General features: G+C 39.2%; 3 protein-coding genes across 4 annotated transcripts; 2 read left to right on the top strand and 1 right to left on the bottom strand.

Moving 5' to 3' along the window:
* Positions 1-9,288: 9,288 nt before the first annotated feature.
* On the bottom strand, positions 9,289-24,687 carry LOC121958678 (G protein-activated inward rectifier potassium channel 1-like). Its single transcript, XM_042507765.1, has 3 exons — positions 24,019-24,687; positions 10,386-10,602; positions 9,289-9,962 (listed from the first exon to the last, which is right to left on the bottom strand). Exons 1-3 carry the CDS (start codon positions 24,685-24,687, stop codon positions 9,289-9,291), a joined length of 1,560 nt encoding a protein of 519 aa, XP_042363699.1.
* A 5,791-nt stretch (positions 24,688-30,478) lies between these two features.
* znf281b (zinc finger protein 281b) lies at positions 30,479-39,433 on the top strand. 2 transcript variants are annotated; one of them, XM_042508449.1, is made up of 7 exons: positions 30,479-30,638; positions 33,036-33,560; positions 34,119-34,232; positions 34,405-34,528; positions 35,989-36,081; positions 36,205-36,323; positions 36,653-39,433. In XM_042508449.1, the coding sequence occupies exons 2-7, from the start codon at positions 33,108-33,110 to the stop codon at positions 38,261-38,263; spliced, it is 2,514 nt and encodes an 837-aa protein (XP_042364383.1). In that variant the 5' UTR covers positions 30,479-30,638; positions 33,036-33,107; the 3' UTR covers positions 38,264-39,433. The 2 variants fall into 2 exon arrangements, with proteins under 2 accessions (XP_042364383.1, XP_042364384.1); XM_042508450.1 differs by having other exon boundaries at positions 35,998-36,081.
* Positions 39,434-49,081: 9,648 nt separating this feature from the next.
* On the top strand, positions 49,082-60,272 carry LOC121959056 (mucin-13-like). The gene is made up of 13 exons (XM_042508237.1): positions 49,082-49,133; positions 51,352-51,880; positions 51,922-52,241; positions 52,376-52,495; positions 53,584-53,693; positions 54,988-55,043; positions 55,184-55,338; positions 57,025-57,153; positions 57,244-57,289; positions 57,404-57,441; positions 58,332-58,419; positions 58,715-58,994; positions 59,918-60,272. The coding sequence occupies exons 1-13, from the start codon at positions 49,082-49,084 to the stop codon at positions 60,104-60,106; spliced, it is 2,112 nt and encodes a 703-aa protein (XP_042364171.1). The 3' UTR covers positions 60,107-60,272.
* The last annotated feature ends 676 nt before the right edge of the window (positions 60,273-60,948 follow it).

Below are 60,948 nucleotides of genomic sequence, written 5' to 3' on the forward strand. Positions count from 1 at the left end.
TGCCTCCAAAGGAAGATGCAGCACCCTCCCCTGCTGGTTAGATTACTGTAACAGAACCCATTGTACCTTTTGTACCTTTTTAAGATATAATTCAACATGCAATTTTTAGTCCAAGATAGATATGTTTCAGTTATCAATTAGTAATCATCTAATCTAATGCTTCTGTGATTGCTCCATAAATCAATTAGTTAGTAAGCCCAAAATAAATTAAAAAATAAATACACACATAAATGATTAATTTTCTGTTTTGGCAGCCCTTTAATGATTAAAGGTTTTGAGCATGAAACTTTTCAGCAAACAGCACCCTATTTACACATCCAACATATACAGAGCAACATTAGCTTTCATTTGGAGTTGCATTGCTGGGAATCTGCTGCCAATATTTACTCTTCTTTTGGCTGTGTTTTTGGTCTCCACCATCTCATGAGGTGAATATCTGTTTCTTTAGCTGTTAAATTCTCCATTATGTTCACAAACAAATACAGTTTCTTTAGTGTTACCATAAAAATGGAAACAATCTGATCTAGATTTAGGCATAAAGGTACGAACACATTCAAACTCCCACTTCGTCAAATACAGCAGCTTGGTGAGTGCCCTATCAAACCATCACATTCAGTAGGGCTTTTCCATTGGCACTTTTGGCTGTGCTGAGTCAAACCATACCATGCTGATATGTGTTTCCTTTGTCAGTTTTAACATGCTGCACCCATAGACTGTATTAAGAGGAACAACATGACAGTTCCTCCAAAGTGTCGCTTTTCCGCCCTCTGGAGGCTGGTTGCAGTATAGGTCATAAACTCTGCCCCTCTAAAACTAAAAACTCAAAGTACACGCCAAGTAATTTTTTCCCAAAGATGGTCTCTGTCACTGAAGGTAGTTCTCGTCGCCCTGATGTTTGTTCAAATGATCGTCAAGATTGACAGCTGTGGCAGCCAATCCATGTGCTCCCATTCAATGGGGTTGCTCGCCATTGGTCAGATGGGTGTTTTGGTGGGAACTCCTCCACCACGGTTATCGCTGCTGCGCAGATTCCTGCTCGGGATGACTTCACCTGTGCAAGCTGGCAGCGCCCGTATGCCAGATGTTTTAACCTCACTGAAGGATAGCGTGGGAGGGGCGTCTTCCATATTAAGATACAGTCTATGGACGCTACTGAGATGAAAAAAAGAGTGCCTGATCACCTCCAACCAGGTAGTGGTGAAATCTCACACACTGTAGCCAACCGCTGATGACCCCTTCTCCCTCTGGATCAAGCCTGTGCTGTGAGCCTCAACTCACGTCTGACTGTGCAGGAGACCAAAAAGAAAGACGTTTTTAAAAATTCTGCGCATTGAGCTCTCAGTAGTTATGTAGCTTTTAACTGAATCACTCTGAGTTCAGTTTCTCTCCAGTGCCCCTGTTTGTTCATAAGTTATATGCTTTATTTTACTCTGGCATGTTCACTTGCTGTATAGCGGTTTTGTGAAGTTACTGCTGATGAAAACATTTTCATTCATTTGCTGCTTCCCAATAAAACCTTTTACATAAGTCCCAGAGCACTTTTATTGTGAAGAATCTATGAGAAATGAAATGTGTTTATCAGTGAAACTTCATTTGTGGCTTTTCTTCAATAAAAAACAGCGTTCTGTTTCTGTAGGGCGGAAGAACACAAGCAACAACAGCCCCAGAGAGAACTTAGATGAAGAGCTGCAGACAACTCACAGCTGCATCTCTGTAAACAGCTAGCCTCCAAAAGGTAAACTTCTTTTAGCTGTTTGATGGAAAAACACACACAGCAAAATAACGAGGGACTTTAGCTGTGGATCAGCCCGCTGCGTTTTGATTGACTCAAGACAAGCCGTCATCGGTTAAAGAAGTATTTCACCGTGTCCTCAAGTAAAACTAGGCCGTCTATGCAAGGAAAGATGCAAATACTTAGCAATAGCTTTTGCTCAAAAGGTAGAAATCCTATGACTACCAGAATGCATCTGGTGGGTGACGAAATACAACCTAGTCCGTTTGACACAAAGGCAGACGGGCAAATCTTGTGGTACAGTTAAACTGTAAGCTTTAATATGTTTATGAACACATTCGAGGTGAGAAATAAGCATTACACTAACAGAATCTTGGTTTATATTTAATCAGCACTGCTTAGTTTTACCCTTCGACCTCTGTTTTCACTGTGCAGGAAGCAGTGGCAACCACTTCCTGTTCACAAATTCTCGCCATTAAAATATGTTTCTGAAAACATTTAAGGTGAGAAACAGGCAGTGCAGTAACACCATCTTGATTTTTATTCATCAGCACTGCGTAGTTTTATCTTTTGACTGGATTTAGAGTGAGAAAGAAGGGCAGGGGTGTCTCTTGATAAGATCTTTACTCTGTGTGTGTTCTGGCGGTGGCATGGTTGGTGGGCAATACGAAAATACGGAAGTCGGCCTGTGGTTTGAGCAACAGCCCCAAGAGCCAGCAAAACACCACCAAATGTGATTTATTTCAGCAGGGTTAAGAGGGATATCTAAGCACTGGTTAGATTGAGGGAAGTTTACCTCAGTTCATCTATAAATACTGCCCTCATTATTTGGATACAGAGCTGGTTGAAAATCATTAAAGTATCCCTTTAAAAACACACATTTAAGCAGGTAGCCCTGTTGTTATGGAGACGCATCCTTACGACATTGTGCTGACGTTCAGCATGTCTACTTCCACCTGGTAATTGCATAGTGTCAAATCAAACGTTCAGGCAACAAAACTACTTTGTTGGGTTTAGAAGAAGTATCATGTATATCACGTCATGTATGTGTTACATGATAAAAAGTGTTGACTACATAAAATAGTTTTTAAAAATGCCTTACTTGAACTTTCTCAGTCTTTATACAACATCATTGCCACAGATGGGTTTACGTTGGAGTGACCTAGCTGCCGTATTTGACGCACTCGGAATGAGGAATTAGCCGCATTGTTTTATTGTTCAAGTGTCTCCCATACATCGTTTTATTTTATATTTTATTTTGTAAATAACCTTAGGTCATCATACTTCTGACACTGTAAGTATTGAGAAAAGGGCCTCTGAGATTGCATTTTATTGTATGCAGTAAAGGTGAAAAATGCCGAGAATAATGGATCTCAAAATAACTGCTTTCAAGTGAAGAATTCTTTTTTAAAAAAAATAGAAACCTATTCTTACACTCCTCAGTCTGGACTTTTAGCTGAAGGGACACCACAGAAATAAAGAGCACTTGAATTGATGTATGGTGACTCACAGAGAAACCAAATAAAGAAAGCAATTGAGATTCTGCAGGGGAGAGCTGAGCACTATTTACCTAGGCTGCCCAGAGCGATGCTGCGGGCACAGCACAGCTGACACTGCAAGTAAATTATGCCCGCTCCGATCTGTCATGGTGATCAAAAGGAAACTTTAAAAATCTGGCAGGCTCTCTCATGACCATTTTCTGTTGAATAAAATATTACATGGACATTTTAAATGATCTAAATAAGAGGCTTGTCTTTAAGTTTTATACCCTGTGATATTGTTTTGTTATTCAGATTTTTCTGATATGTGTGAACAAAAGAAGTGATGTCCATAACAGTAAGAGGAAATCCCACTTCACTTTTTCCAGTAGTTTAATTGTTGCTTTATCAGTGAGAGCAAACTTTACATTTTTAAAGTAATATTAGCGAATATATACAGATATATTCACAGCTGCTGATACCTGTGAATGACTGTATCCATGTCCAGAGGTCAAAATAGCACAGAGCTGGATCCTCACTTTCCAGATGATCTCTCAATTCACATGATCGCCCCGACTTACTAAGCTAATAGTGCCGTGCTTTAGGGAAGCGACAGTTTCTGTGCTCATTGACTATGGATGAGCATCTGGTCCATGTGGATGTGTGATCTGATCACTGTGCTCCCTCTGAGAGCGCCTCACTGTTTTTCCCAGTGCACACAGATAAACATGCAGACGCACAGAGCCCACAGCATCATGCTCTGCAGCCACATCTGCCTCTGTGGTGGCATACAAATGCAACCTTAGACTATACCTGACAGTGACTCCAACTCTTGTCAACATGAACAAGCCCACCAACTGTTATTGTAAACAGAGATAACACTGATTATTAATGGTTTTGTACTGTTAACATTTGTTACTAAGTCTTTTTTGAGGGTAGAAAAAATTACCAATAATTTAACAATATGGACATCAGACCACTTTTGATGGTGGTGTATCTGATGGACTTCAAACAGTGCAGTTACTGCTGTGATAATGCACCCAGGTGACTTAAAAAGAGAAAGCTGCTTGTTGAAAAATCTAGCCCTAGATATATTGTATTGTGCACAAACAATAATGCCGTGCTAGAAAGCAATCACTATAACTACATTCACTAAAATACTGTACCTAAGTAAAATTTTTAAGGGACTTGCTCTCAAGAGAAAATATTCCAATTTTTGACTACAGCTACAGCTACTAGTAAATTTCAAATTATGATTTGAAATACAAAACATATAAAATATAATGTACTGTTAAATATTTAGTTACCCAACAATAAATAAACTCCACCTTAAACATGTATGATTGAAATACTACTTACATGTTATTTGAGTCATTCGCGATAATCCATAATTCATACAATATAAGAATATGACAGTGGACACTCTACTCCATAATGAGTACTTTTATTTTTTATTCTTTAAGTGCATTTTGCAGACAGCCAGTGGTGAAGCAAGTATTCAGATCACTTACTTAAGTAAAAGTAGCCTGCATTTGAAGTTTTATTTAAGCTAAAGTACAGAAGTATTGTCATCAAAATTGACTGAAAGTATCAAAAATAAAACTTATTGTTAGGCAGAATGAGATCTGTCCATCTTAATTTATATTATTTGACCAATATAAGTGACGCATTAAGCTTTCTAGTGTTATTTCAACCTTTGTTCCTTATCAGCTCATATGTTTCTTTTTCACAGATACAACTTACTTACGTGACCCAAGAAATGCATTTAGAAAAGATACGCTGATATTTAACTTCACAAAATAGAAATCTTCACATTTTAGTTATTTTAGGGAGGTTTTGGTTTAGCTGGATCTCATCCATTTTAGGAAGATATAATGGCCTGATTCAGACAAGAAATTAGTTCAGACTTACAAATGTGGTTTTATTCTTTTCTATAAATGTAATGACCTTCATTCCACCAAGGAAGTGTAATTGAAGTGAAAATTGGACTAATCCATTTTCCCAAGCACAATTTAATGACAGACGAATGAGCAAAACAGATTTTCCTTTACAGATGAATCTGTCATAATACAGAATTATGTCTGTGTGGAGAATGGTCTGTAAATGCATTCTTCCCCATCATTTATCTGATTTAATTTTATCCTAAGCCGGACAGAGGTCATTTTTGCACTGTCAACAAATTACATAATCAAATTTCTGCTTTACGCTATTCTTTGCAGTATGACTAATTAGCTGTGGCCGTCCTCAGATGTGTAATGTCTGGAAAATTGCCCTCCTCTGGAGCACTTCTAGCTTGATAGCCACAAAAGTGCCATTGACCAGGCTGGTGAACAGCATGACTGTCAGCTACAGGAAAACTAAAATAATTAGTTGAAGCTGCAGCCAGAGGAAGATTAAGGGCTTTGATTTCAAGAGAGCAGAGGAAGGAGTAAAGTACGTTAACCTACCAGCCAGGGTTTAAATGCCACTCGAGGATTTTGTCTGGAGTTCTGACTCTGAACTGAACTCTTGCACTCTTAAAACTTGCTTTAAAATAGAAACAACTTGCATTCCCATTTAAGGCTTTAATATTTGATGAATGTTGGTTTAACCGTCGCAGCAGGTGACACATGAGCTGCTGGTGCATTTTGTAAGCTGAAATACCACAGGGTGTTGAAATGCTTAACTCAGTCCCACAGTAAAAGGAAACCATTTCTATACAGAAAAGAAAACAACTCATAGACACACTTGTGATTTCAAATAATTTATTATTTAGCAGTTGCAATATGAAGTTTTATCTTACCTTAATATTAGCAATAATACACACATCCCCTGATGTCAGCAACCCTGCATTCCCAAATATTTGTTTTACACTTTAATAAATCAGTTCATGATGACAGAGTCCAAAATTGAACTGCGAATACATTTTGTCACCCATGCGTACAACGGGCCAATGCAAACACTGCACCCAGAGGTAAAAAATAGTTAAAACTGTATAGTAGTAAACATACAAATCAAATGAGCATTCAAACAAACAAATATTTAGTACAAGTGATAAATAAATGTAGTGTATAAACCTGACTTGTGTTCCAGGGTTTTAATTAATGTTTAGGCATTTCACGTTGATTGACCGTTAGCTAAGCCCCGTCCTGTCAAGCTTTCACTCTCACGCGGCACATACGCAGTTTACAGTGATGGCGGCAGATTCACTACACAGAATACTTAGTTATAGTCAAAACAAGAGGGGGCTTCATTTCACACAGAGGTAGAGCAAAGCAGGTTTCCCATTTCTAACTGGCAACCAGCTCTAAGTTAGCTAATTAAGCTAACATTAGCTCCATGAGTTGGGTAAAAATTCAGTCTCCGGCTTTTTAAAAAATCTATTTTTTAAATTGTTATTACCTGCCTCTCTTTAAAATGAAAAACAAATGGGTCTTAAATATGCACTTGATGGCTACATGCATGATTTTGTGCTAAAACATTTAAGCTAAAGCTAATAGGTCTGTGTAGGATCGGCTTCTACACAGTGTGGAAATATTACACAAGGAACTGTAAAAGGGGATTTTTTAAAAATAATAATGATCTGTAACCACTAGACTGTGAAAAAAAAATCGAAGTAGCTATCGTGACTACACCCACTGGTTTGTGAACTGCCGTTTTGATGCCTCAAGTTCAGAATTTCGACCGTTGCCAGTTTATTATTTCGAGCCAGAGGTCATCATTTTTAAAGGAGAGCCGAGTAATGTTGCCAACTCTTTTCCAATGAAAGTAGCTAGCATTAGCTCCAAAAGTCACTGGAAGTTGCTAGATGGTGTCATATGCTGATTTGCATATTGGTGACCTCATTGCGCATTAATGGCAGTATGAGGACTTTGCCAAATTAAATTGAATATAAAAATTGTCAACAAAAGATTTAAATGGCACGAAAGCCATGGCGCTTACAGTTCAACACTTTACTGCACTTCTAATGCAGAGAGCAAGAGCTTCACTTTAACCATAGAAACTCAATATAATTAACTCTCACCGTGAGTGGCGTCTGCTCTCCTTCTGCCTGTCACGCACCTACTGCACGACACAAGAGGAGAGAAGGAGAGGGACTCTGCACTGATGGCGAAACAGCCGTGGGTTGCGATTTCTCTGAGCAGCATGCATGATAATGAATCACAATATATTCCTCTCTTTTCTCCTGATGGTCTGAATAAGTCACTATGTTTGTCGCTAGTGGCTTTTTAGAAATAAAGTAGCCAAGAGGGCCTGAAGAGGCGCCTGAAATATAGCGACAAAGTCGCCAAGTTGGCAACACTGGGGTAAAGCTGTGACTCGTAGCAATAGCCTGTCACTCAAGCAGCACTGCCCTTAAATATGCGTATCTTTAAGCCTCAACAAAATTTAAATGGTTAAGTTATATGAAAATAAAGACAGCTGTCATCATGGGGGATATTAGCCATACAAATCCAAACTTTTTTTTTTGTTTTTGTTTTTTTTGCGCTTTCCAATCTCATGTGGCCGTTCAAGGAAGTGCAGTTTTTGGCACCTTTGTGTTGGTTTCCTTTTTCAGCTCTGGAGTTTGCGGATCGCTGTAGTCACATAAACTGTAGGTACTGAGCTTGTTAACCAGACATGCTTACGTTTGCAGCATAATTTAGAGCTTATAAACGCACATTTTCATTCATTTCTCACAGGTTTTTTCTTTTGTTTTTGGTTTCAGAAAGGTTGAAAGAAAGACACCACTATCCAAACCAACATTGCAGATAGGAAATGTTAAAGCTTTGGGACATTGCCAGAGATTTAAAATTGTTGTTTTTAAGGGAAATCATTGTGTGTGAATCATAACCACAAGAACAAATAGGTGTTGATGTTTAATTTTAAACATGTATTTAAACTACTTTTTATGCCCATTAATCTCTCTTGGGTTTTTTTTAAGCAAGCTGTTGTAGCTATGATATCTCGAATGGGGCTCAAGTCCATGAGTCCATCAGTATGACCATTTTTGTTATAGCCTACTATAAAAAAACAAATTGTAATACAGGAGGCCTGGAAGCCTGTTCATGTCCTGCATGACAACAATTAAGGTCATAAGATAAGCTAATTAAACAAATAACTTGGCTTACTGTTACATTTAAAGCATCTTGACTTGAACAGAGCATACCTTAGTGGGAAATCTCAAGCTTCAGAACGACAGCTGTGCTCCAGATACAAGTGCTATCCTGATCATGTCAGAAAATGAATTCTAATGAGACGGAGCTGACAAAAACTAACTACTGATTTTAAGTGCCACAAAATGGTCAAATTGACATACATCATGACACTTTTTGGCGTTACTGAACATACATAATACAGAGGGGAACATGTATTTTACAAAACAATAACAACCTCAAATGCAGAGGTAGCATTCTCATGAAGAAGACACACTGGAAGCAAACAGAGCAAATTTCTTTCTCATTTGCATAAAGTTAAAAGTTTTGCAATACTGCTCAGTTCTGCATCGCCAGGAAACCCACAATACCTTGCAAAACCATTTTCATGTCCCATAGAAAATAAATCTGTGTGTCTCACTGTTTTCAGAGGGTTTTTTTGTCCTACTAAGTCCCACTGACACTGTTTGAGGCATGTGGAGAAATCCAAAGCTTGGCAGATCTGCCGTGACGAGTTACAGTTGCAAAGCTATCACTGGACAATCGCTGTTTGGAGGAGGGCTTTAGCGAATGATCAATTCAGGTCAGTCTTATTTGTGACTGCCACTTTGGTGCTTGATTAATTGAAAAAAGTGTAGTTGTTTGAGACAGTAAAGTCTTTGATGCAACTCTATGAACCTAAGTGAAAGGAACAAGCACAAGGGCAGAAGTGTTAGAAGTCAGTGGGGGGCACAGATGGTGATCTATCAAAAATGACTCACAGTATGAGCGGATGGATGGCTTATTGGCGTTGTCCTTCTATTTGTGGCATTAGACAACTAAGTAGAGAGCCCATAAGTAAATGTAAAATACTGGCCAAAATCTGCGGAAAAAAATAAGTTATATCACAGTAGTCTTTATTTATATGCAATGCCCATCAAGCCTGATTCGATTTTTCGAAAGTCTTAAAAGTACTCTGCAGAAGTCAGCGGTCAGCGTTCATTCTGCGCAGTTTGGCGGGCAGATTGTCCTCTGGCCGACTCCCTACCAAAGGGATCTGGACTGGGGTCGGGGTTGGAGCAGTGATGGTGCTAATGGCTGCTGGCAGTCTGTGTTTCTCCATCTCACCCTCCTCGGCATCTCCATCCAAGGACAGCAGCTGGACCTGCTCCTCCAGCTGTCCTTGCCTCACAACTGGGATGGAGCTGGACCTCAGCCGCTGAATACTAAGAGGGAGGTCTCCTGTGCTGGAGGCCTTCCCCCCAGGCAAGGCTGGCCCCGTCTTCAGTCCCCTCCAGAGGTGCTCCTCCTTGGTTGAGCTCATGCGCTGGAGTTTGCTGGGCAGCCTGGAGGCTTGGTCCTCTACGTGGTCTGCATAGTCGGCTGACAGGAGCCTTTCTCTCCGGCCTCCGCGGCCTCCGTTACCCAGCTGTGGGGAGGACGGGGTGGGCGCAACGGGGAGAGAGTTTGGCGACGTCAATGAGGACTTCTCCTCGTGCTCTTTGACGCTGTAGGGAGGCGTATTGACCTCAAAGGTGTTGTGGAACTGGGAATAGTCGACTCTGAAGAAGCCCTCCTCCAGTGACATGACAGGGAGGAAACGATGGCCCCACAAGACTTCGTCTTCGGTGTAAGATGTCCTCGCCTGGCATGTCATACCTAGGAAAGAGAGAAAAGACATAAGTGTAGAGAAGTGTTTCAAATACAAGAAAAAGGCAAAAAGGAGGTGACTAAAAGCACTGTAACATTACGAAGAAAATTGTCAAAAAGTGGGCTATTAAATAAAAATGGACACACAGCCGATGGCATGCAGCAGAGTTAAAAACTGGAAAATTGCTTCAGGGAAAACACAGACAGAGACATATATATATAAAAAAAAAGACAGAGAGGAGCTTGTGCTATTGAATAATTAAAGACCATGAAATTAAACATTCCTTTAAATATTTTATTTTATATTACTGAGAAATGCTCTCTGCTACAGGCCAAATGGTGATGAAATGAATGATTAGGGCATGAGAAGTTCATTCAATGTAATTAGAAAAAATATATATATATATTTCAAATTATAATTTGCTCTTATACCAGTGGTCTCTACGATGCCTTCTAGGATGACAACAATCTCAAATTGCTCGTTCATGAGTGAGCGCTGCGACAGATCAAAGAACGGGCTCTTGGTGTTGATCTCGTGGCAGATGGTAAGAGGCGACACCAAGAAGAGCTGGTCTGCCCCCGTCCCGAAACCCACATCCAGCTCACACTGGTCCAGAGGCAGGAACTCGCCCTCTGGAGTCTGCCGAGACTGGAAACACAAACAATTAGGACATGTGACATTTACATTTTTATTTGTTCTTCAACTTTCTCCTCTACATTGGAGTCAGAGCTCGGGGCTTTACAGGCAAATAATAGTAATCATTTTATTAGCAACTGAATACCGACCACTGAGTGTGTAATGTTGAATTAAACAACCATGAATTATTGAACTTCATAAATAAAAACCATCCAAATAAATGTTTGTGGTTTAAACCTTTGTAACCTAAGAAAATTGACTTTTGTCAATAACATGGGAAGAAGGCAATGAAATTAACAAAAGAATTGTAAAAAAAAAACAACAAAAAAAGTACAAGAAAATTACCTGAAAATGATTTAAATAAACAAACTATAAAATAAAATAAAAAAATGACTAAATGACCAGGAAGAAGTGTTAGAAAATTATAATAATTCTGTTTCATAACAGCAAAAAATAAATAAATTATGGGCTGAGATAAATGTGCCTACTTCTTAGCTGTTGTTTCAGAACCATGGATAGCGCTGTTTGTTGTGTGTAGGTGCGGCACTGTCCGCAGTGCTGAAGCAGAGCGGAGGAGGTCGACAGACAGACAGAACACATAACTTAGTTTGGTGTCTTAAGTTGCTTGATTTTCGTGGCTGCACACTGCATGTGTGAGTAATGCATGATGGCAACCCCACCGGACTGCTGTGCCTAACACACATGTGGTGTCCACACTAACGGCAGCTTTGCTGTGGTGCTGCTGCAGAGTTGCCTGCTGTTATAGCTACTGTATTTCCACAATTAAAAGCACATACTCCTCTCATTTATAAAGCCATGCAAGCTGCTGAATTAACAATACAGCCCTGCAGATATTTCACAGTAAAATGCCTTGTGTCGACAACTGAGGGGATTCTGGGATTCTGTCGACCGAAAAATTGTCAGAGGGTTTTTTTCGAAACAGAAACAGGAAAAGGTTGACTGAAACAGAAATTTATGTATTTCCTCACGTCTGTGACAGATGAAGACATTGAAACTGTAGTGAGAGGTGGTGCAATGTCAACGTAATGGTCTATTTTTGCTGAAAGCCGTGCGCTTCACATGGAAAAAATCTGCAAGTTTCCTTTTCTCTGGATGTGCCACAGCTGGGTGCCAGAAAAAAAAGGCAGTTTCGGCAGATTGTAAATTCAGTTAATCCCTCCATTGAAACAAATCCACAAACAAGCCTAAAACAGCTGTTTCTAAGTGCCTCATAGAGGAAGGGAATTGTTCATAAATTCAAAATATGTTTAGCACTCTGCTTGTGCTGCGTTCTTATGTGACAAAATGTATTCCTTTATTTTGAAACAGTAGCCCTTTGCTGTTGTTATGTAGCCTTTCTGCGACTATTGATTGTTTAAATCGATGACGTTTATTTTATGAAAAAATATTGTCCCCTCACAAGTTTCAGCTCAGTCACTTCATCCAAGTCACTGGCCTGATTACTGCTATCAGTCTTCTTATCCAGCTGTTGGCTATAAAGCTATTGAGGGTATTTCCAAAAATGTTGATGTTTTCTTTAAAATGCACAGTCATTACTGTGATTTTTATAATACAGTCTGTTAGGCAAACTATACACCACAGGATGAGCAAGAGAGCAAATGGACTGCATTCAAAATTCAAGGCATGTCTTTGTTTACAAAAAAAAAAAAAAAATTAAAAGGTTTCATCGATGCAGCTTCAGGGGTTTTATGACCCTGCCTGAGGGTGACTGCTGTGCAGTCTACGAGGCCAATTCACCAGCCAGGACAGTTTTGTTGGATAATATGTGTGTATGTAACCCTGATGGGAATGTAACTGAACCTGTGTTAAGGTTTCCATGAAATAGCTTTGAGAAGGCAATTTTCCTCTGTGCTCAAACATGGAATCGGACGATGGGGTGGGACTTACAGCGAGCAGAGTGTTAATTTTAGAGCACAAAAGCTGCAGGACAAAGCCTCCAAACTAGAGGTGATAGTAGTTAGTCAGGATTGCTTCCATTAGCACAATAATGGGGGAGGGAGGAAGAGGGGCACATTTTTGTCCTGAGCCTCAGGCTTTATATTGATGTTGCTGCAAAATGATGGCACCTAAATCAGGTTGTTCTTATTCAGTGTTTCTCCTTTGTAGTACCAACCATGTAAATAACCCATGTAACTGCGAGCCAGGGGGCTGTGATCACATGACCTACGCGCTGCAGGCTGTGCAGCCTAATATGAGCAAAGGAAGCAGTCAGGTGGCGCTGTTTAAAGAGGGGCCGAGTAACAGAAATGGCCAAAAATTAAGCTGATAACAATAACTATAATCATAATTGTGAAATGATTATTCCTTAAAGTTTAACCTGGTGATGGTATTAACTTGGTGATGGTAAGCCTTGGTGGATGCTCTGGTCTTCTTCCTCGGTTTTAATGGCAGATGGCATCAGCCTTAAGTGCATTAGCGCCCACCTTTCAAATTTTTGCTTGGTTTAATTATATTTATTTTTATAACATTTATCAACCATTTGTTGTACTTTTTATTGAGGAAAGTTTTATTATGAAAATAATCGTTAGTTTAAGGAGGTCCCATGTAAAATTAAAAGTTAACATTGAGTTATGTTAAATTACATGCCTGCATAACTTGACAATACCCAACTTATGTTGCAACGGGATTAAAGTGATTTCAGTATGATAACCATTTCAGTATATATTATTATATAACACAATTGGCACAAAGGAATGAAATCAGAATGGGTTTTTTTGTTGAAAAAATGCTTTATTACTTTTACTTAAATAACTGAAACTTTTTTTAATGGAAGTATGTATAAAAAGTTTCCCTTTGAAAAAAAAAAAAGGTAAAATATAGGAGATCATTACGATATATGAGCAAATGTACTCTGTACGGTAATCATCAATTTTCATATTATGGCACATCTTAAAATCAGTATACCACTGTAACGTTAGCCCAGCCAGTATTCTTTTCCTAAAGCTAACCTAACCGGCAGGGGCACTAGTTTTTAAGATATCATACATAACATGTCCATAACTTTTTGTAACGTATCACACGTTGTATGTGGACAACCTCTGAGTAGTTTGCTCAACAGACCTGCGTTTTTTGTAAAATGGAAGAGGCTGGCTGAATCTGTGTTTATTTGCCTCTGAGAGTTGGATGAGTCAACAAAAAACTCTTGACACTTTTGGCAGTGATGGGTGGATTTTGATGTCAAAATACAAAGAAATTAACATTTTAACATATTTGGCGAAATGATAGATGGCAGAACAATACACCCAGAAGAGGCAACAAGACTAAAAAGGTCTTCCTAGGACCTTCATGTTTTTCTCTACACACTTACTGGCAGACATGCTGGGTAAAAACATGAATAAAGGTGTAACAAATAACTAATCACTAGTCTTTTACTCTCATTGCCAGCACATTAGAGTTCTTTAAAACTCTCTGTGGTAGCCTGGCCTCTTAGACAAGTATCATTAGATTATGGAGAAGACACTAGTGCTGGCTCTCAGGAAACTGAGCCTAATCAAATAAAGTACTCTTTTAGCTGTTAAATGAAAACATGGGATTAGGGAGATTGCAATTGCAAACCTCTTAACATCAAGAGTGAATGATTTACAAAGGTAAATGTGTTTGTTTCACCCAGAAGGACAAAAATAATAAACCCTGCTTCAACCCATTCAAATTCTGCTATTAGTATGAGCGAATCAAAGCAAAAGAATAATAAGAGTTTGCATTTTTAACAGAAACTATGTAATATTCTGGTGCGGCTCAATTCAAATAGCTGTCTGTGCTGTCTCATGTAAACTTGTATGCAGAGTGTAGCCTCCCTGGCCCTTTGAGTGAAGAGCCACTTGGTCCACAGATGGCAAACAAACTGTCATTTGTATTCACAGTGATGTTGAGGACAGAAGGGTGCGACATTTCACAGGAAGACGTCTGTGCCCACAGATCCCTGGCTTGCTGGGGGAAAGTGTCACCCATCATGATGTATCAGTGATGGGCGCTCCCGAAATATGCAGACAGGGAGCCTATGTCGCATGTCTACTGAAGTTATATCAGAATGACACTGCCAAAGAAAGACAGGCGGATGTTTTTGCAAAACAGGACAGTGTTGATAAGTGTCCTCGCCTGGGTATAGATTTTCAATAAAAAGAAGAAAAACTATAAAAAAAAAAATCCACGCCACCGGCATTTCCTTTAATCTACCTGAGTCTGTATTGTATAATCATGTGATGAATAAAATATTATGAATTCAATTTGCCTTTTTCGTCAGTAACAAAAGTGTAAAAGAATGCCAACACAGGGTTTTGGTCTGAATCCATACTTAGAGTAAAATAAATTGTTAAGAGAAATATACTTATTTCTTGCCTTCTTGGTGAGAGACAAATGAGAAAATCAGTACCACTCTTATGTTTTTAGGGTGATTATAAACCTGCAACCAGCAGGTGGTTAGCTTAGCTTAGCTTAGCATAAAGACTGGAAACAGCCTGGCTCTATACAAAGATAACAAAATCCACCCACCAGCTTTTTTAAGGTTCAATAAGTATCATGTTGTAAGGTGTTTAATACATATAAAAAATGATTTAGCTATATTCAGACAGAGCAAGGCTAGCTGTTTCCTGCATTATGCAAAAGATTCAGGGGGATATATTTGCATTAACTGAATATGATGTTTTTATTAGTTTATAATCGCCTGAAAAAAATGTTGTTTTGTTGCCTTAGAATGAGCTTTTTGGGTAAAATGCTTTAAATGTACATTGAAATCGATTTTTTCGGCAGAGCATTGTTAATGGTCATTGTTATATATGGTGTTTATATGTTAAAAATCTGTATTACGAATAGGTTTGCTGTTTGATGATCCTTCAGGTATTTATATTTAGATGTGATATTTTAATTAACTTGAACTTTTTGTCTAGTTAATTAACCAGCTTCATGCTCCATCCCCCTGCAGCACCTTTTAGATCGAAGGCAAAAAAACAGGCACACATAACATTTAAATGCGAGTGTAATGCTTCTACAATAGATTTTTTCCATTTTGCCGCTGATCTTCTGGAAAAGCTTCCTCTGTCTTGTGGGAGGAGCAATTAAAATAATTTACAAAAGCCTGTCGTGATTATGTATGAATTTATTTATCTCACACAATCATTTCAAAATGTAAATTGTCATTGCCACACTGCAGGCAGGTGTCCCATTTGTCAGCAGCGCTCATACAAGCCAATGAGATTGGAAACCAATTTCCTGGGAAGTCGTATTTAAGCCAATTCTAGAAAGCGACGCCGCTATTTTTCAGATACTTTTCACAGCTTCATTGCAACAAAATTATACCTCTGCCAAGTAGGAAGAAAGCTGCCCGACGCTGGATGCTTTTAACAAGGTGAAAGCTTTGTGTGTTCTCTTACTGCTGCTAAACAGTCTGTGCCACGAGGGGGGAATTAATGGCCTTTGGAAGAGGACCTGATATAGAGGGAGTGCTTAATTTACTGAGCCACCTGAGATTCAGGTTGAGTGAAAGCAGCTCCTCGAATCCTGGTGACTCACTTCCTCCTCTGTGTTAGTGTATGTGAAAGCGATGCAAAGACACACAAACAATGAAGTGTAGAAAGACGTGTGTGTACATTATGTATCTTTAATGCGTATTTGTGTGTCCAGCTGGAACCTTTGAGGCGAACATCAAACGTAATGTTCACACGGACGTCACACTCGAGCTGCCGTTTCCAATCTGTTGACAGGGCCATTAAGGCTAATTCAACCGTCTTTCTTTTTATCTCTGTTTCTGCTCGTCCTTCAGACTTAGACGATGGCAGATGTGGGGAGGGGGGGTCATGCTGACATGTCTGCAAGCCTGTCTAGCTTAACGCCTGCATACATGTCTGTCTCTCTGCTACAACTAGATCTCTTATCTCCTGCTGTGGACCAACTTACTGAGACGAGCCTCTGTTGACGCTGATGAGCACCACCCAGCTGTCGCTCTGTCTCTGTGTTTTTGTTTTTTGGTTTGAGCATTTTTTTGCCTACTAAGACGAGTGTGTTTCCTCCATGCTTCGCTGGCAAAGCACATGCATGTGTCTTTACATTAAAATCATAATCTGCAAGTGCTGCAGGGGTCAGTGTGCTGCATTGTGTTTATTTATTAATGGAATCTGCATTAATATTAATTGAAATTCAAGGACAGTTATCTTTTTAAGTCGATATGCATTATGAATGTAGAGAAATGCGCCGTCTTGCCAAGGAATAATGTTTCTGCTGATAAATTTGTTATCTACAGTACATTCACACTGCAAGCCTTAGTGCTCAATGTGGATTTATTAAGAGATCAGATTTTTTTTTTTCTTTGGCTTCACATTATTTTTTAAATGTGGCCAATCTCAGATTGCACAGTGAAGCAGTCACGGTACTGAACTGACCCACACATGCAACACAAAAAATAACAAAGCGTGACACGCAGCACGCTACACTGTACAGGAGTAAATCAGTGTTCAGGGCTTCATTTATAAGTTAATGTGCAGTGGAAGCCAGTAAATTTGTGATGATGAGGACAAAGAGAGACAAATGGCTAAATATGTTTTTTTGTGGAGTAATAGCTGCTACTTCTTATGGAGCAATGACTGTATATAAAGATGGATAACACATCTCTACCTCCTCGCACTGTACAAAAATGAAGCCAAAATACCCTCCATGCAGCCACTGCCATCTTTTGCTGGTGATGTCATTTGGAGTCAGAGTCTAAGCAGTGCCAGTCTTCGTGGCATAAGGTACCCGCCATGCGATCTATCGTGAGCACACTGATTGACACACAGCTGTCAATCTTGTCACCAAAACCCCCTTTTTTAGCATCCAATAACTAATTCAAACTAAACATAAAAAAACAAACACTTCAACATTCATTCAAGAACTGACTAAAATGACAGAATCAATCTTTGGGAAATATTCATTGATGTGTACTTTGAGTTTGTAGTTTAGCCTGTGTCCCATTTGCTAACATGGAGGCAGCGGTGTTTATGATTAATACTGTAGCCAGCCACCAGGGGGCGATCAAGATGTTTTGGCTTCACTTTTGGTGAGTAGTCATGTCTTATTCCCTGAGTGACTCCAGCAAACACAGAATTGTGACTAATGTCTGTTTGGAGTGACAAAGAAGTCGAAAGAATTCAAATATGACTGTTCAGACTGGGGTCGCATTGCAAAAAAAATCTGATTTGTATTTGATTTAGGCCACATCAGAAAGTGGCCCAAATCAGAATAGAAAAGATCTGATTCCATGTGATTTGTATTCTTCACTAACCTAATGTGCCAGATTGTCCATTAAACTGAACCATCTCAGAAGCCATCAACGGAAACTCCTTGGAAAGCTTTCAAAAAATACTTAGAAGGTGATTGGAAGGACCAAATGTCGATCACCGTCTATCGCGGGCCAATCGGAAGAAAAGCAAAAACATCTTTTCTTGTTTTTAAAGATTTCTTGGGGGGCTTTTTGCCTTTATTCAGATAGAACTTTAATTGATAAAATGAATGGAGGTAAACAGCTGACCGCCAATCAGAGGACACTAGCAGCAGCAGCAGCAGCAGCTGTACCTACAGTTTATGGATGCTGGAAGGTGATAAATTGAGTGCTCAAAAGTCTGCAAGCTTTTTTGGTTCTTACAAAATATTTCATAAAAACTTGGCAATATCACGGCTGACACTTATGTAGACAAACTGTGAGTCTTGAGATAAAAGTCTTCTATCACTGCTTCCTGAATCATTATAAAAAGTGTGTGAACAAAATAAAGTTGAAAACAGTTCAATTACTGCTCCAAAATATGCTTCACCATAATGTGCTCATGTGAGTTATTGATACAAACACACCATCTTTTTTAAGCAAATGACAGGTTTGTTGTTCTATGAAAGATTAAAAAGTTACAGATGCCCTCCTGCATAATAACTACATTGCATCGTAAATAACATGAGTGCAGAAAGTTTACCCAGGTATCCAGGTCCCATAAGAATTTACAACCTGTGCTTCACCCTGAAAATTGATTTCAGTTGCCATGCCACCGTACATTTACACAGCTCCATCATTAGGATTTACTGCATGTCTCATTTCTCCCGTCAGCTTTGTGGGCATCCCATTTGACAGTGACCTTGAGCTGTGCATTACCTGAACACATGCCGCTGCATTGTTTCCACGGTGACGTATAGTACTATGGGGTGATGTAGAGTCATTTTACTCTACCACACCTCACTGTACAGTCTGATGCCTCAATGGCGTAGCTTTACGGGCTGTAAAACAATACTGTGTCTGTTAATGTATACTTTCAAAGACACATTACAATACTGCATCTGCTCAGCAGCGAGGCAACAGTGGTGCCCTTAAAGACTCATTTAATCTATAATCTAAAGAACACAAAGGTTTGACTTTAAAAAAGAAAGCACATTCTGATAATTAACTGTTTGTCCTCGAGGCAGGATTAATCGAACATGAATGTGATGCTTTTAAAGCAGATAATTAGCGAAGTCCTGAATGTCTGACCTTCCACCAATATGCAAATAGTTGTGGTTTAAAAGATAGTTTAATGAAAGATAATCATTTACTGGCAGAAATCCCAGATCAGGATCATCACATAAATCTAATCAACTAATCGTTGAAAGAAAGCCAAGGTCTGCTGAACTGAAAAAAAAACGGGAAAACAGATGGGTGAGAACACTTCAAACAACAAGCGTTCCCTGTTGCAGTAATTATATTAAGCACATCAGGTTTGTTTCCTTTAAAAAAGAAAAAAAAAAACACCTTAAGAGGTAAAGATTGAGTAAGGTGCAGTGTAGCCAAAGTACTGGTGATGTATGTACTCTGCAACAGCACTGCAGCAGTTTGCTCTGCTTCTCATGTTGTGAATCAGACCTGCTCACACTACAAATTTTCCACTGAGCCTTTATGTGTCAAATAAAGGCTATGATCAAAATTAAGTATGGAAGATATGGAGGAAAGCAAAAAATCCTGTTTCTCATGAAATGCCTCAACGTTGCGGTGATGTCGTGGGTTTCACAAAATATTCCCTCGTTGAGATTTTTGATAACTAATCTTCAGTCATGCGGATATAATGACTGATTAGGTAAATCGCTTTACTGTAATGCAGCCTTTAAAACGAAGAAACGACATAAAATACGGTATTACTATATCTTAAACCTTAGACAGCCTGGCCTCATTCCCAGAGTGTCAAAATGCGCTGCTTGGGCAGTGTCCACAGTGTCACTATAAAGACGCCGGGGGCACTGTTGAGTTTTAGCGTGAGACACGGGGCTTTTTTATATCAGCTGTATTAATAATGGAATGGATGTAGCGAAAGTAACGCCACCTGTTGGTTTGTGTTATGCCGCTTTGAAGCCTCGAGGTCAGCAATTCAGTCGTTAAGTCGGCGGGAGGGCTGGATCTGACTCACAGACTGTAGCAACGCCTAACAGACAGCCTGTCACTCAAGTGGCCCCGCCCTTATATAATGTATTACTTTTGGCCTTAATAAAATGTAAATCGGTGAGTTAAAAAAAAATCACTTCCTGTAAAGTTGTCATGAGTGTTGAATAGGCTACAGAGACCTTTTTTTTTTTAACCAGGCTCTGAACATGTTTATTTCTGCTGTAACGTTTGGTATTTTAACATGGAGGTCTATGGAGATTTTGCAGCATTGGTGTCACAATGCTGGGTGTGTTTTTTAGCAACATCCCTGATCTTTTCCCTAACCGTCAAACTCCTTCTTACCACCACATTTGTGCCATTAAAAGCTAGGTGTTTTTATATCGACATCCATAATGTTCTCCCAACCGTAACCAAGACGCTTTGTTGCCTTACATGAGTTGCCTCACACGACAAACGTCATGCTGCTGCCTTTGTAACCATTTTTGTGGCACTCCAATTTTTTTTTTTTTTTTTTTTTTGGGTGACATCTACTATCTTCTAACAATAACCCGGCACTTTTGTTGCCTAACCCTAACTGTTAACCCCTTACACCAGTTGCTTCACATGACTAACGTCAACCAGCATCATTTTCTAACAGAAACCAGTAGATTTGTTGCCTAGCTGCCGACCCCTTCTTATTACCGGCCCCGTCTATGTTATGCAACACAAAAGGCTGTCCCCAGCATTATTTCAGCAATGCCTGGGGTTTCTGCCCAAGCAGCAAATTATGACAAGTAAGGATGAGATCCTAATTTAAATGATCCTAACAATTATTCTCTAAGAAGAAATCTGCAGTGCCTCCATTAGCCATTTAAAGAGTTAACTCTACTAAAGTGATATCTGTGATGTTGGCACACAGACAATTTTGACCAAGGTCAAACATGACAGCATGGCCCACGGGTGAATATACTGCTGTTTTCATTCTGTTTGAAATAAGCCATTTAAAGCATCATAGACGATTGTTACAGAATATTAAACATGCTCGATGTGACTACTGGCCTCTGTAGAGGAAGAAAAGTTGATGATATAGCATTTGTGCCTCTATGATGCTGTGTTGATTAATTGCAATTAACAAACAATATTTGTCTTTCCCTTTCTAGGCTGTTAATTAAAAGGCAAATGATAACAAAATGAAATAAAACTCATTCCAGAGAAAGCTGGATCATTAGCGATAATAAGTTATTGAGTCGTGGCTTTTAATGTGTGAAATGGCTGACTTTTATTTCTCTAATGGATACTTTTACTCTAATCAAATGAAAAATGGTTAAACAAAAAACATGTTTTTTATGATATCATATGCCTGGATAAAATCTGAGCGCAGTACAAAGCATTAAAACCATATTAACATGCTGGGAGCTTTCTGGTGACTCTCCCTCGAGGTTCAGAAAGTAAGCTGTCACTTGAGATCATCGCGCTACTCCGCAGAGACGACTAAAGCACGACTAACTCTCCCTGTCACAACAAAGCACCGCTGTCCTTTAGATATCCGCTGATGTTTAGAATGGAGCAAGTAGATTTCATGTAAAAGACATTCAGTGCTATAGTGAGAAAATGTGGGGCTTCCTCAAAGGTGTGCGTTTTGTTTTGACGTTGAGGGACACAGTTTGAAACGGAGTTTGAGAGTCCTCTAAACACACTTTTTTGTGTACCATTTTGTGCCTTTTCTGCAGCATTTAATGGAATAAATTGCTTTAATTTTGTCAAAATAAAAGTCCTCTGCTAATTTGGCATTCTTCACTTTTGGAAAATTACAGAAGGCCAGGGGCCAGTTGCAGCAGCCCCATACATGTTTTAGGATTTCAAGACATTACTAGGATATAAGTACATTTCTATGTTTCTAGGATTTTAGGACGTTTCTCAGATTTTAGGACGTTTCTCAGATTTTATGACATTTTTAGGATTTTAGCACGTCTTTGGGGTTTTAGGAGGTTTCTAGGATTCCAGGATATTTCAAGGATTTTAGGACAGTAAGGGCATAGTTAGGACCTCTGTCAGGGTTGCGCTTCACATTTTAACTTATGCAAAGTGTCTCTGTGTGCTGTGAAAAGTGCTCTAGAAATAAAATGTATTTATTATTATTACACCTATGATGGTACATAAAACACAAAAAAAAATCTGCCTATGATCAAATTTGATGTGATGGATTGTGGTGCATGGACAAGAATTTAGACATATTAGAAAATAAGGGCTGTCCAGCTTTCAGTCATTCATTCTGCAGAGAACAAAAAATGTTGTTGAGACTTCAGGAACACATTTGGTGATTTAAACAAAACAACATCCAGGTGTGATTAAGGAAATACTGATTGACACTGCAGTTTCAAGTCTCCCTCAGATGTGAAGGTAACACTCAAATGTCTCTTTTTTTATCATAGCCAGCAGCTGCCTCGGCTCCTTTCATCCTCAGGATTCCTTCAGCACTGAAATACCCCTCATACAAAGGTATGGATAGCTTTCTGTGCTTCACATTAATGGCGTTTTCGTCTTCAGGCAAGACTGACCTTCAGAGAAAGTCTTTACCAAACTGTGGCCCACTCAGTAAAGGAATTGGTTCAATTGATCTTTTAGTCAATACGCCTTGTTTTCCACCTACTGTCCCCTGGGGGCCCATTCATCTCCTCTGTGGACAGTTGAAGCAGAGGTTGAACTTACTACAGCCACTCTGCAGGCTGTATACCAGGCAACACACTCAGCAGAAACACTATAATGTGTCCGGGACAAATCTGACGTAGTTGCTGCAGGGGATAAACGGTAACTCATTATAGTACGTCTTATGTTGGAGCCTCACGTTAAAACCGTATAGCTTCTGCAAATCATAGAGACCCTCAGGGAATACAATCAATTCTGGAGATGAATGGAATTCAACGCATGACTTGGAAAGCACTTACAAAACACAATGAGCAATTTCCAAACAAATTAAGCGACTGTCAATTAGTGTGAAGTCAGGTAATGTGGGACATCAGGTTAAGTGGGACAAATGAGGTTTTACATCTTGGGCTTTCTAAATAATAGCAGGCAGCCACCAGACATGATTTTGAGGTGTTTTTATAAATTGTGCTTTACATGACAATTATTTTTTATTGGTTTAAGATAACTAATATGGGCAGGGCAAAGAGTTAAAAAAAACAACAGACTGTTCACAGAACTTTCCAGGAAAGCCATGAGGTGTTGATTTCTTATGTTGTAATACGAGAACTGCATCTAAAATAATAAGGGTATAACAACAAAAATGTTATGGGGAGTTGCTTTTATTGATGCTTTGACTTATAACCAAAATATTTTTTCAACACTTTTTATGGGAAATGGTTTTGAGTGAGTACAGGTAAAATAGGACATTTTTGCAGTGAAACCAGCAGGTTTTTAAGCTACTAGGTGCCATAAAATTGTGATGTATGCTGTTATGCGCTACTCTGTCATATTACAAATATTTATTGTCACTTAACAAAAATTAAAGATGATGCTGAGAGTCCATGTTGGCCCCAAAACTCCAGAATTAGATGTTAAGTGCACATGGAATTGGACAATCTTTTTTTGGTAAAATGCCAGTAGTGTCAAGCATGACTAATTTTACATACAAATAAACTGATAAAACAGTTGAAAAAGTTTTTTTTTCCCACATTGGCTTATTTATTTCAGTTTTTGGCACTTTAATTTTACTGGCACTTTATATCTGTTATTTACTCTTGGAGTAATAATGTCTTTAATAACATATGAAAGTGTTATTTTACGTGTGTGGTGTCACTCTGTTGTGTCAGTTTATCTTTTAAACTTAACTATAAACAGGGATGTAAGGCACTGCAATGCTAGTAATTAAAGTAGGTATGGGTAGTGGAGACAAAAATGAAAAGTAAATTAAAGCTATGCACACACATTTGTCTGCAGCAGCCTTCGTACTTCATGCCACCCCTGCATAAGTCAGTGCCCCACTTGGGCCACCCAAAAAAAAAAAAAAAAAATATCTGGACATGCCACTGGTGCCTATCTGTGTAGTGACTGTGTAACTTGTAGCCTACCTTGATGAGTTTGCACCTGATCTGCGCGGACACCATATGGCTGTTGCGCAGGTTCCCCACTCGGAACATGAGGCACAACTTCCCGTCCCGCTGCGAAATCACCGCGTCCTGGCTGAACATGAGCGTCTCCGCGCGCTTCTTGGGCTGCGACATCTTGATGAACATGCAGCCGATGAGAAAGGCGTCCACGATGGAGCCCAGCAGCGACTGGAAGAGGAAGAGGATTATCCCCTCCGGACACTTCTCCGTGATGTAGCGGTAGCCGTAGCCGATGGTCGCCTCCGTCTCGATGAAAAACAGGAACGCGGAGGGAAAGTTGTACACGTTGGCGACGCATGGAGTGTAGGACGAGTCGTGGCCGCCGTGGCTCAGGTCGCCTCGGATATATGCGATCACCCACCACATTGAAGCCATGACCAGCCATGCAACTGTGTAAGTGAGGATGAAGATGAGCAGGTTCCAGCGCCACTTGAGATCCACCAGCGTGGTGAAGAGATCCGAGATGTACCGGCTGGTCTCCCCGCCAAGGTTACCGTGCTGGACATTGCAGCGGCCGTTCTTCTCCACAAACCGCTGCCTCTTCCTCTTCACCGGTGCGGAAAAAGTCATGCTCTGGTTGGTGTTTACCACCTGGTAGTCCTCGCCAAATTTCCTCCGCAAGGCTGACATTGTATCAATCACTTAATTGTGACAAGCGATCAATACTTGTGCAGAATCAGGCTCTTTAAGCAAGTTTGGTACCCCGTGCCCAAAAACCATGCAGTAACAGTCAGCGCGCGACTCGCATCCCGTGAGGTAGAGATGCGCCTCTCCCGTGTAAATTAAGTGAGCAGAGATTCTGCGCAATGCATGATTCACACGCGGTCCTTTTACGCAAAGCTGCAAGTGCCAACTTTTTGTTCAGGTCTCATCCATGGAGGGGAAAAAAACACCTTCAACAAAACGCGTAAAACAAAAGCTGCATTCAGACAGCTCGATTGAAAGGCTGTTTGTCCTTGGTGCTGAGATCCACTGAGGTGCTGCTTCAATAGACCTGTGAATGTGAATAAGCAGGCTACAGTGCGCACTTGTGCTTGAGGGAACGCGCTCTGGTAGGAGTGACTTCAAATTAAAGATTGTAGACGAATTGCAGCACGGGTGGATAATTCCTCTTTCACGGAGGGAGGGAGCTGATGTGAGGGTACAGAGGGGGAACAGTTTTTGTGTTGCTGTTCTGGCCTGTAATCAGGTAGAAGCATCAAAAGCAAACAATGTAACAGTGAAATCAACCTCGGGCAGCCTTTCGGTCTGTCGTTTTATTTTTTCCCCCCACATTACTTTTAAATATGTTTCCTTGTGTCTAATTATCTCTATCTTGAGAACACTGTACCATAAAATTGGTTACTCTAAAGGCACTGTGGTGATCGGCGGCTCTTTGGTTCCCTCTAGTGTTACTGCAGTGGAAGTATACCTGAGGCAATGCCAATATTTGTACATAATGCAACCAAATTATATATAAATCCAACTACAGAATACTCCATCTGAAGTCACTGTGACAGACACATGGTGAGGAGATGTCTCAACAAAACAACTATAAGCTGGCTTCATGCCAAGTCACTATGGAAATATTATCAAATCAATCAGAATCAGCTTTATTGGCCAACCAAGTGTGTAAACATAGGAATCTGAATACAGTTTGTGTTACTCAGCGTTGCCCATTTGCATAGAAATTGGCAACAAAGCTAAAGACAGACAGACAAACAGACAGATAGGCCTAATTCTTTTTTTAAAAAAACATGGATATAATGATATTTTCATTCATACTTGTACTATAAATTTACTTAATGACATTCAGTCATTGTTAACATAAATATGCTTATCTCACTATTCAACTATCACTATCCAGCTCTGGTTAATACATCAGTTTAATGATAACATAAATAGGCCTATTCTGTACTTGGTACTAATTACTACCAACTACTAATACTTTTCTAATTACAATTCAGAGTTATTATTTTAATGTGTTTTCAGAGTGAAATTCCTTTGGACACCCCTTCTGAGGCCCAGCTAAGCCCGAAATATCCTCAAATTATAGAAATTCCCCTGTATCTCTCCTTGTCTATCTATCTATAGGTACATGTCTATGTAATTGAACGCTGTGTTAATCATATATTAAGACAGGATGCAGCTTTGCAAATGCTTTTCAATATATAGTGGGAGACATAAGTATTAGTACGTCCACATTTTTTCATTTAACATTTTTCCAAAGCCTAGTGCATTCAGCCCCTTAGGCAAGCTTCCCCTGGCACACCTTTAAAGAAAAAAGTGATGTAACACAGTGGTAAACATGCCCCCGTCTCAACTTTTTTGGAACGTGTTGCAGGAATCAAATTCAGAATGAGTATAGTATATTTACAAAAAGCTATAAATGTAATAGTTTGAACATTATATATCTTGCCTTTGAACTGTAGGCTAATTAATTGAATTTGTTCTGTATGTTTTACACACATTTTAACTTTATTTGTACTCAGGGGTTTGTTTAGATACGTACTCACACACAGCAGGACAATGCGCCATGCCACACCTCACAGACAGCTCAGGAATGGACAAAGAGCTCAGGGAATCGACCTGCTCCTCAGATTTCAGACTGATTGAGCATCCGTGGGACGTGCTGGTACCCCGCCTTGCAACCCACAGGATTCAAACTATCGGCTGCCAGACACCACAGGACGCCCGCAGAGGTCCTGTGATCATGCCTCAACAGGTCAGATGCCCCACCATGAATCAGATTTGGCTCTGACCTGTCAAGTTATGGACACAGGACCTTTGGGGTACCTGACCGTCCCACGGATGCTCGATTAAAGTGAAATCGAGGGACTTTGGAGGCCAAGTCAATGCCCTGAGAACACTGCGCTGTAATGAGATGATCGATGTTATTAACTTCATCTGTCAGCAGTTTCAATGTTGTGGCTAGTCATGGTGTATCAGGTGTGTCCAAACTTTTTTAGGGGCCAGTTTAGATCATGCGGAAAGTATCTGGGGACAAGCTGGTTCTTGCATCAGATTTAAAAAGTGCAATACAAATGAGACAGACACAACAGTTTCATCGTTCAGTGAAAAGGTATTCAGCTGTTCACCACTCCTGAAAGCAGCGGTCCTCACAGTCGCATTTGCCTCTTTGCTGCAGCTGTGTCGGCCACCTTACAGGGAATGTCTGCTGTTAGGTGGCTGTTAAAAAAAACGTTAGTTATGCCTGTGCAGTTCCCAACTGGTACATATTTGCAAACTGTATAACAGTCCTGCTCTTGTGAGGCGAACAAAAAAATGCAAAGTGATATTGCTTGATTATCCAATATTGTGTGGTTGGCTACATATTACATATTTTGAAAGTCAGGCTTGAGGGCCATTTAGCCCACCAAAGCCTGAATTGGCTCTATTTTTATTTATTTATTTTTTTCAAAAATATGAGCAATAAAAGAATAAATGACCCAAAAAGTAACAATGCAAGTATAAGAAAATGATTGGCAAAATAGTTAGGAAAGAAAAAAGTTAAGAACAAAAATACAGAAATGACCTGGAAAAATATAATACATTTCTAACATAATTATAAATATGTAATTTTGATAATTATAGATTAAAGTCACTTTAGATTAAAGATGTCACTCAAGGCTTCAAAGGGTTAAAATTGATTTGAGGGCCATAATTGGCCCCCAGGTCAGACTTGGGACATGCCTGGAAGTCTGTAGACAAAATGAGGATTAAATGAATATGATTATTTTTTGTAAAAGCTATTTACACAATTGGAATCATTGGTGTTCCCTTTGGGGCTGAGTCGCTCTAATGTGGGCAGCGATTTTATCAACACCATCTCTGTTTTGTGTGTGTTTGCAATAGTACGATTGTACCAGAGCTCCTTGAAAGCAGATAATGGCAACATTATGATTTCCCCTGTATTTGCTTCATCATTGTCATTGTAATCTCACACTCTTGCAACAGCCCACTTACCTTTCTGTTTTAATTAGCTGGATATAAAGAAATATGAGGCTGTTTGGGAGAACCAACAGAGGAACACATCCAGTTGGATTTAGTCCCAGGCCAGCAGGAAATGAGTTGTTCGGTATCAGGAGTGTGTACAGAATAAATGGCAATTAAAAAAAATGGAAAACCACTTTTACTGCCTGATGTTTTTGAAAATAATGAAAGTGATGATTTTTGTTTGAACAGTGGCCTCAAATGAAAGAAATAGCTACTCAGATATCTACTGTTTTAAATTTGTGGGGGGTTGTTGTTTTTTTGTTTGTTTGTTTAACAGATATAGGCTTTGATTTACCATAATATATACCACACATTACAGGTCTGTGTACTTCTGTATACAGTATCTTTAACATAGTTCGAGCAGTGGAGGGATCAGATGATTCAGCTCAAAAGTAATACACTGCCGTCATATTAAACTGTTATTTTATAATTTGTTTTTATTGCTTTAAGCTCCTCTGATGCACATACCATGAACTGACTGTAAGTCATCAATCTGATAAATGGGAAATGCATAATGAAAACCATGTGATTATTCAGCTAATAATTAAAGATAAAATGTTCTGCTTCAAGACTGTTTTTGCTCGACTCTTGGCAGAAAAACACGTGGCGGGAGCCACATGAACTGCAAAAAAACAGTGTCCTCAATTTTCTCTTATTTTCTGATATTAAATATCAAATGAAAATGCATGAGTGGAGAAAGGAAAGCTCTTAAGGATTATTATGTAAGCAATAAAAACAACCAGTTCTATCAAGAAACAAAAGTAGTGCCTCAACATTTAAAAGGAAAGGAAACTCTCTTTATTGTGAGTCTATCACACACAAACAGAAATGTTTCTATTCAATTTAAGGAATGAAGATGTAAGAGGGTAGAGACTGGGCCCTGATTGATACTATCAGCTTTTATTTAGGAATGTGCACAATGTGAGGACACAGGGACTCTCAATATATTACAGAGGTGCAAATTCCACAATGAAATTTGTAATTATTCTAATTACCTGAAATCAGTTCACACTGAGGCCTGATTTTGGGGCCCAAGAGGAAGCTGCGGGGTGGTTGTCTGCTTTGCCTGGTTAGTTATCCACTGATGTATTTTTGTGTAAGGATGAACTGATACTTTAAGTTAATCAGGCAACTTCCAAATGTGACCCATTCAAGTTACATACATTTTCTTAATCTACATCATTATATAATTAGTTTTTCCACAAAACAGTCACACCCCGGCCATCTCCTTCTCTTATATAAAAAAAAATTATACATTTTATTTATCAGCGCCTTTCAAAGTACTCAAGGACACCTTGCATCCATAGATCATAAATCAAAAATCATTAATAAACGGTAAAAAGTTAATATTGTAATGACTTGACAAAATCATTGACATAAGAAAAAACTAAGTGTAAAACACAGCCAAGCACATCAAAGTGTGTGTGTCACCATAAAAATCAGACCAAATATGCCAGCTCGAAAAGTACAGCCCATGATGATTTCATTTGCAAATAATTCCTTTGGACAGGGGTGCATGCATGCGCGGTTGCCTGTCTTGGAATAGCATTTTTTTTTGGTAAACTTTTTCTTTATTCAACACATAGAACACACAAAAGAGGAGATGTTCACAATATAGATTACATACTTATACTTTTTGTCCTCTCATGTCCATATTCAACACTACTAAGTACATCTTCAATGATAATATTACTTACCACAATGTAACTATTATTTCGGCATATGCCTCAAACTTTACCGTGTATGGTCTACTGAAAAGAGCATAAGAAAGATTATGATTTAATATACTAACTTTATTTATATGGCATAAAAGCAATACAACCATAAATAAAAGGAAATAAAATAGATAAAACATAAATTAAAAAGATAAAAGAAAAGAAATGAAGGAAATAAAAAGACAACATCACATAAATGCAAGTCAATAAAAATGGGTTTTGAGAAGTAATATACTGATACTGATATACAAGTTTGACAAAAACAGTAATAATTATAAAATATAAACTAAAGCTAAAAACAAAGGAGAAAAAAAGAAACTACAAACAAACAAAGAAAAGCAAAAACAAGGGAGGGGGGGACACAAAAAAGAGGCAACTATAAATGAGGACCACTGTTCATTAAAAAGCAATTTCTTATCAATATTTTCATCAGTATATAGACTGTTGTAATAACTGCCGTGACACATAGGCCTGACTCTAATTAAACAATTTGAAATTTTTAATAACAGGGAGAAATGTTAATGTATCCTCTCATGTGTCCTGAATAACATACAGAGACAAAGAGTTGCACGTCGCCATGTTTGTCTTCATTACAGTGTGTGTTCATGTTAACGTGTGCACGCTGTTTACATTGCACTGCATGACTTCAGAGCTCGGCGGTGTGTGCGTGTGTGTGTATGTGTGTGTATGTGTGTGTGCTGTCCGGTGATCCTCTCTCAAACCTTCGCCTCTCCTCTCACGACCCGTCCGCTACACCCATAATTCCCCGCGCCAGGACAAGATGGACGAAAGCAGCAACCGCCGGAGAACAATGTTTTGGCAATAAAACCCCAAAGCGGCGAATACGGAGAGAATACAGGCACGTTTGAAACCAACTGCGGTCATGTGTAGGTGAGTGGGAAACTAAATTGACTTTTATCGGTGGCGAATATGTCGGCTTTGTCGAGATTTACGGAATTGTGTGGCTCGGCGCAGACGGGGAGATGCAGTGAGAGCCAGCATCATTGTTTCTGTTGCATGGGCCGTAATGCGGGTTTTCAGCTAGCGGCTAACTAGCTAGCTCATGGCAGCTTGATTGTTATAAACACAGCTGCGTGAAAGCGCACAGTTTTTATTTAGCTCGGTCACTGGATCTGAAGTGCACCGTAGTCGCCGAGGGAGATGTTTTGCTAGCTGAATGTGCTGGTAAGCGTTATCCGGTTGTAATTCCTGCTAAAGTTAGCTAACAATAAATAGAGCGCCAGCGTCGCTCGCAGCCAGACAGATTTGATTTCACGAGCGTCATCAAAGCTTGGGAATTGGAGAATGAGCAATTTATGCCACTGACCTTACTCCTACGCAAACTTGCCTTTTTAAATTCACATTACCCGCTGTTTTTATATATTTATTATCAGATTGATTCGTGCTGTCTGATTTTAGGATGCTTCTCTTGATAACATCGTCCCGAAAATAGCTAATATGTGCGTTAATTACATCTAACCATGGCGTTAGCTAGCTTGATAGCAACACAATGTAACAGGCTAAACGTTGCGGTCATAACGGAACAAATTATACATTTCTCGAGTACATATGCGGCTTATTTGGGACTATATAACTGTTGGTGTTGGTGTGGCTTTATTTGAATTATCGATTTTGGCTTTTAGAGCGTCTTCGGCTTTTGTTTTGATTGAGGACGCAAAGGTGCGTTGATTGTGTCTCATTGTGGCTAACCGGCTAGCTCGCCATGCTAACTTGCAGGCTAACTGTTATGCATCACAAAAGCTCATCCGCTTTCTGTTTTATTCAGTGAAGCCAAATGGTCGGCTGGTCCAGACTAAACAATCATTTCTCACTCCAGTCTTCCGTGCTGCTTTCGATACAATTTAGTCACCCGCCTGCGCCTGCCCAATTTGACCGAAACGTCTAGCTGTATTTGACCTAAATATCATTTGTTTTAGGCAAGTGTAGTGAACCGATTAATTCGCCAATATTGCCACCGATGCCCCCAGCTTTTTCATTCATGTTTGCTTATTAGCCAAAGATGGCAAGCGGCGTGGTCCAGCATGCATCAAAGTGTGACAACAATAGGGAGGTCTGTCTAAAAGCTATCAAGCCACTGCACAGATTTTATTTTGGCCACGATCCAAGACCCATGTGGTGCTAAATGCCGCAAGCAGAACAATACGGGATGTGGATTGAATATTTCAGGAGCAACCTCTGATTCCCCCCCACCTTATATTGAGCAAACTTTGTGTTTTGATGGGGTGCAGAGTTTAACAATTTTTACTCTGAAGTAATTTCATCAAGCCCTCACACAGCATAGATCACTGATATTATTCATCCTCAATGTGTGTCTCTCTGGAGCTCCTATAGACAAATCTAGGTTCTTCCATGGCTGACCTATTTATTTTCCCATTTGGGGTTTGATATGGAATTTGGTTTATTGTATTGGTTAGGTCTCTTTTAAGTATTTATAACATAATGATTGTAATAGCATTTATATTTAGGCATGTTATGTAAGATGTGCCAAAAGTCTGGAGCTGAGATTGAGATTTCTTTTGAGGGAATATCTATACATTTCATTTAGTTAGTTAGTATTGTGTACAGTACATTGAGTGATACTGTAATATCTCTACAGTTGCAGCAGTATACTGTTTTTTAGGTCAACCATGATACCAGTTGACAAATATCATACATTTATCTTTCTACAATATTGGAGAAAAATGATGTGGGAGGATTGGATCGAAAATCTCACCTTTATTTTATTTTGAAATGGGAAACTTTTTACAAATACTTCCAACCCTTCAGTTTTAATTCCTTTAATGATAATTCTGACTGATAATATTTCTGATCACACTTCTGACGCATACATGATTCACTTTATGCTATTGATTTATTTCACAGGTATGTTTAAATATGCGCTGCTGTATTTCACAAAGTTGCTCAAAATGAGGTGTTTATTTTTATTCAGACTTTTATCTCATTTTGAAATAAAACGTATCTTTAAAAGTATGGCTTCAGGTTTTCCAGTAACTGTACGCACGGCTTCCATTACGTGATGTCTAATAAATCCAATTAAGTAATTAATGGGTGAGAGCAGCAGAGGAAATTTAGAGAACATTGTTGTGCACAGAGTTCACACTGTGAAGGCTCTGTGGGCGTGGCTTAATTTGTAATCAGCAAGGCTTGTTAGAGATGAGGGGTTATAATAAAGACTTAAAACAAAATGTGGCAATTATTTTAAATTGTATTCTCATGTCTGAAATCATAAATATCTAATGTTTTTTTTTTTTCATCTATTTCTTTCAGGATATTCTCCTTCTGCATTCCTCTTTAGATTTATTGCCCTCCTTCTTCCCTGCACAAAGCAAAACCACCACCATGAGTATTATCCAGGACAAATTAGGCAATGAGTTTTTGCGCAACGGTGGCATGGATCCCAATTTTGCACCAGGTATGCTTATGTTCAGCCACCTGCCGCCTGTCACCAGCTTTACGCGGCTGGCCTCCCAGTCCGTAATGGGCGAGCTTCCTCAGGAGATGATCCTTAAGAAAGAACGCGACTCGCCCCCAGAACACCAGGGCGCCGCTGCTGTGAACACAGGGGGCTTCCTCCACAGCATGGGCATTAAGCAGGAGCGGCTAAGCGAGTTGGATTACCGTATGCCCCTCTATGGCGGGGGCGGAGGAGTAGGGGTGAACTGTGCTGGAGGGGGCGCGGGGAAGAGTGGTACTGACATGCCGGACATGTCTTTCGGCAACCACCACCAAAATCACCAGAACATGCTCCTGCATGACCTCAGCCTCAGCAACGTTCGTTCCCTTGGTGAACCGGTGAGAAGGATTCAAATTTCTCCTTTGTAATTAGTTCAAGGTCCTAACATAAGATAAATACCTCACATTCAATTTTATTTCACAAAATGTGAACATTTACAACACTGTGATAAAACATATTGCCAGAATGAAGTGCTAAAATTTATTAAATACATGAATATATAGGACTGCAAACAAAAAAACACATATTATGGTTTCAAGACAGCTGACATAAAGACAATGCAAAGGCGCAGCATGTTAACACGCAGAGAAAAACCAAAAACAGCAAACACCAAAAACACAGATTGGCGTTTTAAGTGAGGCTCTTGACACAGCGTGTAGCTCAGTACTTCAAAATATGGTGTGTACTTTACAAACTTGACACTTTTGCGAGTCACTTGCAGTCCACTCAGTATGGACCTCACCCCACTATTTGGAACACGACCCACCAGTTGGGTACCCCTGTTCTAAATATTGTGTAAAGTAACATTGCTGATGTGTAGTTGAACTTTTATCTTGCTGTAGTGATTTCTGTCACTGTTTGCTATTTATAGAACTTACCGTGTTGTTTGTCCTCAGATGCCTGGAAGACCGGGTAAAGAGCCAAAAGAGTCCTCGGGTAGAAGAGGGCGGAGGAGCAATGGGGATGGGCAGGGAGGCAAAGCACGAAGGAAACGCAACGATGCTGCAAAGGTTAATCACTTATCTGTTTTCCTCATCTTGCTCACTATACCAGAAAAAAATATACATTTGGCTAAAAAATACCTGCAAATGAAAAGAGTGTCTTAAAGTAGTATGGGCTGTGCTAACATGATGTGGAAAAGTCTATAGTATCTTAGTTGTCCTCATGGTTTTGTCTTTGTAGGCCATGATGTTGGATGCAGATGGAGCCTGCCTGTCCCCAAACTCAAAACCACATATCTGTGAGCACTGTAATGCTGCCTTCCGCAGCTCCTACCACTTGCGCAGACACGTGCTCATACACACAGGTGAGAGATTTTCGCTGCTTGTCAGTTCTTTACTTTTTGCCCCAGATTGTCAGTACTCTTCCGAAAATATATGTCTAAGTTAAAATATGTTATAACCAGTTAAATCCACACACACGATGCACACAGGACATGTTAAGTCAAAAGCAGATACAACTATAGAAGGTGGTGTTTATTTTCTCTGCTAAATAAGAGAAGTTTCTTTCAGACTGTAATGTAGCTTCAAATTGTAATGAGAGGATGATTGTCCCTGTTGTAGCTTTGATTAAATACAACCCGGATCCATTTGCAGTCAGGTGTAATGCAATGTGTTTAAGGTTACACAAAACACAATTTACTATTAATGAACACAGCACTCTCAGAGCAAAATCAATGTCCGACTTTAAATTACACTCTTCGCTCTGCTCCACTCTTATGAATCTCCCCTTCACTGTGAGTGCTTGGGGCCTCACTTAAAACCAGGGGTGACTCAATGGTTAGTCATGTATTTCTGGATGTCTTAGTCATTCCCTTTGCTGGGAATTCCTCACTTGGCTCTTTGAAACTTGAACTCATAAATGATTTAATGGAAAATGCATTTTTCCAACCTCAGTTTTTTAATTATTTGCCTTTTTTGCCCCTATTTCTTTAAAGTGTAACTTTATCGGGCAAATGGCCCTTGCAGTAAAGATCAGGTATACTTAACTTGCTTTGCTCGGGGGCCAATTTTGCAAAATGAAAGGAGAGGAGGGGCCAGTTGCAGCAGACCCATACATGTTTTAGGACATTACTAGGATTTTAGGACATGTCACAGATTTTAGGAGGTTTTTAGGATATCAGGACATTTCTATGATAATAGGATGTTTCTAGGATTTTTTTTGACATATCTACGATTTTTAGACATTTCTAGGTTTTTAGGACATTTGTCAGATTTAAGGACATTTCTTAGATTTTTGGACATTAGGGGCTAAGCTAGTACCTGTGTCAGGGTGTGTGGGGGATCTTCCACTGGCAGTTTTTTTGGTGGGGTAAAAAAAAGATCTCTATTGTGATGCTGCACACTGGCACCTTGTGTATACTAAAGGAACAAAAAAGATTCCTGTTATCAATTACTTTATTTTTATTGTGAATTAGAAAATAGTTGGGGGACCACCCTGCACCCTATCAGGGGCCAGATTTGGCCTGTGGGCCTAATTTGAGTATCACTGGTATAGAAATAATTTGAACATGGGAAATGAGGTGTTACTGTATATATGATTTTGATATGATTTTCTTTAAAGGGCCTTTTTACTATTCTAAATATATAGTGCACAGTTTCTTCAGCATATGTCAAAATATTGTTATTGTTATTGTTATTGTTATCTATCTCATTTTGATGGTGTATCCAAGCACCGAATTTGATAAAATGCCAAAGCTTATAGTAAACCCAGCTATGCGAGAGGCTGGGAGTTAATTAATGTGGTGAGCGGATGGTTGTACTCTTGATCGCACAGGTGAGAGGCCTTTCCGGTGCAGTCAGTGTAACATGAGCTTCATCCAGAAGTATCTACTCCAGCGGCACGAGAAGATCCACAGCGGTGAGTTTCTGCACTTGGAGATAAAGTGTTTTGGAATGACTGCCTTCACTTTTCAGCACTATCGGTTTCAATTCATGTTTGTGGTTTGACACAGGGCCTAATTTTTTCATCTGTGTTTTGCAGGAGAGAAGCCTTTTAGCTGTGACCAGTGTAACATGCGCTTTATCCAGAAGTACCATATGGAGCGACACAAGAGAACACACAGTGGCGAGAAGCCATATCGCTGCGATACCTGCCAACAAGTAGGTTATATGTAGTCTGTTTGCTAAGTAGCTTGCCACTGTTTTGTCTTTTTTTATTATGTGTTAAGTGTTGCATTTTTATCATTAGTGTGTGGGCAATTTTGTGTTTTTGTACTATCCACACTTAAATCCCTGTCTTAATAGGATTACATGTGTCAGAGGAGGTCAAGGAACGTAATGCTGTCATGAAATTCAGTGGTGCCTCTGCAGTATCTTCTCCGTTATTGACAAAATAAAGATAAAAATGGATAGGTTTGTTGAGCTGCTTTAGATCATCTGGTGGAAATTAAGCTTATATTTCCCTCTCTTTCTCTTCTCTCCACTTTTAGTTTTTCTCAAGAACAGACCGGTTACTGAAGCACAAACGGACTTGTGGAGAAGCCATAAAGAAAGGCCTGGATCCAAGCATGCTGGAGCTCAGCGAAGCGGAGCTAGGCCAGGGCAGCTATTCACTCACTCAGGGAAACTCTACCACCTCCGGACGCAAGAGGGCCAAGTCCAAAAACGGTGAGGGCGGCGAGCGCAAGAGGAAGAAGAACGCCTCGGCATCAGCAGCCTCGTCCTCAGGGGGAATGGCCCGGGAACTGGGCTTGCAGGACTTCAGCATGGAGCACCCCTCAGGCTCTGGCCCCGCCATGCAGGGACGTACTCCCAAATTGGTCTTTAAAAAGTCTGCCCGCAAGGGCCTGGACAAGGGCCTCCTCTCTCTCGAAGACAGTGCTGAGAAACGGTTGGGCCAGAAGCCCGGCCACATGGATCATGTGGAGGGCTCCGGCCTCGATAACATGGGTCTGCTCCAGGGAGCCAACAAGCAGGGGCCTACCACCAGCAGCAACTACGACGATGCAATGCAGTTTGTGAAAAAGCGGCGCTACCTCCATGCAGTTAACAATGACTATGGAGCCGGCTCACTGCACATGGCGCCCCAGGGCAGTAGTGTCATCCAGGGCTCCCTGGGGCCCGAGCCCACGCTGGCCATGCTGGACTCCTCGCCTTTGGACCTCAAGCACGACAAGTCGGGCATTCCAGATGAGGTTCTGCAAAGCCTGCTGGACCATTATAGCCATAAGCCAGAAGGGACACACCACCATGACGTGACTTTTGACCTGTCAGACCACCCGCACCACGTAGACCTCCAGCCGGCGGCCCCTGTTACCCCAGAGCTGGAGGATGATTCTACCAACGGTGGTGACAAGACAGCAGTGATGAGCGAGTACTCCAAGTTCCTCCTGCAGGCACTGGAGCGCACAAGCCATAGTGGACCGTTCCCCAGCCTTGGTCCAACGGGGCCGTTCCCTCTCCTGTCCAGCAGCTCCAGCCCCACGGGGCCCTTGTTTTCAGACAAACACGTGTACACCACATCCCCGCTGGATTGTGGCTACCCGCCTGCTGTCTCCTCCCCACTGCCCATCGTCGCCCCCTCATCAAACTCCTCGTCGTCGTCCTCCAAGTCCCACTATGGCATGCTCGTCGGCTCCCCCTCCCAGGCGGGTTACCACCTCAGTTTGGAACCTACCAGCCACCAGCAGCTGACTCCATCTCAGGAGCTGACGGAGCAGTTGGAGAAGCAGCACTCCCCCGGCGCCTTCAACCTACCTCCCCAGGACCTGACTGCCTCGACAGAGGGCTCCAAGGGGCAGCAGCCCAAGGCTGGAGGGAGCGCCGCACCCACCAACGGCTCCAGCTACCCAGACCTGTCCCCACTGAACCCCCCTAAAGAAACCACGTACCAGATCGAGAACTTCGCCCAGGCCTTTGGCTCCCAGTTCAAGTCAGGGCGGCGGACCCCTCTGAGCTATGGCAGCGATCCTGGCGCAGAGGTCGACCACCGAATACGGACTCCAGTGTCAGAATTCTCAGGGTATACCAGTTTGTTAGCTGACGTCAGTGAGCCAGTAAGTACAGGATCAAAAACCCAGACAAGCCAAAGTTTCAGATAAGGGTCAAACGAGGTGAATCCAGGAGGGGGCTGTTCTGTTACTGTCCATACGGTCCCTGTACCCATCCTAATTTTGTTCTTGTAGCAAAGTTTTGTTTTTTAAACACTGCCATTAAATGTTAATACAAAAATGACCAGGGAGGGTCTTTCATGGCCTCAAATGCAATTTTTTAAATATTCTCATTTTTATTATGTATTTAGTCGCTTTTTGTTTATGAGTAGTGATTTTGATATGAACGTACCGTAGATTTAAATGTAATTTAAAACATTTAGAGGGTAGCTATGAACTTGCTTGATTTTTTTTTTTCTGAACCCATGTGTTTTACCAATCATCACACCATTGTAAAGTAATAATGAAAAAGTGTTGATAATTTCAATAATAACAGTTGTGGCAGGGAAAGGCCCAGAATTCAAATGGCAAAAAAGTATATATTGTCTGTTACAAGAAACGTATTAACTCAGGAAAATAGGCAAAATTGTGTAATAAGACTTTGTATTATGAGATGCAATTAGCACAGTTTTTACAGGTGTACTTTGAGACTACAAAGCTTTGATTTTGTTTTTGTGTTGTTTCTTTTTAACTCGTCAGAACAACAAAATTACAATACATGATCATGTTTGGTTTCTACTGCGTGTAGCTTTGTTGAGATTATGGTACTGTTGTGTCAATGTGAAGACATCCACATTTCTTTCGAGAGCCACATGTGTACACGAGGTAGTATAAATTGTAGTGGAGTTCAGCACACAGCATGTTCTGAAGTGAAGATGATGTCGGAACTTAAACCGCCGGCGTTAAGCGTCAGTCGATGAAGTCTGTCTAAACATGCACTCCTCTGGTTGTGCCCACCAGTGGCCAGTAGAAAAGACACAAGATTAGACAGAATTCAGTCCATAGCTGTTCCGGTTGTCTCTGATGAACATCAATCCTTGATGTTTTCGTCATGCCGATGCTGAAGTGATTTCTTTTTTTTTTTTTTTTTTTTAAAGGGAAAAAAAGTCACCACTTTTCTACTCCATTCCTTGCTGTTCCTTTTTGTGTCAATGGAATCAAACAAGCACTTTTTTTAAACAAATCATCATTGGAAGCAACAACAACCCATTCAATTTTCATATGTGATACGTGATTATTATGCTAATGATTATTAATATTATTTTAAGAGGAGAAAACTGTGAACAGGGGTTGGGAGGGAGGGTGGGAGGGCAGGAGGGATTGTGGGTGGAAGGGTGGGAAGAGTGGGAGAGGTGAAAGGGAGGGCTGGATTATTGTTTCATGGGGTTTGATAGGGGTTGACTAGGCATGACCATGGGCATCTAAATGTATTTTGTTGCTTTTTCTCAAGGGTAGAAGAGAGAGGGAGGGGGTATTTTTTTCTTACGGTTTGTCGGGTGATGTTGTAAAATATGATTTGCCATAATTTTGTTATACGATATTTTGAGAGTACCTCTTTGTATTTAAGTGTTTTGAGAGACGGGCTGACATGCTGGAACCCTTTTATCTTTGAACCCATGGGTGTGTTGGTTGCATACCCAAACCCTTTTATTTATTCTCCAATAGCCACACCAGAACTCAGTAACAGATATTTTTGGCAAGTAATCACCGGACCTGCACCCCAACACCCATCCCCCTACTTTTTAATGGTTTTTTTAACCCCACTGTTGTAGTAATTGCAAGAAACTGCTTCAATAATACAGTTAAGAAACACAAAAGTTATGTTTTACCCACCTCCCCTACCCAAAATGCAGCCCTGCACTCACAAGAATAAACAATGGCCTTCTTTGTCTTCCGTGGCTAAAGCCATTCTATCCCGGCAGCCAGGGTTGATATTTAATTTAGTTGATTTCCTGTGAGCCGACCCCCCCTCTTTCCTTTTCCTATGTCTGTGAGCTCCACAGCCAAGAGACTTTGAAGCTGCTCAGATCACAGGGAACAAAGACTGACTGACCAGCCACCGCACTCCAAACACACACTATGCTTTTAAAGGAGAGAAAAAGAGTGGGTGAGAGATGGAGAAAAAAAAAAGAGACAATAAGATTGACCTAAATATACCTCATATCACTAAAGCGTAAGAAAGCAGGGACACGCGTTTCATGTATGTAGTGGAAATATTTGTAGTATAGGTTCGACATGTTGTATAATCATTTAACACTGCCTGTGTTTACAATTATAGAGCAAATGACTCGTCAAAATGCAAAATGTATTTCTTTTTTTTTCTGTAAAAACATCCACGCCAAGCAGTGTTGCATTCTAGATGCCTCATAGAACATTCATTTTTCTCATGTTATATCCCTTATTTTTGTTACTTGCCATAATGTGTTTTGATATGATCTCTAGAAGGATATTGTTTACAAAAATGTACAAAAACACTAAAAATGTGTGTTCTCAATTTTTTTTTTGAGTTTTTCTCTCCAGTATGCATGATAAAGACATTTTTGTATGGCTTTTTTTCTGACTGTCACCTCAATACCAAATTTTGTAGCAGAAGCCTCCCCATTCCTTTGTCTTATTTGTTCTAGACCCCTTGTGATATGATTTCCCAGGCTGTACCTGTTATTGAGATGATAAACGGATTAGAGAAGCCAATAAAAACTTTTTGTTACAAAAAAAGTACACGCTGTGGGATTTTTGTCTCTCATAAGACTTGTTGTCCAATACTCATTATGATACCACCAGATATTGTGTATAAATACTTGTTACTTAATCATATTCAGTGGTGGAAAGTAACTAAATTGTTAAGTTATTTACAAGAATACAGTTTTGTACTCTAGTGTTTCCATTTTCTGCTACTTAATACTAATTACCACATTTCAGAGGTAGATATTGCCCTCTTTACTCCACTACATTTATTTGATATAAGTTTCTTTACAAATGCAGATAATTAACAAAAAATATAAATTAACAGATAAATCATGATGTCATGTTGTCAATGTCAATTTAATCTATCCAGCAGTCTATAAAGTTATTCAAAGCTTCAACTTTACCAGCTACAACATTAGTGATGGACACAATGCATCAATAATACAATTTAATAGCTACTCCAACACTTTTGTAGTTTTACTTGTAACATATTTTGGCACTATTGTATTAGTACTTTTACTTTAGTGATATGTCTGAGTACTCCACTTCTGATCATTTTAGATCTGAAGTTACCCCCAAAAAAGTTTACATTTTTGGGCACACTTCATTGAATATAATTTCAATGAATTACTCACAACTTGACAGAAAATAATTATTTTTACGCAAATTATAAATAATACAAAACAACACAGAATAACTTAGAAACATTTTCTCTGCAGGAGATGACACAGGGCCTAACGTGCGAGGTCACGTGCAGTCCTAAAGGAAAAGTTAAACTGCAAGAAACACAACCAGAGGCCGGTGTCCAAGGTAACACAGCTATCCCTTTTTTGCATTTTAAAGAGTTTTTTTGTGTTATACAACCGTATCAAAACATTTAACCAAAAAATATCTTCGTTGTTTCCTTACTTCTGCGCGTCCTTTCGCACGCGCGTACGTAGTTTTTAGGCTAAACTAGTAGCCTACTAGCTACTCAAATTCAGCTAACGTTAGCTTAAACTCTCTGAGCGCCATTACTTTACTAAAATGCAGACGGCAACACGAAACACTGTCGTAGTGGCAGAAGAGGTTTTGTGTTTTCAAGTGATGTGTTCAAACTGGTGGTCTCCTGTCGCCTGTGGTTCCCAGAAAACATCAGAAAATGTCGCTAACGGAAGTGAGACCAAACCTGCCGGCGCTGAGTTTCAGGTGACATGTCAGAGCTCCACGGAGGGTTTCTGTTGTGCATGAAGCAGTCAGGAAGGACAGGTCGCCCATCAACATTTTAACAAAACCCAGAGGTCACTGGTGACTCTTTGTGTTCAGGTAAGTCATCATTAACACATTGAAACCTGGGCAAGTGGGCAAGGAAGTGAGAAATTTAATAAGAAATGTGCCAAAATTAGAAGGAATAACTAAAAAGTTACAAGATAATTATGTTAAAAAAAAAGAGCAAAAAGAAAAGTTAAACAAAATTAAACTGCTGAAATACGTTTTTTGTTAATATGTAAAGATTAGTAATTAAGTTTTAGTGTTTAGGGTTTTTTTTTTTCGATACTGGAATTTCCAACTTCAGTACCTTACCTTGAAAGATATTGATATTTAATATCATTTTTGATACCACAGAAAAACTTTGACATAAAGGGCATACAAGGTAAATAAAGTAAATAAACAAGACTTTTTTTTAAGGTTAGTAGCAGAGAATGCATCATAACCATAGTAAACATCAGTAATAAACAAGAGCAAGAAAGCTGTTACCTGTGTATCTATGCTGCTGAAAATGAGTATTGAAACTGTTTCAGAGATGATATGTATCCATAAATTGATGTTATTGACAACATGAATCAACTCTAACTACTTGTTAAAATCCCTGAAATCAGGGGCAATCCCTGCTTTACTTGCATCTTCTGACCTTGTCTTGTCAGGATACGTAAATACAGTTACAAAATGAGTTGTTTTTTTCTCTCTTTATGCAGTATGCAGTTGTTTTTCAATAGACACAAAAGCCAATGGATCTTACAGTGGAAGCACCTTGCTCCAGCTTTCAGTGAATCCAGTTTACATACTGTAATCATGATGTCTGAATAATGATGTAGGCATGGACATGAGGCTGCCAGAAGATGGAGCTCTAGACAGACATAAAGTCAAACTCAAAAATCCACAGTTACATTGCTTTTATGACACAAGGCTGCTTGATATGTTTGCCAGGTTATACAAGTGGCCTCCTTAATAGGGGCTGAATGTTAACTAAACAAGATTCTTATGTTTTCACACTGACTTCGCACTGTTGACCTTGATGTCAGAGGAAACCTGTTTCCAGGTGATTAGATACTGAAGAAAGTGTTGCACTGTTGGCCATTTGGCTCTTTTTCTTTTGTATGGAATAGATGAGCAGTTTCAAACCATTTTTATGGTTTGACTCACTTTTCAGCAGCCTTAAATTAGAAGGAGCAAACAGTGCTCTCTTGAAGCAAGTTAGCCATGTTGTTTGTAGAAACAGCCCTTAATCATAATATTATGATGATGATTATTATTATTATTAATAATCATTATCTTTCCTTAAATGTAACCAAGTGCTAATGTTTCTGAAATTAATGCTTAATTATAGTTCATTGATGTTCTTGTCTGGTGGTAGTTGGTTATAAAGCACCAGTCAGCACTATTACCGCTTCTGCAAATCAGTGGCTTCCTGCCTTGGAGTCAATAGCTTTGAGAATTGTTATTAATTAGTCATTTTTTTTAACTTTCTATTTATTCAACATAAGACATTACATAGAACATACAACATAGAGGAGATTTTCACCATAAGGTTCACATACTTACACTTTTTATACTCTTTCATGTCAATATTTAGCCCTACTATCTTGCTATTTTGCTATCCCTTTGCTGCTGCAATGTTGGAAATTTCCCCACTGTGGGACTAATAAAGGATTATCTTATCTTATCTTATCTTATCTTACTAAGTACATCTTTAATGGTGATATTACTTCCCAAAATGAATCTGTACACCACCTATATACCCCAAACTTTACCGTTGACTGTCCAATCAAGGTATATACAAATATGTATGACAAAACAGAAATAATAACAATAAAATATAAAGTTAAAAACAAAAACAAAACCGAGTTTCTATGAGTTACTGAGAGTGAATTAGAGTCTATATTGATTTGAATAAGTAGGTTAAGAGTCTTCAGGGGAATGGCAGAGTCACTTTTTGCTAAGCTGGTGGCAGTGTCCCTCACTCACCCTCATGAACATCATGTTCTGTTTCTAACCACGTCATTACCAGGAACAGCAGGCTGGGTGGGGTTAAGGATGGCCATAACTGTAAGTGACTTTGGACTTACAGCTAGAAAGAGGCCTCAGAGGCAGATATTGCTCTGTGATCCCACCTCTGTTGACATGTTCATAAAAACTCACAGGTGAAAATGTAGCTGGGAAATGATACTGTAGATGTCTTACTTTGTAGGAATGAGGCATTTATCTGCTCTGAATCAAATTATTGAGGTGATCACATCCTGTAAAACGTGATTTAAAAAGGGGAATCTCAAAATTTGTATATATGCTTTTCGATAAATTAACTTATATATTTCTTAAAGGGTTGTTGAGAAGAGTGAAATCCTTTTTTTTCAGCAAATCAATGGGATTTGTGATATATGTGGGCTTAACGTTCAAGTGTGAAGCATTTAGGGGCATCTATTGGCAGAAACTTTTTATACCAGGTTCCAACGGTCAAAATTTCACGATTACATTTTCGAGGACTGGAAAAGTAATGGAATTGTTACAAAAAAACTTTGAAAGTTTTGGAAAGGTATTAAAATTTTGTTGTAGTGTGATGAAATTGTTACAGTAATAAAAATTGCAGTTAATATAATGGAAAATATATTTTCTGTAGCTGTTAACATCAACCTCTTATATGCATCTGCGTGACATTTTGTTTATCATCACGTTTGTTTGATTATTTTCTCCTCGTGTTCGCGCTCTCTTTTCATGTCTGCCAGCTAGCTGAAATCATAATTAAATCGTCTGACATTGATGTGCAAAATCATGGAATTGAAAACGTGATTAAAAAGTGCAATTAATCAAGATTACCTATAAAGATTCTGTCACAATTTTAAAAAAAAAACATTGTTTTACAGCCCTAGAGTTGTTACATTAAATTACATACATAGTGTATTTGTAATGTATTACAAGAGTTTGACTCAGAGATTAAATTGATTAGACTGGTAATAGATAAATAGTTTCTCAATTTATCACAAATTATTTTTTTTGTGATTTTAAACAACTCCAAAAATCTATTTAACTTAAATGTAGTTTAATGTTTAATGTTTTAAGAGACTTTGGTAAAGAATGTTTTTCAAGCTAAGTAATGCCAGTAAATTGCTTATGGAAACTTGAACAGAGAGATAATGTTAGTGTTATTACTATTATTAGTATTGATATTTTTAATTTATGTAAAAAAATGTATTAATTAAACAGACTTTTTTTCTACTCATCTATAAACCCATATGTTGTTTTGGGCTTAATTATCAAAAAACCATGGAAACCAGTTACTGACTCCGCCTTTTGTTAAAACACACCTGCCTTTATCTTCAGGCCATTTTAGCCATTTTTTCCACTGACGCCTGTGATGACGTGAAGTGGTGTCAGAGTTTGGTCATGTGTTAATTCAAATGTGCAACTGGGATCAAAGTCAACATGGAGATAATATGTTTTTATTGGTGCTAATGGGATGATAGCTCAAGTCTCATTGAACTTTGAAACATTTTAAGACATTGCTTGAGACTTACGTTGCTAAGTTGATGGTGGTTTAAAATGCACTGTGATTTTCTCTATGTTCCAACTTTCTTGTGAAGGTATCGTCAACCTTATTCAACTGCTTAACTCCAAGATCATGTTATCTCACATCTTATGACGTCTTTGAATCAAAGGTCACATTGTCCTTAGTTCCACCTCGTTTTATTTCCCACTCAGTTTCCGATAAGAGTCGTTAGTGGGTTGAATCATTTTCTGAAGCAATATTTTCATACCTGGTTAGTGATTGCATTTGACTTGGATGTAGCTTTTTCTTTGGTGTTGTGTGAACAGTGTCATGTTTAAATTCGATATGGGAAGAAATCATGTTTGTAGAAGTTGTTGAAGGTTTGAATGTTGACTTGTGGAGCTGCCATAAATTCATAAAATGACTGGCAAAGAATGTAATCTTTGCCTCTCCTTGTCATTACAGCCCGTATAAGTAACTTATAAAATCTGAAGCTGATATGTGCAAACAATTGCTATTTACTGTAAAGGAGCTGACTGTTGTCATTAATGACAACCAGCAGTGCTGCATGAATATTAACGGTCCAGCATGTGGGATTTAGAGGCATATACTTGCAGAAATTGAATATAATATAATAAGTGTGTTTTCCTAAGTATGTAAGGGTGAGTCCTCATCTTTGGAAATTGCCATATTGCATGTTTAAACCATAGTCCAGAACAGACAAACCAAACACAGGCTCTAGATAGGGCCACCTTCATTTTCACATCTGCCACTGTGGTTCGCAGCCCCTCCACAACGAGAGTGTTGGAAAAACACTTTGTTTTTTAAATGAAAATTGCTTTATTCAGTGTTTTTACCAGTTTAAGTAACACGGTGCGTTTGTTTTTGAGGTGAAGAGACTTCTGTGGTTAATTAGGCTCCCAATAAATTTCTCCCCGAACAGCTGGAGAGAGAGAGAAAAGATGAGCACATATTGTCACGTGCTAGTCTAGCAGCCTGTCTCTGACATGCCAAACAGCATTGAAGAAAAAATGATTTGTAACAGGAAACAGCTTTATTTGGTGTTTTACCATTTTTTTTTTATCACCAGGTCTCTCTGTTTTGGAGAGGAAGAGAACTCTGTAGACAATTCAGCTTACAGTAAAAACCTCCTGAACCTCTGGATCAGACATAACTTAAGCATCCATTAAGTTACCAGAGAAAGCACACATCAGCAGGTGCTCCAACGTGAAACTGCTTTATTCAGTTTTTCACCGGTTTCCATCACCCATCCCATATGTTTTGGGGTGGAAGAGGTGAACAATAAACACTGAAGGAATTCACACCCGGCAGTTTTAATCTGCAGTCCTTTGCTAGATGCCACTGAATCCCCCTAAATCATACATAGTGTTCCTTTAAAGGAAGTAAACATATTTTTTTGTCATTATACTGTCAGTTTTTGTCTTACAAGCCCTCTAGTTCTATTTTATGTCTTTTGAACTATGGAGATGAGCTCAGCCAGGAAACATCTATGTGGCACACTCAATATTGCACAATGATCATAATCTCTTTCAGTAAACTCTCTTCTGCTGTAAAACTTCCCCCTTATTTAAGGAACTGGTATATTTCCAGGTCTATGTCAGCTGTACTTGAGTTGATGTTTGCCGGTGATGTGGGTTGACCCAGAGTACCAGACACATTGCAAATTCATTTAACATGAGTTACCTATTCATTTATTCCTATCTCTGGGTCCTTACTGGCAGAGGTTGTCACTTCCTTTTCTGTTTCTCTTCAGCTGTGGTTTCAGACCTACTGTCGAAAACCCACCCATTAACTGACAATTAATGTAATAAAAACTATGAAATGTAAACTGTCCTAAAGGCCCAGACACAAGAAACCGACATCAAGAGCTTGTGGGGGCGATCTCTAGCGTAGAGTGTGCACCCCATATGCTGAGGCCTTTACAGAGGCCCAGGTTCAATTCCAGCCTGCGGACCTCTGTCTTGTCTATCTATAGCTATCCTGTCACTCAAGAAAATATCCTAAAAAAAATCGTCTTTTAAAAAAAGAAATTAAAGAGCTTGTGGTGACAAAGGATCGCAAAGACTACAACCAGTGGCCAACTAGCATGTACATTTTGCACCTGTGTTGGAGGAAGCAACGCTCCATAATAGCAGGGGGTGGTAGTCTGTATTGGTCATTAAAAAAAAGAGAAACCAGGAGACCGTCAGGAAGAATTCAAGAGGTTAGCCAGTAAGCGCAAACAATTACAAACGTGTCTGCTAAAGAACTCAGGCTAAAAAATAACTAATATAAAAAGTTTTGATCTCACGCCCTCTTGACTTTAGCCCTCTTGACTTTAGCCTTTTGTTTGCTTTCCTCACTTCTATTTCTCTTCTCGTGCACTGAGCTGAATAGAGTGATTTCTGTCACAGACAGGCTCCCCGGATCCAAAGTCGATTCAACATACTGAATTAGCCGAACAAGGTCCGACTAGTGCAGGACACTGCCAAAACTAGGGTGACAGACACTCACTGACGGCTGACTGTCAGCTTGGTATGTCAGGGACTTAAGAGATCTAATGTGTGTGCCCAGTTCAGACCTAGAATCCAGACATTTTGTTTGCATTTATATGCTTAAGAGCAACAAAGAAAAATAGAAGTGTACAGTAATCTGTGTGGTGAACAAATGTATTTATTACCGTATTATATGTCAGTTGCAGGTTTTTGTTTGTAATAATAATAATATCTATCTATGGTACGGGAAGCTTTGCGTGTTGGTGATGTTGCATGAATGTGACCTGACCTCTGATTGTGTTCATTTTTTTTTTTACAAATAGCTAAGTATTACCTTTAATGAAATGTAATTATTTACATTCATGGTAACAGTATTGATTTTATTATGTCTTGTACAGAAGCATCAACCATTAACCTCCATTCATTTGCCGCTCCAGGCAATGAACCATATATGGTGTGACTTTAAGGTTGGCCTACAAAAAAAAACAATTAGTGAAGCACTTTGTTAAAGGAATAAGGACTTTATTTTAGCATCTTCTCTAGTGCAATTTTTGAGAAGGTTTCTTATAATTCAGTGAGTGGTTGCTAAGATAATTTAACACAGATCATTTGTCAAACAAACGACATGGCCAGCTCTTTTATCTTTGGATTTCTCTAGATTAAATTTGTGAGGTTGTGTTTGTGATGCTTATAGTCACCCCTGTCTTAGCCTTTAGATAGCTCCTAGACTTGACACACTTTCTGAACATGAAAACAAAGGAACTGACACAGATGGATCAATGTCATGGAAGACCGATAAACAGATAAACAGTCTTCATGAAAAGTGGACCCTCCGAGTCTTCTCTTTGGGGCGAGAAATGTACTTTAGCACACAGCGCCGCCCTTGGAGGAGTGGCTAATCATTAAAACTGCCAGCTGAGGGCACCTGAGCCCCTAAAGCCTCGTCAACTCACAGCCCTCACTGGCTTTCTTTCCTGTGGTGAAGAGTTGTCCGTAATTTATTTTCCAATGGCTCAAGACATCAAACTCCTCTGTGTCCTCCTAGCTGCTGCCTTACTTGGTAAGTCACCAGATGTTTTAAAAATGTAAATCCTTGAACTTTTTTTATTTTTTTAATTTTATTTTTTATCCTTGCTAGTCGTTAGTCTCAGATAAATGGAATAGCCCAGGTGATCACGGGTTAAATTATCAGGTAAACTTAAGAATTAAAGACAATTTTCCTATCTTTCAGTCAATTTATAGTGATTGGACTTTAAAATGGCACTGGGTTTAAGGTTTAAATAAGTCACTCATTCAGTACTCAGAGCAGAGATATTGTCATCACACACACCTGATGTTTGCTAAGACTTTTATTAAACAGCAGTTGATATAAAGATGCTTTGATGTATTACATTGCATGGCTTATTAAATCTTGATCCAGCTATACCTTTGTAAGTGTTAAATGTAAAGCTGCAATTAATGATGATTGGCCTTGTTCCTTTTTTTCTTTTACCAGTATGTCCATTTGCTTAGTAGCCTGTTCAATTTTAATGTGTTCTGAATCAAGACATCCAGCTCAGAGAGTACCTGTTATCAGGGCACAATTTACATAGTTTCTTCCAGTTTAGACTAACAACCCTTTTTTTAACTACAGGATTGGTTTGGTGAGCACACAATCAAATGTAAATATTTAACTATTGTGTCTCTGCAGACAATCTGCCATTACCTTATGACCCCGTTTTTACCTGCCTTTGGGAGTCTGTTCCAATCAAGGAAGTCTCTTTGTTCCCCTTAGACCCTGTACTCTGGTTAATGCTTTACATGTTTAAAGCCTATATTAGCTTTTAGGGAGCTTTATGGTGCAGATGAGGATATGCTATTTTTAATTTTTTTTTGACGGAATGGACATAATTGGTGTGAAATATTTCATTTGGCCCTTGTTTTATATTTAATTTGCATACTTAAATGAAATACATGTGACAGTGTGAACTGTATTTCAATTTTAGGTACTACATCCTCACTAAATGTGGTCTATTACTAAAAAAAATCAGTTATCCTTAGTTTGGATGTGATAGCTTCTAAATTTATTTCTGAGCCAAATCTTTCCTATCTGAGAGCTTTAATGTGATCGAAATCCCTTTTGATAAAACAGTGCAAATGTGTCTAGAACATTGTTTTTAGACCAATGCCCCTAATTCACTGTCTCAGCTTCAATGCTTGCAATATCAGATGGTGTTAACAGTATCTATTGATGAGTTAAGTTTTACTTTACTTTTGAAATGTAGTAGGTTACAGATTATTTGTTACTTTGTCAAAAAAGTAATGTATCAAGCACTGGTAGGCGTTCTCATCAAATGACATGACCACCCTTCCTTGGCATCATAGGGTGGTCAAGGGCATGGCAGACTTTAGTTGGTTAGAGCAATGTGATGCAACGCAACGCATCAAATCCAATCAAACAAGAGACCCAGTGCCAAGTTACCCTGTGTGGTGTTGCGCTCATATTTGTCCCAACAGCTTTGCTGAGCCACACTATCCTACATGACAAAAAGATGCAAAGTAACTAAATAAATGTTATATTCTCAATATATGCTTTTCACCAAAAAAAGAATGCACTTGGATGTAACCCCTTTTAAATCACCAGTGTCTTGATTAGTAACTGTAATTTAATGACATACATTTTGTCAGTAACCTTTATTTTATAAATTATCTATGTGAACTTCATAATGTCTACCTGAATCACAGTTACTCGTCAAAACTGACAACAATGCTCAACCTTTTACACAGTGAACAGGTTATCAGTATAAAATATGACAGAGCCACGCCTAGTTTACCACCCCCCCCTTGAAGTTCTACTTCTTCGTGCTGTGATTGTTTATCTTTATCTTGAGGGAAAGGAAAAACATTGCCCATAAATTCATAATTCATGCTTGCTGCATCATAAAGCTATATAAAATCCTATCTTGGCATATGGTATCATACCATGCTGTCTTTGGCTTTTGGAAATATTTTGATGGAGATGATGCTATTACTTATTATGAAGCAGAATACATTTGGAAAACAGACACTCTCTCTCTCTCTCTCTCTCTCTCTCTCTCTCTCTCTCTCTCTCTCTCTCTCTCTCTCTCTCTCTCTCTCTCCTTTAATTTAACCTGATAAACTGTCCCTCCTGTTACGCATCCATCTCATAGACAATTGTACCTCACATCTTAAACAGATTTTTTTTGGGGGGGGGGTTGCTTTTCTCTATTGTCTTATTTGTTTGCATTTCAAAGTTAATTGTAGTTGAACACTTTCAGGTCCGGCTACTACAATTACACCAGGTCCGACCACTACGACAGGTCCGGCTACTACAAACTACACCAGGTCCGACCACTACGACAGGTCCGGCTACTACAACTACACCAGGTCCGACCACTACGACAGGCCCGGCTACTACAACTACACCAGGTCCGACCACTACGACAGGTCCGGCTACTACAACTACACCAGGTCCGACCACTACGACAGGTCCGGCTACTACAACTACACCGGGTCCGACCACTACGACAGGTCCGGCTACTACAACTACACCGGGTCCGACCACTACGACAGGCCCGGCTACTACAACTACACCGGGTCCGACCACTACGACAGGCCCGGCTACTACAACTACACCGGGTCCGACCACTACGACAGGTCCGGCTACTACAACTACACCGGGTCCGACCACTACGACAGGTCCGGCTACTACAACTACACCGGGTCCGACCACTACGACAGGTCCGGCTACTACAACTACACCGGGTCCGACCACTACGACAGGTCCGGCTACTACAACTACACCGGGTCCGACCACTACGACAGGTCCGGCTACTACAACTACACCAGGTCCGACCACTACGACAAGGTCCGGCTACTACAACTACACCGGGTCCGACCACTACGACAGGTCCGGCTACTACAACTACACCGGGTCCGACCACTACGACAGGTCCGGCTACTACAACTACACCAGGTCCGACCACTACGACAGGCCCGGCTACTACAACTACACCAGGTCCGACCACTACGACAGGCCCGGCTACTACAACTACACCAGGTCCGACCACTACGACAGGCCCGGCTACTACAACTACACCAGGTCCGACCACTACGACAGGCCCGGCTACTACAACTACACCAGTTCCCACAACCACAAAGCTTCCAGGTAATTCTGTGTGTCCAGAAACTGTGATTTTCATTTTTTCCAGCACGCCTTTGTTTATGGACGCTGACATAATGCTGTAAATGCTTATATTGTTGTTTGTGTGTGTGTGCGTGTTTTTCTTTTTCCTTTTAAAGGCCCTTGTGACAGAAAACCATGTGGTGATGGGAGCACCTGTCAGCCCCGTCACAATAAAACCTTTGTATGCTTGTGTGTTGCTGGCGACTACAATTATGACACCAAAATATGTGAGAGCGGTAAGTAGTATATGTTTGCAGATCACCACTTTGAGGTTATTACTCCATGAAAAGTGAATAAATGAATTATAATGCCAAAGTGTAGGCCTGCATGTGTCTGTGGGATGTTTGAGGACCTGGTTACTCAAGAGAACTAAGATTCATTAAAGTCTGGTCATATCAGGCCAGTCAAAATGATAATCGCCGATAGATAAGATAAGATAACGTGAGATTAGATAGATAAGATAAAACTTTTTCAAACCTGAAGGAAATTCTTGTGTCAGAGATTTCTCCAAAATCGCAAACATAAGAGTAAAATCCCTTATGAATGTAAAGTGTATTAGGAGTAAAGATAACATAAGTGCCTAACAGAATAACAATAAAAGTAAGAAATATTCAGTAAAAAAAGTTAACTAAAATAAAATAGAACAGTAATATTACACAATATTTAAGTCTGTTATTTGAGAAGACCAGTGAAGACCAAATCACTTCATACAATACTTAAAGCTACAGTTTAACATTTTAGGCAATATTTATTTCAATGGCAAGTTTTCTAAATCTATATATGCAAATGAAATCAGGAGACAGTTAATTTAGCTTAGTTTAGTTTAGATTATCTTAGTTTTTTTTATCTTAGTGTAGCTTAACATAGTTTAGTAAAGCTTATTTTGGCAGAAACACAGGACACCATGGAAAACAGCTAGCTTGGCTCTGTGGAAAGGTAACAAAGTCTTTCTTTACCAGCACAGCTAAACTGAAATGTTATGTTTCAGTTGTTTAATCTGCCTCCAAAAAAAGTGAACAATTAGATAAGGTTTTCTAGGACTATATCTTGCACAAACAATGACTTCCTGAATTCCTGTCTTTACTGTGAGGCTGCCAGACAAGCATGGGAGGTTTCATGCTAGCGTTTTGCCCATTTCCAGTCTTAATGCCAAGCTAAGCGGCTGCTGGCTGTAGCCTTTAACTAGCAGACAGATATGGGGGTGGGTTTATCCTGTCATTCAACTCTTGGCAAGAAAGAGGCTAACGGTATTTACCACATTAATTTATTATTTTATGTCTTGTTTTTTACAAAACTAACTTACTATCATATTTTTCTGTTTTAGCCAAAGTTTTCCCCGGACAACTAGCCCTGCCTGGATTAAAATACGTTCAAGCTATGTCTGACATGTCCTCAGAAGAATTTCAAAATGCCGCGCAAAATATTAATGCAGAGGTAAGCAATAAGTTCTCTCCTCTTAATTTTTTTCCCCCAAAATAGCTCTATTTTAGTTTGCTAAGAAGTATACGTATATTTATCCATATTTGCACACATTACATTTTCCAGTTGATCATCAAATCAACTGCTAACTGTAACTATTGTGGAAAGTCTGGTTCAACAGCAAAAAATGGCAACTGTGGGCCAGCTGTTTTATGTAGGGATTAACAAATGATGAATAATTCTTCCTTTTTTGTCCCATAAAGCAATAGCTGCTAACTTTTTTTTTGGTAAAAAAAAAAGTTTTTCATATTTGCGGACACTGTCACCTTTTTCACATAGCTCTAATGAGACAGATAATCTGTGGGGGGAAAAAAACAAAAACAAACCTATGCATACTCCATTCCTTGTAGTGCTTCTATTGGCCTTACTGCACATTAACAAAAACAGCCAACTACAGCCAAGGAGTCCATAAAGCAGCTGCCAATCATGTCAGTCTTTGATCATTAACTGCGGTTGAACTGTCAAACTAGGCAGCACTGATCAAATATGAATCAAGATTCTGTTACTGCATTGCCTAATTTTTGCCTCAAAAGTTTTCAAAATATAGTGTACTGTTTAGCTGTAAAATGAGGAATTGTTCTGGCCTTTGGGCGGTGCTTGTTACATCAGTCGAGTGTTTCAAACATTGCAGCTACATCAAGAATGTATTCATTTTACAGCTTAACAGTGTACTAAAATACACTTCTGAAAACATTTGAGGTAAGAAATATTCAGTGCAGTAACAGAGTCTTGACTCATATTTGATCAGTGGTGCCAAGTTGCCAGTTTGACTGCAGCTCACGAGACATGATTGACAAGATTGAAAGTTGTGTTAGAGACTCTTTTGCTTTGATTGGTTGTTTATCGTGTGTCTTAGTCGACTCTAGTAGATGCCATTAAACACAGAAGGAAGATTTTTTCACAGTCTGTCTCATATAGAATAAAGCAACAGTTTCAGCAAATATGCATTATATAAATATCTTCATAAAAGTTACTAAATGTAGCTTTAAGGGCGTTTATATTTTTGATGAAAAAATACCCTGAAGAACTTTGTGAAGTTAACCAACAACTGTGATAGGTCATTAACTCACCTGTGCCACAGTTGGGTTTTAAATGTGATGTGTATTGAAAGGAATGTACAGTGTTGCTAAACCATATCTACCAAAGAAAAATAGTCCCAGTAATAAAACTTATCTAAAGGGGCTGTGCATTCCTAATCAGATGATGGCCTAAAGAATGGTATTTTCTTCTCTTTTTTTCCAAAACACAGCTGGAAGTTGTTTTCAAGGAAAATGATTACTCTAAGTGTACATTGCTGGAGCTTCGGTAAGACCCAGAAAAGCAATACTGTTGACTATATGACTGTATCTTTCTTGAACCATACTGCCTACAGTCCACTCACAGCATATTGCCCCTAATGCCTGCAGAATATTAATTTCATTAAGTATGATTTCTTTTCTATTTAGGCCCATTAAAGAATCTAAATTTTGGTCACGTTCGGAGGATGGTGTAGAGGCAACTGTAGAGATGATCTTCCAAGCAGATGCTGACATCACAACCGGAGATGTTATAACTAAGCTGAATAGTGGGACTGGTATACTGGAAAATTCAACTTTTGTTGGTAAGTTTATGTCTGTTCTTGATGATAAGCTTTATCTAAATAACATATAAGACATAGATTTGTTTTCAGGTAGAACTGAAGAGTTTTGTGTCAGAATGTTTTGTGCTTATTTGGTGTCCTGTGTGCTGACTGAAATCAGGTAACTTATTAATCTGTCAGATATAGAATTTGCCAAAAACAAAATAAAACCCATAAAAACATCTTGGTTAATCTTTAAACGGTTCCAACAATCACCAACTCTGGTTTTATTTAAATAAACCCTCAATTTATCCACTCAGATGTCAAAATATGCCAGCTTTATACATGCTTTATGTTATATTTTTATTAATGAAAATGATCATTTTAATGGACTCTGGTGGGTTTAGTGATAAAGGATCTTACTCTAACAAAAGAAGCCTGTCTCTGTAGGGTCATTTCCATAATGTTGCCAAACACTTGGAATGATAATCTGAGCCTGTCAAAAACAAGCACTTTCAGTGGATGTAAACTGACGGTGCTGAAGGAGTTTTTCTCTTGGTTGCTGCAAGTAGAAAAAACTCTCACCCTCCCAGGGTGAGTGCTATGTTCAGAATTCTTAAAAGCAACTCAATAAACAGTAAATAACTGAATGTCCACACAAAATTTAGAATTTTGAGTTCAAACCTTTTAGTTAATCTTTTCAAGCAAGCAATGAGCAGTTACAGAGCTCTGGATCAGAAATGCCTCTCCCTAGCCGATAACATCAGCGAGTCAGCCTGCATTCTGACAACCTGTCTTTCCCTGATCCAGTATTTTATGCTATTTACAATGAGGAAATGTAAATGAAGGTAGAATCATCTTCTGGTTGGTTCCCCTCGTCATCTGGCTCCCCATTCAGCGTGGCACTTTCTCTGGTGATTGGTCAACTTCGAGGACAGTCCCTTTTTAGGAGTTGTTTTTTCCTTTTCTGCATGACCTGTTGAACTCAGTCACAGAGACCAGACACCCACACTCTTTTTTTTGTCTGATATACACATTAAATATTTCCTCATTTTTGTCTCTGTTTATGGGTGACCTTAACATGACACTCCTAAATGACCTGTACAGTAGCATTTCAGTTCCTCTAACGGTAGTTTCAACATTACCAAACAACCAAAAAATTAGGAAAATAAATGTTGGTGAAGCAACATGTGGCAAGGCTCAACCGCCCCCCACCCCTTTTTTTCCCACCATCCAGCATGATACATTTTAATATTTTGTCTGTTATCAGAATATTGGTTGTTGTTGAATGCCTCATGTTTTTTGATTTTCTCCAGCAGTGTTTGTTGCTTTTAAATCCTCATATGTTAATCCAACAGGTACTTTTAACAACAGACATAGTGGCCTTCCATTATATAACATGTTATGTTGTCATGTAATCATACATGATGGGCTCCTCCTAGACTAAAACATTCGTGTAGCCTTTCAAAATACTGAAGTTAAAATCTGATTACCCCCTTTTTAAGCCGTCTGCCATTGCACTAATAGTGATCTTTGCACAGTGTGCAGAGTATAATTCAGCTAATGAGTAATAACATCTTACTGATAATAGTGTTTCTCAACTGCTGTCAGCAAATTTTACATTTCAGACTGCAGCTCTGATCATGTAGTTATTTTTTGTTTTGTACTTGTACTTTGAACTTATTTGAAATAGGTGTACTGACTCTATTTTCTTTCTTTCATTTAAAGATTCAAACCTGTGTGATAAGAAGCCCTGTGATTTGAGTACTTCAAAATGCAACTCAGGAGATGGATCTTTTAACTGTACCTGTTTGGAAGACTTCATAGAGACAAACTTCAGTGACCGAATGTGCATTGGTAAGGGAATTTAGTGAGAGCTAAAGCCTGTGTGTTGTATAATAACTGTTTTCTATCTAAACAACTGTACTTTTTTTCGTACTTCTGCAGCTTGTCCCAGTGGTAAATATGCTGTTAATTCCAAAGAATGTGAAGAGTAAGTGCTTTTATTTCATCAGCATATCATGCAATTGATCGTGAATATTGCCAAGTTTACAGAGCTTGTGTTTAAATGAAATAACAAAGTGAACCTTGTCTTGTTGTCTTTTAGTTGTTCATTTGGTAGATCTGGCTTCAACTGCAAAGAAAGTGAGTATAAAGCATGTGTTTGACAGTAGAGACAAAAACAACAACAAAAATGACATACTGATAATGTTTGTTATTTTAAATAAACCAATTGATATAAGAAATCACAAAGTTGTTGACAATACACATTTAAAAAATCAGTGGCTAGTTCATGTGCTATCGACTGGAAAAAAAATCTCCCTCATCCAGTTACATAACTTCCCCAAATCATGATCATATGCAACTTCTGGCAAGTATAAAACAAGCTCTGTCCTATAAAAAAAATAACAGAACAATGGCACACGGCTGTGCTAAAGTACAGCTAATGTGACCTAAACAAAGGAATGACATTCTTCAAGTTTTTATCTGATTGTAATAGCAAAACTGACCTAAACATAGATTGGTGGTTTAAATAATACTTAACAAGATATTTTTCTCCATAGTTCATTAAGCGTACAATCTGACATTCAAACAAAAAATATGACACTCATCTCCCACATGATTGTCATTACAGAGGTTGCAGATCCTCCGATTTCTATCCAGCCCTTTATGTCTTCCAATGACTTTAGGAATTCTGCTGCCGTTCACTTGAATTACAAATAGCCTGTCTGTACTTTTCCTTTTCATGCAACAGATAAGCCTTCCACGACATTTTGAAATGCTGATTCAATTAATATCCCTTGAGGAGATCAAGTCAAGGTATCAGATTCTGGACAGCTCCCTCTGAAACCATAAAATGCTCTGCAACTCTCACATGAGACCTGTAAACAGACTTTGGTGTTTTGAAGTTAATTATTGATATTACTAAGGTTTTTCTTTGTTGTGAAACACATAATAGATTTTGTTTCATAGGAAAGTTGGTATTTGAATAGCACAGCCTTGTTATTGATGTTCTTGTCATTGTTTTTTATTAGCATGGAAGCTGACGCTGGTAGTCGTCGGCGCCGTGTTTGGGGGACTGCTGCTCATCACAGTGATTCTTTTGATAATTTTTGCAACCAAGTGAGTTTCTTATCTTGTCACTTTCCTACTTTTAGTTGCTTATTGCCTCTGCTATGTCTTTGCCATGTTTCTCTCTCGCTCAGGCTACTTATTAACCTTTATGTAACCCATCGGATTAATTATGAACCTTTTTTATTGTGACAAAGTAGCCTGGTGTTCTCCAGCAGCCATTTTATTTTAGACACACACATTTTGAAAAAAAAAAAAAAAAGTAAAAAATGTTTACAATGTTGTAATGGAGACTGCAATGCAGAGATACAGCCAAGTAATGTATACTTTTGTTCCAACTGGTTAGATCCTCAAAGAAGGGCTCTAAGAAGAACAAAACTGCAGACACTGGGAAGCATTACGTCAGCCAAGCTCCTGACAAGAAACCATTGGTTAACAGCAATTTAGCCAACAGCCAGCCAGCAGCCTCAGTTAATGGGTCAGCCAATGGCCTGTCAACCTTTGCCAATGCCGGGGTGCCCAGGATCCCACGGGCCTCAACCACCAACAGCTGGGACAGCAGAACCAACCTGGAGATGACTCAGAGCAATAGCCGGCAAAACTTTGCACCTGTGGGGAGGAACACGGTGAGTATGCCTCTGAGTGTGTCTGATGTGTAAAGAGAAGTAACATAGGTGGGTAGGAAGTGTGAATTGAAGGAGCGGCGTGTAAGATTGAGGGGGGTGTAGTGGCTTCAAGTTATGAGCATAGCAGATTGAAACCTTCTGAAACTTCTCCTGGTTAGAATTCCTTAAGTGTTCATTCTTCAGGAAGTTTTAACTGGGATCCAAATTATCCACAGAGGTATCTTCCTCTCCAGACCTGGTGATTTTAACTGGTATAAGCACTTAATAAAGCAATTTCATGTTACAAATCAATTTCTTCAGTGTTGCTTGTCAGAGATGGCTCACTAGCCCAGCACTTGGGCTGTGGGCTCACCTTTTTTCTCAACCAGGTGTTCAAGAGATTTTTTTACCAGGAGCTGAATTATCCGTAGAAGTCTTCTACCTCTCCTAAACAAACAGACCAGGTGCTTTAAACCGCTTTACAATTTAACAGTTCTGTTGCAGAACGGCTGCTAAGTGTGTTGAACAACACAAAAAAGCTAAAATTTTAATGGTCCTTTCTAGAGCCAGTGTTTTGTTTTTCCATTTTGGGTTACTGTAGAAACATTGTGGAGCAACATAGTGGACTCTGCGGGAGAGGACCTATAAAAAACTCATTCCAAGGCAGCGTAAACAAGACAATTCTTACTGTCAGGTCATTATACACCAAAGAAAACATACTTATTATATTTTACTCCATTTCTGCCAATATATCCCCCCAAATCCTACACAGCGGGCCTTTAACAAAGTCTAAAATGTAAAAACTATGTCCTGAAACGATTTTAGTTAATGGAACAGAGCCGAGAGGTAATTAATACATTCAGCAGGGTAAGAGAAGAGGACATGTCGGATGTACATGCTTGGTTTTGCAATTTTCTCATGAAAAAATTCTCTTTTCATTGTAGCGGCTTTACGACGACCATGACGATATGAACCCATATGCTCAGGCTCGACCCCAGAGCAGTCTCTATGGTCAGTCTCGACCCCAGATCAACCCCTATGCCCAGAATCGACCTCAGGTCAACCCATATGCTCAGAGCCAAGGCCACAGCAACCCTTACTACACGCACGACGACGGAAGACGCTACAATTGAAGAGGAGGCATAAATGCTTACCTTACTGTGACATTTAACCAGAACAAAAACTTGGTGCTAAAAACACCCCCCACTACCCCAAAACTGTACACCTTTGATATCCTACTCTGAGGATATGAGGAGTTATATAAACAGAAGCACAGCGGTTGCATAGGTCTTGTGCAATGAATGAAGAAATGGGCAGTAGTGTGAACTCTTTGCTGACCATTTGTGAGCTGTAATAATTTATTCCTGTCTTTCCTTGACTAAACTTCATGAAAGTTTGAAATAAGATATACTCTGTAGGTCTTTTCAGAGCTTTCTCAGTATTTTTACTGTCAAGCTTTGAAAATATAATATATATATATAATTTTATGACAGTGAAACCAAGAAATGAGTTGCTGTTTTTTTATAATTCTCTTGCTCAGATAATGTCTCACTTGTCTATGAATTTATATTTAATCATTTTTTATGTAAAATGTGGTTAATATGAGTCATACTTTTAATGTTGTATTCAATTTTTGCTCATGGACCTAGTTTCTTATCTTCTAATAAAATAAAATGAGTTATTACTCCAAATCAGGGCATGCTGGGTCCCTTTATATATTTCAGTATAATTTGTGTCAAATGTTTACTACATCGAAATTGTTTGATGTTTTATTTTGTAGCACTGAGTATATTTTGTTTATTTTTAACCACTTTAATGTCTGATTGATACCAAACTGTTTTTCAACATGAATAAATATTTTACTACTTATTTTTGTATTAATTTTTCTTTATCACTCATAATATATTTATGATATTTAATTCATTTTAACTATGAAAAAGTTATTACATACAGACATTAATATATTAAAGCCTAT

The sequence above is a fragment of the Plectropomus leopardus genome, chromosome 19 (genome assembly GCF_008729295.1).
Source record: "Plectropomus leopardus isolate mb chromosome 19, YSFRI_Pleo_2.0, whole genome shotgun sequence".
Lineage (NCBI taxonomy): Eukaryota > Metazoa > Chordata > Actinopteri > Perciformes > Serranidae > Plectropomus > Plectropomus leopardus.

What these genes read in the sequence shown, in the direction of transcription:
- LOC121958678 (XM_042507765.1), bottom strand. Translation starts at nt 24,687, where the DNA reads ATGTCAGCCTTGCGGAGGAAATTTGGCGAGGACTACCAGGTGGTAAAC. An exon ending in TCAGGTGCAAACTCATCAAG is followed by an intron (nt 10,603 to 24,018) that starts GTAGGCTACAAG and finishes TTGTGTTTCCAG; the next exon opens with TCTCGGCAGACTCCAGAGGG. An exon ending in AGGCATCGTAGAGACCACTG is followed by an intron (nt 9,963 to 10,385) that starts GTATAAGAGCAA and finishes TCTCTTTCCTAG; the next exon opens with GTATGACATGCCAGGCGAGG.
- znf281b (XM_042508449.1), top strand. Translation starts at nt 33,108, where the DNA reads ATGAGTATTATCCAGGACAAATTAGGCAATGAGTTTTTGCGCAACGGT. An exon ending in TTCGTTCCCTTGGTGAACCG is followed by an intron (nt 33,561 to 34,118) that starts GTGAGAAGGATT and finishes GTTTGTCCTCAG; the next exon opens with ATGCCTGGAAGACCGGGTAA. An exon ending in ACACGTGCTCATACACACAG is followed by an intron (nt 34,529 to 35,988) that starts GTGAGAGATTTT and finishes GTTGTACTCTTG; the next exon opens with ATCGCACAGGTGAGAGGCCT.
- LOC121959056 (XM_042508237.1), top strand. Translation starts at nt 49,082, where the DNA reads ATGGCTCAAGACATCAAACTCCTCTGTGTCCTCCTAGCTGCTGCCTTA. An exon ending in GGAAAATTCAACTTTTGTTG is followed by an intron (nt 55,339 to 57,024) that starts GTAAGTTTATGT and finishes TTTCATTTAAAG; the next exon opens with ATTCAAACCTGTGTGATAAG. An exon ending in AATTCCAAAGAATGTGAAGA is followed by an intron (nt 57,290 to 57,403) that starts GTAAGTGCTTTT and finishes GTTGTCTTTTAG; the next exon opens with TTGTTCATTTGGTAGATCTG.